General features: G+C 32.6%; 10 protein-coding genes across 10 annotated transcripts; 6 read left to right on the top strand and 4 right to left on the bottom strand.

The window, feature by feature from the left end:
* The first annotated feature begins 16,360 nt into the window (after positions 1-16,360).
* On the top strand, positions 16,361-18,330 carry LOC139097058 (uncharacterized). The gene is made up of 2 exons (XM_070648822.1): positions 16,361-16,982; positions 17,190-18,330. Exons 1-2 carry the CDS (start codon positions 16,441-16,443, stop codon positions 18,274-18,276), a joined length of 1,629 nt encoding a protein of 542 aa, XP_070504923.1. The 5' UTR covers positions 16,361-16,440; the 3' UTR covers positions 18,277-18,330.
* A 400-nt stretch (positions 18,331-18,730) lies between these two features.
* On the top strand, positions 18,731-20,467 carry LOC139097025 (acyl-CoA synthetase 7-like). The gene is made up of 3 exons (XM_070648785.1): positions 18,731-19,059; positions 19,115-19,258; positions 19,325-20,467. Exons 1-3 carry the CDS (start codon positions 18,731-18,733, stop codon positions 20,409-20,411), a joined length of 1,560 nt encoding a protein of 519 aa, XP_070504886.1. The 3' UTR covers positions 20,412-20,467.
* A 197-nt stretch (positions 20,468-20,664) lies between these two features.
* On the top strand, positions 20,665-22,852 carry LOC139097017 (probable 4-coumarate--CoA ligase 3). The gene is made up of 2 exons (XM_070648779.1): positions 20,665-21,569; positions 21,752-22,852. The coding sequence occupies exons 1-2, from the start codon at positions 21,028-21,030 to the stop codon at positions 22,836-22,838; spliced, it is 1,629 nt and encodes a 542-aa protein (XP_070504880.1). The 5' UTR covers positions 20,665-21,027; the 3' UTR covers positions 22,839-22,852.
* A 3,971-nt stretch (positions 22,853-26,823) lies between these two features.
* LOC139097067 (probable 4-coumarate--CoA ligase 3) lies at positions 26,824-29,093 on the bottom strand. The gene is made up of 2 exons (XM_070648830.1): positions 28,399-29,093; positions 26,824-28,339 (listed from the first exon to the last, which is right to left on the bottom strand). Exons 1-2 carry the CDS (start codon positions 28,938-28,940, stop codon positions 27,259-27,261), a joined length of 1,623 nt encoding a protein of 540 aa, XP_070504931.1. The 5' UTR covers positions 28,941-29,093; the 3' UTR covers positions 26,824-27,258.
* Positions 29,094-40,804: 11,711 nt separating this feature from the next.
* On the bottom strand, positions 40,805-43,819 carry LOC139097013 (glycerol kinase 5-like). The gene is made up of 3 exons (XM_070648776.1): positions 43,177-43,819; positions 42,270-42,729; positions 40,805-42,138 (listed from the first exon to the last, which is right to left on the bottom strand). Exons 1-3 carry the CDS (start codon positions 43,419-43,421, stop codon positions 41,293-41,295), a joined length of 1,551 nt encoding a protein of 516 aa, XP_070504877.1. The 5' UTR covers positions 43,422-43,819; the 3' UTR covers positions 40,805-41,292.
* Positions 43,820-44,484: 665 nt separating this feature from the next.
* On the bottom strand, positions 44,485-48,462 carry LOC139097063 (cystathionine gamma-lyase-like). Its single transcript, XM_070648825.1, has 4 exons — positions 48,245-48,462; positions 45,767-45,865; positions 45,639-45,703; positions 44,485-45,582 (listed from the first exon to the last, which is right to left on the bottom strand). The coding sequence occupies exons 1-4, from the start codon at positions 48,271-48,273 to the stop codon at positions 44,555-44,557; spliced, it is 1,221 nt and encodes a 406-aa protein (XP_070504926.1). The 5' UTR covers positions 48,274-48,462; the 3' UTR covers positions 44,485-44,554.
* Positions 48,463-50,888: 2,426 nt separating this feature from the next.
* LOC139097012 (short-chain specific acyl-CoA dehydrogenase, mitochondrial-like) lies at positions 50,889-52,711 on the top strand. Its single transcript, XM_070648775.1, has 3 exons — positions 50,889-51,075; positions 51,335-52,362; positions 52,505-52,711. The coding sequence occupies exons 1-3, from the start codon at positions 51,042-51,044 to the stop codon at positions 52,652-52,654; spliced, it is 1,212 nt and encodes a 403-aa protein (XP_070504876.1). The 5' UTR covers positions 50,889-51,041; the 3' UTR covers positions 52,655-52,711.
* Positions 52,712-53,289: 578 nt separating this feature from the next.
* Positions 53,290-55,337, top strand: LOC139097024 (alpha-N-acetylgalactosaminidase-like). Its single transcript, XM_070648784.1, has 6 exons — positions 53,290-53,385; positions 53,567-53,685; positions 53,746-53,872; positions 54,097-54,320; positions 54,421-55,124; positions 55,214-55,337. Coding segments are annotated over exons 1-6 (1,272 nt in total). The 3' UTR covers positions 55,216-55,337.
* Positions 55,338-55,636: 299 nt separating this feature from the next.
* Positions 55,637-60,352, top strand: LOC139097051 (chaoptin-like). Its single transcript, XM_070648812.1, has 3 exons — positions 55,637-55,829; positions 56,141-56,956; positions 57,012-60,352. The coding sequence occupies exons 1-3, from the start codon at positions 55,655-55,657 to the stop codon at positions 60,260-60,262; spliced, it is 4,242 nt and encodes a 1,413-aa protein (XP_070504913.1). The 5' UTR covers positions 55,637-55,654; the 3' UTR covers positions 60,263-60,352.
* LOC139097023 (serine protease nudel-like) lies at positions 60,339-68,783 on the bottom strand (the record flags this gene model as incomplete). Its single annotated transcript, XM_070648783.1, has 17 exons — positions 60,339-60,720; positions 60,897-61,437; positions 61,505-61,539; positions 61,946-62,762; positions 62,878-62,887; positions 62,954-63,057; positions 63,116-63,285; positions 63,381-63,807; positions 63,865-63,993; positions 64,062-64,382; positions 64,461-65,420; positions 65,473-65,733; positions 65,796-66,407; positions 66,471-66,815; positions 67,184-68,023; positions 68,077-68,379; positions 68,649-68,783. Coding segments are annotated over 17 exons (6,392 nt in total), but the record flags the coding sequence as incomplete, so codon positions are not given.
* Positions 68,784-70,233: the final 1,450 nt, after the last annotated feature.

Here is a 70,233-nt window from a genome sequence, read left to right as displayed (position 1 = left end):
CAGCTGTACGACACTGTAGCTGAGGGCTACTGAACTTGATACTGTTTTGTGTCATTATGAATCGTAAGTAACTGAACCTTTGCTATTCTCTTTCAAATATGGGTTACTGTAGTAGAGGGTCATTATGCCTGTGCATCACTGCAACTTAGTGTCACTATATCTTTGACTAATTTCAGATGATTTTTGCTCTGATTTTTTTCTTATACATAATTTCTCTTTGGCGTCTTTAAAGCAGACCCTTGCTACAGCTGAATATCATTATGGCTATGCGTCATTATGACTGAACGTCAACTAAGCTATGCGTTATTACAGCTGAACTTCACTTCATATGTGTGTCTCTGCATATGAGCATTGCTATGGCTATGCGTCATTGTAATTTTATATCACTATGAGCTGTAAGTTGATGAAACTGAGCAAATCACTTTGACTGTGCATTCAATCACCTGAGCATAGCTGTAAATGCACTATCATTGACCCAAAAAATTCAGCTCATAAAAATTCATCATTCTCAAAACCACCAAACTCCGCCAACCCAAACCACATCCTTTTCACCATCATCCAATCTCCAGAATTCACTCGACCATAAAACTCAACTCAAAATAATATAAAATGAAAACAAACACCAACAAAAAAAAAATCGAAATAAAAAAATTTGTCACATTAAAATCGCATTTTACATTTTCAGCCATCAAAAAACCAACACCAGAACACAATAACTGGTCAGAAAAACATGAAAAGCTCCGAGCATGAAGCAAAATAAAAAAAAAAAACTTTTTACTGCAAAATTTCCAAATGTCCGACATCATCAATCCGTGAAAATGACATAAAAAAGGCATTGGAAGTTAATTTTACATTACACAGATCTACATTTGTGTCAGTCAGTTGGAACAGTTCTCGGGTGGATCATTAAAATGTAAATTACATGTGAGTAAATTGAATGTGGAAGTTTATCATGTGATATTTTTTTGAGGTATTGTTTTTTTGAGCAATTTTTGTTGACGATTTGTTATTTCGATTGGGTAAATGAGTTGAAAATTAGAGGTTTTGAGGTTAGGATTAATTTTTTAAGGGAAATAAACCAAGATTGAACCTAAGTTTGAGGTTAGAATCATTATTGGACTTATATTTTGAGGTTAGAATCATTATTGGACTTATATTTAAGGTTAGAATCATTATTGGACTTATATTTAAGGTTAGAATCATTATTGGACTTATATTTTGAGGTTAGAATCATTATTGGACTTATATTTTGAGGTTAGAATCATTATTGGACTTATATTTAAGGTTAGAATCATTATTGGACTTATATTTTGAGGTTAGAATCATTATTGGACTTCTATTTTGAGGTTATAATCATTATTGGACTTATATTTTGAGGTTAGAATCATTATTGGACTTATATTTTGAGGTTAGAATCATTATTGGACTTATATTTAAGGTTAGAATCATTATTGGACTTATATTTTGAGGTTAGAATCATTATTGGACTTATATTTTGAGGTTAGAATCATTATTGGCCTTAATTTTGAGGTTAGAATCATTATTGGACCAAAATTTAAGGTTAGAATCATTATTGAACCTAAATTTGAGGACAGAATCATCTCAAAACCAAGTTTCCACAACTAAATATTAATCAGATACAATACCCCTACCAAAAAACATTTTCTAACTTATTCCCAACTCAAAAACTATAAAATGAGCACCAAAAAATAATTTTAATTCCTCATTTTCATATTTAATTGATGCATGAAAAATTCTTTCATTCACTCAATAACTAAAGATGATAAATTTATGCAAATCATGCTTGATGGGAAAAGTTTTGATGAATTTTTGTGTGTGTGTGTCTTAGGCATGGAGGAGTGGAGCTGCAAAGAGAATTCTGATTATGTGAATTTGATAGTTTATCACTTAAGAAAATCAAAAATTCATCAAAATTGCAACTGGAACTGAAAAACTTTTTTTCCTTTTTTGTGACTAGGGGTTTCAATCCCGGGACAAAATCTCAATCCCGGGATTACGGGATTTGAAAAACTGATCCCGGGATCCCGGGATTAATCCCGGGATTGGATGATGAAAAAAAGTATTATATTTATATTGGTAATTAAAGAAAAATAACACGTTTTTGGTCAAATTTCATTACAAATGTAATACTAACTGTTTTGTTAGAAATTTAAGACCTCAATGAATTATTTCAAGTAGACAAAAATGTGGTAAAAGTCTCAGTAAAAGACAAGTTAATGTCGAAAAATTTCTCAAAATCCCGATCTCGATGTATTTTCGGGATTGGGATTAAAATTTTCGGGATCTCGGGATTCTCCGGGAAATTCCGATAGCAAGAAAGCGTAATCAACACTGTGATCGCAATCACTATCAAAATTTCAAATTAAAATAGTCGTTAAAATGAATTTGCCTAAATTTTTGAGATCTTTAGTTTGGCTTTCACAAAATTTTAAGAAATTTAATGCAAATATATTTAATTTCTGGTCTTTCAAAATATTAACAATTTAATATGAATTTTTGAAGAAAGTTTCAATCTTCAACTTCTAAAATTGTGGCTAAAATTATTAAATCAGTTATGTAGTGACATACTACATGATTTTTAAACGTGTTATTTTTAAATTTAAGACTTCAAGTTTGAAGTTTTTGTATCAATATGAAATGAATTCTCAATCCCGTAATCCCGGGATTGAAGCTTTTCCAATCCCGGGATTGCGGGACCGGAAAAACGTCCGGGATCCCGGGATCCCGGGATGCGGGATCCCGGGATTGAAACCCCTATTTGTGACGATAAATTTATTTTCCTTTAAGAATTTCAAAGTGGAATAAAAAAAGAACTTGAAAAAGAGGAAAAAGAAGCTGAAGGAAAAATCCTTTCGAATGAACAGCACGAAAATTCCGTTGTGACAGCGAAACAAATTTAAAATTTAAATTCACATCATAGCAAAAAAAATGGAAGAGAAAATACCTAAACTTAGCTGTACAGGCAGCTGTATTCGCATTTTGAGTGAAGGATTGATGCATGGATGGTGGAATTTGTTGTGGTTTTAAGCGCAGTTTAATGAGGTTTTCTCAGTGTCTCAGTGTCTCAGTGTCTCAGTGTCTCAGTGTCTCAGTGTCTCAGTGTCTCAGTGTCTCAGTGTCTTAGTGTCTCAGTGTCTCAGTGTCTCAGTGTCTCAGTGTCTCAGTGTCTCAGTGTCTCAGTGTCTCAGTGTCTCAATGTCTCAGTGTCTCAATGTCTCAGTGTCTCAGTGTCTCAGTGTCTCAGTGTCAGTCTCAGTTTCAGTCTCAGTCTCAGAGTCTCAGTCTCAGAGTCTCAGTCTCAGAGTCTCAGTCTCAGAGTCTCAGTCTCAGAGTCTCAGTCTCAGAGTCTCAGTCTCAGAGTCTCAGTCTCAGAGTCTCAGTCTCAGAGTCTCAGTCTCAGAGTCTCAGTCTCAGAGTCTCAGTCTCAGAGTCTCAGTCTCAGAGTCTCAGTCTCAGAGTCTCAGTCTCAGAGTCTCAGTCTCAGAGTCTCAGTCTCAGAGTCTCAGTCTCAGAGTCTCAGTCTCAGAGTCTCAGTCTCAGAGTCTCAGTCTCAGAGTCTCAGTCTCAGAGTTTTACCTTAGTTACTGTACTTTCATAAGGTCTCAGTCTCAGAGTCTCAGTCTCAGAGTCTCAGTCTCAGAGTCTCAGTCTCAGAGTCTCAGTCTCAGAGTCTCAGTCTCAGAGTCTCAGTCTCAGAGTCTCAGTCTCAGAGTCTCAGTCTCAGAGTCTCAGTCTCAGAGTCTCAGTCTCAGAGTCTCAGTCTCAGAGTCTCAGTCTCAGAGTCTCAGTCTCAGAGTCTCAGTCTCAGAGTCTCAGTCTCAGAGTCTCAGATTCTCAGAGTCTCAGAATCTCAGAGTCTCAGTCTCAGTCTCAGTCCCAGACTCAGTCTATATATCGCTATGTCCCTGCTTCAACCATCATAATAATAAACAAACTCCAGTAAACTGAAGGAATTGAAGTATTTACTAGGGTTTCTGATGCCGTTAACGAAAACGGAAAACGGGCCGTTTTTTTGAGAAATTGAAAACGGAAAACGGCCGTTTTTTACTTGCCGTTTTTCCGTTTTTAAAATAACTTTGTCCTTTAATTTTTTTGAATTTCTCAAAAATTTTAACTGATTTTGGATCAAAGAGCACTTTTAATCATTCAATTAAACTAATAAAATTAGTAATCGTCAATTTTTTTGATCTGCGGTACGCTGTTATAAGTTAATTTTTTAGGCGCACCAAAAATTTTTTTTGAACTTTTTGACTAAAATATACTTTTTAAGAAATTAATTAAATTTTTGGTTTTATAATCTTTTAAATATCGTTATTGTTCATTAAAGGGTACCGTACATATTTTGACAAATTAAATAGAATGTGAATTTAGATGCAATATATCATTTTGCACCTTTTTAAAAAACGGACCCGTTAACGGCCGTTTTTCAGAAAAAAACGGAAACGGCCGTTTTTTAAAATGCCGTGTTTCAGAAACCCTAGTATTTACCATCACTTCTCAGAAAAACTCAATCTACATCGCTGATGCACGTCATCAATTACCCTAGAAACACATTAAAATAAACGACAAAGCGTTAGCTGATCAGATTACTCAAGGCAACCTTGGCAAAGGTTAAGACCTTGCAAAAAAAAAATCATCGAAGAATCCTTAATGCTAGTTTTCTAAAAAAAAATACATAACTGAGCAGTCAGGAAGCGAAAGGAAAAGAAGAAGAAGTAGGAAAAAATTGAATTGAATTTTTAATCCCGTCGAGAAATTTGTCATTGAAATGCAAAAGGAAAAAAAAATGCTTTTAAGAATGAATAAATTTTCCAGCTTTTCTTTGTTGACCAGGAAAAAAAGAAGAAGAAGGAACAGAAAGGAAATCTGCAGCATAAAATTAAAAGTTTTCATCATCATGACGAGACACAAAAATTTCTTTCGAGAGACGAACTTTAAATGAGAAATTCTTTTTGTGTTGTTTAAATTCAAGCAGCAGCAGCAACTGTGGTAGAAAAATTGTTTGTTTTTGTCGGCACTGAGGAGCACAAAAAAAGAAGTTTTATTCTTACGAATGTGTTTGTGAATTTTTTTCTAGTATTTACGTATTTAATTTATGTTTTACAATGGAATTGAGAGACTCTTTTGTGATGTCATGTGGTAATTTTATGGTTGTGTGGATGACTGATCCTATCATTTGTCATTTAGACTCAATTCTACATCTTTTGTTATTTAACTCATGCTACATTCCCATATGTTACTTATTTAACAGTCTTTAATCATCTATTCAGTGTTTTGATCTAATTTTAATGGTAAAAATCAGGTAATTGATCCTAAAATCGGTCACAGTATGTAGTTACTCTGACTTGGAGTCGGATTAGTTTCAGATCTGGTAAAGAGAGGTTGCATGGCTTCAGCATTCCAGCATGATGTCGAATTTAAACTTAATAAAACACCAAGTCAAAGTAATTCTAGTCTGATGCCGAATTTTGAATCGATTAACTGACTTGCTCTATTCTGGTAACACATCCGGCTCTGTTGTATATCATTTGACTACAAACAATTCCTTTTGGTTAGATCTGCTCAGGCTATGATCTAGTAGATCAAACAGTAACTTAAACTATTATTAAAATGTCTAAATTAAATATCGATATGGTCGACTAGTCACAATATGTTCCAATCGAGTCCAACTTCACTCATTCGTTCCCATTCCGTATCAGAGGTGGCAGTCCACATTGTGAAAACATCCAAGGGCATTGACACTGAATTTCATCCGGATGAAAGATTCTATTGTTTCGGATAAAAGTTTGTTTTTGTATCGGATGAAATCATTTTGAATTTAGACATCTCTACTAGACTCCACTATTATTTGGAGTTTGAACAACAGAGGAAGCTCTTTTTTGGATTTTTGGAATGCGGACCAAAGCCCTACTAACTCTGCTCCACATCACTTAAATAAATCCCTTAAACAGCCCCTTACCCTCCCCAACCAATACAATAAACCCCCCAAAAAAAAATCATGGTTTTTCTATTGTCTTTTATAAAATTGCACACAACTCATGCATGAACATGAAAATCCTAAATGCATATTTACAAAAAAAATACTCTAAATGTATGTTTAAAAAAGAGCTTTTTGTGTGTGTATTTGTGTGAAAAAATTTTTCCTCTCTGATTTCTCAAATTTATTTTGTACTCGACTTTAGTAATGAATTGAAAAAACATAGAGAACAAAAAATATCAACAATGACTAGTGAGTTTTTTTGGGGGCTTTGAGGTAGAAATGAATGAATAAGTTTATTTGGTATCTGTCTGTGGGGTTGAATGGAGTTTGAAGAGATGTGTTTTTGGGGGATTTTGAGAAATTTGTTTGGGTTTGAGGATTTTTTGACAATTTTGGTAGTTTAATTGCTAAATATGCTGAACAATCCCAATTTTTACTTTAGAAAGGTCTAAAATTAGTCAGAAATATTAAGAATTTCCCAAAAAATCCAATTTTACTCAGAAAAGTCAAAAAATCTATACGAATTTACCTTAAAAACCAGAATATGGTCAGAATTTAATCAGATGTTTGTTCAAGTTCGACCAGAAACATTCAAAATTTTGATAGAAAATTCCAATTTGAATCAAAAGCTTTCAAAATTGATCAGAATAGTTCCAATTTAGATCACAAAAATCCTAATTTTACAAGAATTCAGTAATAAAATCCTAAATTTGTTCAAAAAATTCTTAAAATTTTCAGAAAAAATCAAAAATTGTCTAAAAAAACTCCAAAATCACTTTAAGAAATTCCAAATTCATCCCAAACCTCCTCTAAGCCTCTCCAAAAAAATAACATCACAAGCATCAAATCAACCTTCATCTCCCTAATCTCTATGTACACATCCATTCAATTCTCTCATGTGTCTATGTGTGTAAAATTTCCGTTAATTCCTTTCTGTCCTCAGATGAGAAAAAAATACAAAAATTTCCTTTTCATTTTTCAGGGTGTGTAAAGCAGTCGCACATTGAAAAAAATAACTTTTTTTTTCTTGCTGTTGTTGTGCAAATTTTCATCCACATTTTTGATGTTTTTCTTTCTTAAACTGTGAATGTTGAAAAATGTTCATGCACACATGTGCTGCTGTGGGTGTATTTGTGTAGGAAAATAACATAAACTCATCAATAATGTGTGTTTATGAGAACAAAAAGTATGTATTCGGTGAAAAGAGGGAAAAACTTTCTCTGTTGGAATGTGAAAAATGAAACGAAAAGTGAAATAAGAGAAAGTGTGTATGTGTGTGTGTGTGTGTGTGTGTGTTTGAGGATGGAAAATGTTTCAGTTTTCGTGGAAATTTTAATGTTTTGGGGTTCATATTTTGAATTGTTTCATGCTTTTGATGTTTAGATTGTAAAATTGAGAGGATTTATGGCTCTCAATTGAGAGATTCTCTTGAAGGGTTGTCACCAAAAGTGGTGAAGTTTTGATGTCATGTGGCTTAATGTGAACCATAAATGCTTCGAAATGATAACTTGCTTGCTTACCTAAATAGCACAAATCGATGAATACACCAACCATCTGACCAAAAGCCGGCATAACTCTGGCTAAGTCCTAGATTCAATCTAAATCTCAAGCTGACATGACTCTGACTTGGTGCCGGTTTCGATCTAATTCCGGTTCCAAGTTTGATTCATTTTGAATTTTGGATCGAATAGCCGACTTGTGCTTTTCTGGTTATTTGCTTTGCTGACTGTATAGATCAATTGTTATCCATTATCTCAAATTATATCGCTTAATTCTGTCGAAGGCTATCGTTTGTCAATATCCGATTCTAATTATAATTGATGTATCTCTATCGATAGCTTAATTCTACCACGAGTCTTAGGTCGCCCATGCAAGAGATCTTGCACATCTGAAAAGTCAAAATCGAGAAGCCTAATTGGTCCAGTTTATAATCTCAGAAAAAGATTTTTTATTATTTTTTAACTTAATAATTAATTAAAAGTTTTTTAAAATAATTTTATAGTATTCTGTTGTTACATATTTTCAATTTTTTAGAGAACATAGGTTTCGCTTGAGTCGTAATCAAATCTTAATCTCCTTACTCCTCCTCCCCAGAGAGTGTTACGGTCCCTAAAACCGTATCGTATCGTAATACGTATCGTAATACGGTCCCTAACCTCGATATCTTTTAAAAAATTCATCAAATTCCGAATTTTCACTGTTTTCTGTCATTTTAAAATGATCAATAAATGTCACAACCATTTTACTTCGATCATAGTATTTAAGGATATGCCAGAATACCTCATAAACTAACGGGATATGCGATTCAACTGAATAATGATAAGTATCTTTGTAATATAAATTGTTAATGAAATATTGTGCAAAAAAGAAGTCAGCCATGGTTGGTTGTAGAAATTTGTAGTCATTTTCACTTCTAAAACTTACAATTCCCATTTTTGCAATTTCCTCGATTGTAAGAATCTTTGGACTTTTGACTTCTAAAATTTTCAATCTACTAAAACTCTCAAGAATTGAATTAGTAGATTTTAGTCTTAAATTGCGTTGAAATTCTTTTTCGAAAGCAATTCTTTGATACAGTTGAATTACATCAAAATTGGATATACTTTGATTCCTCCAAGTTTTCGCAGTATTATTCACAAATTTTTCACAAATCCTATAAAAATTTGGATTTCTGTAAAGCTTGTCACATTCATAGTTCTGAGCTATAAATTTCTGCATTGTTGGACTGTCAAGTTGCAATGTTTTTGAGATGTTAAATGCATCTTGAGTGTAATTTTCAATTTTTTCATTTGAAAAATTTTGTAATTTGAAGAATCCTCGGAAAAATTCTTTTTGTTCTGACTCGTTAAATGGAGCTGGTTGATAAATTTTAGAATTTAATGATTTCCTTAGTTGATTGATAAATAATGGCAAACTTGATATGAACTGAACATTACCGGTAAGTTGAAATATCAGATTGAACACATTGATCATCATTTTTCTATTTTCAGCTGAAATTCGGTCATTATCCCAAAGAATTATGACTTTTCCTGACTTAAAAAGTATTTCAAAAATTTGCTTTTCAAACTCATTTTTTGGGTCTATTCCGATGACTTTTTCAATAAACTCAACTAAACTTTTGATCATCTGGTCACGATCTTTATTTTCTTTTGAAAATAAGGAATGCTCGTAATATTCTGAACATTGTTCGCTATTACCAAGTGACTGCTTTGACGATTTGTTCAATAATTTATCTGGTATATTGCTGAATGTTTGCAGTTCCTGATACGAATTTAAAATGTCTGTCATTCTTTCAAGTTCTATATAAGAAACCCAACGATATGGAAATTTTCTTTTTATATTTTCTGTTATTTTCTTAAAAATTACAGTTTTTCCTGAACCAATCTCTGAATCAAGAATAAAGATCTTATCAGTTAAAGTCTCTTGAATGATTTCTTCTGAACTTTTGGAACTTTGATTTCTACTTATAAGTGACTGATCATTTGCGATCACAAATCTCCGTTCAATGTAATAATCAATCTTATCCGCAATCACATTCCCAACTCGAATAACTTTCCCATCCAGTACATCCACAATATTCCCTGAAGTTAATGATTTAAAGACATCCTGACTCAAATGCGGACTTATTTCTGTCAATTTTTCAAACTTTAAACTTTCATTTTGAAATGTAAAATTTGAGGATAAAAATTTTTGTTTTAATTTTAACGCCAAATTATCCCAGTCAAGGCGAATCATTTGATTTATATACAGGAACTGAGAATCACTGAGTTTTAAGACATGATCATCGAGAATCATTGAAATGTGATCGGATGTCAGGTTATTGTAAGCTGAGGAATTGTCTGGGAACAAGTCGTTCAACCTAATCTCAATATTTTTGTAGTTTACAAGCGCATTCTTGATTTTATGGACTTGATTTATGTTTAGCTGATTGAAATTAAATTCATTTCCTGTTATGATTCTTGCAAGATGTTGTACAAATTCAGGGTTAAAAAACAAGACAGCAGCTAATAATGTCATAATTATGCCAAATATCATTGTAATAATAAATCTCCGTCTAAGCCTCGATATTTTCTTATCTTTTTTCTCATTTTCTAATTTTTCACGTTCCTCAATTTCCTTCAAACTATTTTCCATGTCCTTTATAATTCGATCAAAAAATTTAAATAAATCTGGAAATATTTCAGATATTTCAATTAACTTATCAGGTTGGTTTTGATATAAAGCAATCAAGTGCGCTGGTCGAACGATAAGCTCAGAATGATGCATTGTTACAGGATAGCATTCATATACTAAATCAATAATTGCTTCCTTTCCTTTTTCCTTTTGACAATTCTTATTGATTTCTTGAAATTCTTGCATGGTTTGGTTATCATTGCTTTTGTATGGATTCGCCAGATTGCAATATTTCAAATTGATTGCATAGTGACATAACTCATGTGCCAAAGTACCAATAGCTTGACTTTGTGTGCTCTTATCAAGCAGTTGCCGTGCGCCAATGTAGATTCTACCCATTGTATAAAAGACACCTTCAGTATTGTCACTTGTAGTTGGATCTGCGATATTTACTGCGTCACGATTAAAATCATAAATTATTCTGGTTTCTTTGGATGCTGCGACAATTTTGAGGATTGTATTAAGTCGCGGATCTTGACTCATTTGCTTGTATGCATTATATACATACTTCAGTTTGCCTTGTGCATCTGGTACATCATGACTAATAACTGAGTGAGTCATTAGGATGTTGATGTGCTTGTCCGGGAGGTCTTTTGAATGCTTATTGTGAAGTTCTCTGATGATTCTTTGTTCATCATAATCTAAGTCATCGAAAATTCCTTGCTGATATTCATGTGGTGCTAAGAAAACCTCGTGGACCAGAAAAATCTCGTAAATATTAAAAGCTTTTATATCCACGGCGACTCTTGCTGCTGATTTGTTCGATAAATCAAAATAAAATTCTAAACGTTCATGAAAATTTAAAATTGCTTCTACTTCTACTTCATTTTTGTCAATAATTGCTGTATGCAGATCATTAGTTGTCTTGTAGAAATACTTGAAGTCATTTGATAATTGTTTGATGTCAATACCATCAGGATACAACAAATTTGCTTGAGCTAAGACAAGAAGTACATCAGAATGTCGATTTTTCCATGCCAAATCTTGAGCACTAATTCCATCATCTGCTGTGGTGTTAACGCCACACTTTAACAGGATTTTGACAATTTCAGCATTTCCAAACTCAGCAGCAACAAGGAGTAAGTTGTAGTCTCGAGAATCAGCAAGCAGATGAATGTCGACTTCATATCCGTTCGAGTGTTCTAACCAGTTCTTTTGTAAACCTGAGAAAAATTAAAAAATTAGTTATTTGAAACCGTTAAGTATATTAATGCTTACCAATTTCACCTTCACTTAAAGATCGACTCAAGAAGTTGATTATAAATTCAGCAAAACGGTCGTTTTTTTTAAAATAATTGTTGTTGTTGGTCTTCAGATTCAGCAGCTTTTGAATGTTCTTTGACTTCCAATAAATTGAAAAATTGTCATTTCCTTTCAGCACTAGCACAATTGACTTATTTTCGCATATTTCATTTAGTTTCCCTAAATCATCTTGACTTATGTCATCAAAACATTCTTCTATGTGAATTCTGAGTAACAAGACATGACTACTTTGCATCTCATGTTGAAGATCAGTCGAACTGAAATGATCAATTGCTTTTTTGATGTTTTTGCATTCCAAAATCGTTAGTGAGCTTATAGTGTCATGGACACTTTTGTTTGACAGCTCCAAATTATCACCTGATATTTAGAGACAAAATTTTTTAAATTTAATAATTAAAAATTAGCAGTTTTTGAATAGCCGATCACAATGCATAACAAATGTTAGAATGTATAACATATTATTTCCCCACGTGATCACCATTCAAACGTTAGAGGAGAACAGTCATGGATTTTTTTGCAGATGTTGCAAAACCTGTTCCCTAATTTACTTTAATTCTTAGAATTTTTTGTTCAATAAAATTTGATCACTTAAAGCTAGTCAAATATTTTTCATATTTTTAAATTTCAACTAAACTTACATCCATAAATCTTCTTCATTACATTTAAGCGCTTAAAACTGTTGATGGCTTTTAATGGCTTTCCTAAATTTGGTTTATTGTTTGTTGCCATTTTTAAATAGTAAAACTTATTTTTTGGATCTTCTTAACACGACGAGAACGATGACACTAATTTGTCTAACAGATTCTCTCGTGACAAAAAGATCCTCTCTTTAAAGCGCTCTTTTTATCAATCTCAGCACGATTAGAGATTCATGATCTTTTCTTGGACTCTAAAAAATTGGTAATATAAAATTAATTTTTTTTTTAGAAATTTTATTAGGGCTTAGCCGCAAATAACGTTCCATTTTTTTTAAAAATTTCAACGGAAAAAAATAATTTTTTTCAAAAACAGATTACCTAAAAAGTCCAACTAAGGAGAAAATTGCCTTTAACTTGTAACAGTTTCTAAACGGCCATGCCCATTAATTTATTTTCTGAATCTTTAAAATTATATTTTAAATTAATATTAAATATTTTGCATAATTCACGATTTGCTATTCCTATAAATGGCACTAAAAAGCTGTTGAATTTTAAAATTATATTTTGAATTTCTGATTTATAGACATCTCGCCGTCAGGTTGTGCTACGGTCAGTAAAAAGTAGATCAGTATTTTGCTGATAATTGCAATTTTAGCAAGAAGCTAGAGGCAAGCATTGACTTGTATGAATATATCGATATTTGAAGTCGAAAAATAAAATTTACGGATTTTATTGCACGGAAAGTAAGAAGCATAATCACGAGCTATCGAGTTCTCAGTTATTCCACAGCCTGTTCAAAAGTCCCAGGTCGCATCAGTAGTACCCAATTGAAAACTCTTGGTTCTTGGGTTTGATTTTATTGTAAGCTTTCGATCTAATTATTAATTCAGTTATACCGCATCCAGATCCGTTCATAAAAACAATCTACGGTGAATTTAAAGCTCTCTTTTCTATTCTCATTCTAACTACATCACTCATGATTCGTTCCCAAAATAATAACGACCCAGGCTCAATCTCAGACAATATCTAGTCATATTCAAGAACTTTCCCTCATTTCGACAACAATTCAAACAAATTCACAACGATGAATTGCAAAAAAATCTTATAAAATTCTCAAGAATTCATCCAACAACAAGATCAATAAAGAAAACTAAAGTGATGATGAATAAAAGTAACATGAGAAGAAACTAAAACGAAAGAAAATAAGACAAAAAATGAACATTAATATTGATTGTGAAATTTCTCACGCTCTAATTTTTTCTTCTTTTTTTTTACCTCCATCAATTTAAATGTTCATCATTCGAGGCAATAGGAATATCAGCAAGATGCTCTATGTGAAAATTTCTCCTACAGTGGAACTCTGTTCAATTTACTATTATTTTTTGCAACTCAGCATTAACTTTCAAGATCTTTTTTATTCTCATGTGCACCTAGGATGTGCTTAAGGTGATTTTGTGAGACAGTTTGGCGTTAAACTTTGCTTTTGTTCTGAATTGAGCTTAGTTTTAGTTAAAACTCATTCTCAGCCCCAGTTTAGCTTTAAGCTTAGCTTCAATTCACCTATATTTTCTAATTCATCTCAGCTTCAAACTCAACTGAAATTCAGTCATATTTTCACCTCCAGTTCAGCATAAAGCTCAGCTCTAGTTCAACTTCATTCTCAACTTCAGTTTAGTCCCAAGCTCAGCATCAGTTCAGCCTCAAGCTTATCCTTAGTTCAGCTTCAGTTCAGTCATATTTTCAGCTCCAGATCAACCACAAGCTTAGCTTCAGTCCAGCCCAAACCTCAGCTCCAGCTTAACGTCAGTTTAGTCTCAAGCTCAGAATCTGTTCAGCCTCATGCTCATCCTTAGTTCAGCTTCAGTTCAGTCATATTTTCAGCTCTTGCTCAGCCTCAAGCTTAGTTTCAGTTCAATTTCAAGCTAACCTCCAGATTAGTCTCAAGCTCAACTTCAGTCAAGCCACAAGCTCAGCAGCGATTCAGCTTCAAGCTCATCTTCAGTTCAGCTTCAAGCTCTTCAGCTTCAGCTAAGCTTCAGTTCTGCATTAAGCTATACTTCAGTTCAGTCATATTTTCAGCTTCAGAACAGCTTTAAATTCAGCTTAATTTCAGCCTCAAATTCAATTTCAATTCAGCCACAACCACAGCTGCAATGATAGCTTCATCTCAATATTTAATAAGAACTTCTTATTGTCTAGAAACTTAACTTCTATTGAACTTTATGCACCGATGAAAAATATCCAAAAAAATTCCCCACAAGGAATCATCATCAACGAAATAAAAATTGACTCCATCCATTCATTTATTAACATTCATTCACTTGCCATATGTCCCATTCCATTGAGAACAGCAATTTCTACTTTGTCATACCAAAAAAAAAAAAAAAAAATATGAAAGAAAAGAACGAAGAAAAATTCCTCCTTGTTCACTATCATTATTTGACAATAAATGAAGGAAGCTGAAAAAAAAGACATCAAAGCGACACATTTTGTGCTTCTTCTTGATGTCATGTCATGAAAAACGGCAGTCGCATCAGTGGAATGAGACGATAGAAATGGCAACAAATATCAAGACGACGAGTGTTGTTGCCATAATTTGCAGAATCATTATCTAAACTTTCTCGCATAAATGAATATTCAGGGCAATTGAGGAAGCTCTTTTTTTTGCCGATACTACTGATGCTGCTGCTGCTTCTTTCTCCATCCCCCCTTTTTTAAATTCTTTTTTATCACGGCGGCATAAACGACAGATACGCGATGAGCATGAAAATGTTTGCTTAATTTTCATTCAAAAAAAAATTTTTTTTTCTTCTTCTTCTTTTTGGTGTCGTGTTTTTCACAATGTTTGGTGTTTATAGACAGCAAATAAGAAGATGATGAGGGAATATTTTTGTGTGTGGATGGGATGCTAAATGAGTCATCATTTTTGTTATTCTTTTGATGGCATTTTTTCATGTCAAATTTATTAATGATGAGATGAAATGTGAGTATCGGATGGGGGGAAGGTAGACAGTGAAAGTGAATTAAAGGAGCTAAAGCTGAACATGAACTTGTAGCTGAACTGAAGCTGAACTTGAAGATGAACCGAAGCGAAACCAAAGCTGTGCTTAGAGCTGAACTAAAACTAAGCTTGAACCGAAGCTGAATTTGAAGTTAAGCCGAAGCTTAGCTTGAAAATTAACCAAAGCTGAGCTGGAATCATCTGAGTCAAAGCTGTACTTGAAGTTGAACCAAAGCTGTGCTTGGAGCTGGACTTAAACTAAGCTTGAACCGAAACTGAACTTGAAGTTGAGTCGAAGCTGAGCTTGAAACTGAACCAAATCTGAGCTGGAATCATTTGAGTCAAAGCTGAACTTGAAGCTAAACCAAAGCTGTGCTTAGAGCTGAACTAAAACTAAGCTTGAACCGAAGCTGAATTTGAAGTTAAGCCGAAGCTTAGCTTGAAAATTAACCAAAGCTGAGCTGGAATCATCTGAGTCAAAGCTGTACTTGAAGTTGAACCAAAGCTGTGCTTCAAGCTGGCTTCAAGCAAAACCAAAGCTGAGCTTAAAGCCTAATAAAAGCTGAGTCTGGAACTAAACTAAAGTTAAGCTTGATGTTGAACCGAGAAGCTGCACCAAAGCTGAGCTTAAAGCCAAACCAAATCTGAGTTTGAAGTTGAGCCGAAGCTGAGCTTGAAACTGAACCAAAGCTGAGCTGGAATCATTTGAATCCAAACTGCACCAAAGCTAAACTTGAAGTTGAACCTAAGCTGAGCTTCAAGCTGGCTTCAAGCAAAACCAAAGCTGAGCTTAAAGCCTAATAAAAGCTGAGTCTGGAACTAAACTAAAGTTAAGCTTGATGTTGAACCGAAGCTGTACCAAAGCTGAGCTTAAAGCTAAACCAAAACTAAGTTTGAAGTTTGACCGAAGCTGAATTTGAACTTTAAAAAGAAAATTTGAAAAAATTGAAAAAATTATATTTTTTCAATATTTTATCAATTTGAGAAAGTACAGTACTGCAACAACATTGAATGATTTCAACCTTGAATATAAAAATATACTGCAGTGACTTCTTTGTCTTCATCTAAATATAAATAAAAGAGTTTGATAGCTTATCAGTACAATCACCTCATTACAAAGTGTTATTATATATTAAGAAGCACACAAAATCATGAATACTTTAGTCAGTCATTTTACGCTTGTGTACGGATGTACGAAGATAGAATTATGAGAAAACATATGGTTGTCTTTAGACACCTGAATACACTGAAAAGATGAATTTTATATAAAAGCCATCGCTTGAGGAGTTTAAAGAGTTTTTAGCATTATCGTTTAGAATTTCAATCGAGCAACATCGAAGTTTAATTTCCAATTTTAGTTCATAATGAACAGTAAGTTCTGCACGTACGATCCAGTCACAAAAATCTGGAGTGGACGAAAGCGTCAACAAATTTACAATGTTGATGCAAATGCTGGCTATTTGTTCCTTCAAAAACTCATTCAAACACCCAAAAATATCTTCCAAATTTCTGATGATACCGGAGTGGAACTGACTTGTGCTGATGTCTATGAACGATCGCTAAAATTTTCCAACTTTTTCACTCAAGTGAACCTCAAACAAGGCGATGTTGTTGGACTGATTGCATCAAATAGTGAGAATTTAGTTCCTATAATTTTTGGATGCCTTGTGATTGGAGTTGCTGTAAATCCACTATCAATTGTCATGGGTGTTGAGGATATAGAGCACATGTGGAGTAAAACAAAGCCGAAAGTGATTTTTAGTGATGGAAAAATTATTGAAACTGTGAAAAGTGCTGTGGACAAAATGGAATTAAATGCTAAAATTTTTACCATGATTGACAAAGTTGAAGGATTTGGATATGTTGAGGATATTCTCAATCGAGATTTTGATGTTGAAAGCTATGAGTAAGTAAAAGTAGTGATAAGGGTAATCCTAAGGGTTTGTCATCTCAGGTATACCTCCTGAGTCCAATAAAGACATATTAAAATTATTTCACAACAACCCACCCCAAAAAGCACATGCCGGTTAACCAGCATGACAACACACTTCAGTGCTGGATTTAAATCGATAACCTTACTTGTGCTATTCGGGCACAATTCTTTTGTTTACAGATTTCCAGACCTTCCAAACACCCCATCAACGATTGCTCTCATTAGCTGCTCATCAGGCACAACAAGTTCTCCCAAAGGCATTTGCTTGTCACATAAACAAATTATTGAACACTCATTTCTATATTTTAATCAGAACCTAAAACAGACTGACCTCATTTTTAACAGTTGCTTAACATATTGGACCATTCACATGGTACTTACAACATTCTCAGTTCTGTATAATATTCCTAATGTTATAACAGCTGAAACTCTTACACCAGAATTGTGGATGGATATTGTAGATCGTCACAAAGTCACAGTTGTGTTCTCATCAATTGCATTTGCTGCATCAATTATAAGAAGTAAGAAACTGAGGAAAATGGAAAGCATCAGAATATTTTCAACAGGCGGAAGTGTCTTCTCTGAAAAATTAATGCAGGATCTTCAAGAAATAATTCCAAATGGAAAAGTCATATTTGGTTACGGAATGACTGAAATTGGACGTGTGTCAACAGCATCTGGTGATGAAAGATCTATTGGATTGACTTCAGGTTATTTACATTATAATGTGCAGGCTAAAATTTGTGACGAGACAGGAACAGCCTTGGAACCAAATAAAATTGGAGAAATTTATTGCAAAACTCAAACTCACTTTTCTAGCTACTTTGGTGATCCTGAAAAGTACAAAGAATGTTTTGATAGTTCAGGATTCTTAAGAACTGGTGATGCTGGATATTTTGATGAATCTGGAAGAATTTATATCATTGATCGCATTAAGCACATGATCAAATCCATCAATTCTTATAAAGTAACTCCAATAGAAATTGAAAGCATCATCAATGAGATTGACGGAGTCATTCAGAGTTGTGTTGTTGGAGTTTTTGATGAAGAAGTATTTTATGACAAAATTCATGCATTTGTGATCAAGGACCAGGCACGAGAAGACTTGACAGAGGAATTTATTGTCAATTTTGTGAATGGAAAAGTGATTGAAGAGAAGAAAATTTCAGGCGGGGTTCATTTTGTGGATAAATTCCCAATGACACCATCAGGAAAGGTTTTAAATCGAGAGCTTAAGAAAATAGCTGCAATGTTGATTAAATGCTGATAAAAATAATTATAAAAAGCTCAAAATAAAATCCAAATTATTAAATGATTAAAATCTAGATCGTCTTGATTAGATATGTACTGGAATTTTGTTGTTTTCTTCTTTCACTTGTATTAATTATTTTAAAAAAATTGGGAAAATTTTGAATTAGAAATATTGATAATGTTATCGCCTAGTTCAGTGCTTCTCAAACTTACGCGATATGGTTTCGTCGTGAAAACGTTATCTTGAAATGAAGTTTTTTTGCTGGATATGGTGTTCCGCTAAAAATTTTTCTAGAGCCAGGATGTACCGTGGCACAAAAAAGGTTACCCACTACTGCATCATGCGCAATAAGCTAATGACGTCTTAAGAGATAAAAATTTTGAAAATTCCTGATCCTAAAACCAAAAAAAAAAAGTTCAGTTTAGCATCAAACCTCTTAATAAAAGGTTTAAAAAATTGAAATCTAATAATGAACAGCAAGTTCTGCACATACGATCCAGTCACAAAAATCTGGAGTGGACGAAAGCGTCAACAAATTTACAATTCTGACGCAAATGCTGGTTATTTGTTCCTACAAAAACTTATTCAGACACCCAAAAATATTTGTCAAATTTCTGATGACACCGGAGTGGAACTGACTTGTGCTGATGTCTATGAACGATCACTAAAATTTGCCAACTTTTTCACTCAAATGAACCTCAAACAAGGCGATGTTGTTGGACTGATTGCATCAAATAGTGAGAATTTTTGGATGCCTTGTGATTGGAGTTGCTGTAAATCCGTTGTCGATTGTCATGGGTGTTGAGGACATTGAGCACATGTGGAGTAAAACAAAGCCGAAAGTGATTTTTAGTGATGGAAAAATTGTTGGAACTGTGAAAATTGCTGTGGACAAAATGGAATCGGATGCTAAAATTTTTACCATGATTGACAAAGTTGAAGGATTTGGATATGTTGATGAGATTCTGGATGGAGATTTTGATGTTGATAGCTATAAGTAAGTTTATGAAGTTTAAGGCGGGGGTAGTTAACAATAATTAACATAATGTTTATTAATCAACAGATTCCAAGATCTTCCAAACATGTCAACCACAATAGCCACAATAAACTGCTCATCAGGTACAACAAGCTCTCCAAAAGGTATTTGCAAGTCACATAAACAGCTCATCTCCGATTCGTTTCTAATATCGAACAGAAAATTACACGAATGTGACATCCTTTTCAATAGTTCCCAATCATATTGGGCAAGTCATTTAATATTCTCCATTTATGGTGTATTGTACAATATTCCTATAGTTATTACATCACAGCCACTCACACCAGAGCTATGGATCGACATTGTTGATCGTTATAAAGTCACTTTAGTTATGGTAGCTCCAATGGTATGTTATGGCATTCTTAATAGTCGCAAACTTAAGAAATTGGAAAGTACAAGGATTGTTTTAGTTGGTGGCAGTGTCTTTACAACAAAATTAATTACAGATTTTGCACAAATTATTCCAAATGGAAAAGTTATTACTGTATATGGATCAACGGAAGCAGATTCTATTTCTATGGCATATAAATATGAAGACGGATTAATACGCAGTTCTGGATATCCATACTACAATACTGATATTAAAATTGTTAATGAAGACGGTACAGCGTTAGGTCCGAATGAAGTTGGTGAAATTTATTGCAAAAAATCATATCCATTTTTGGGTTATTTTGGTGATATTCAAATTACTGCGGAAAGTATTGATAGCTCGGGATTCTTTAAAACTGGTGATGCGGGATATTTTGATGAATGTGGAAGAATTTACATCGTTGACCGAATTAAGCACATGATCAAATCCATCAATTGTTATAAAGTGACTCCAATAGAAATTGAAAGCATCATCAATGAGATCGACGGAGTCATCCTGAGCTGTGTTGTTGGAGTTATTGACGAGGAAGTTTTTTATGACAAAATTTATGCATTTGTGATTAAAGATCAGGCACGTGATGACTTGACAGAGGAGTTTATTGTTAATTTTGTGAATGGAAAAGTGATCGAGGAGAAGAAAATTTCAGGCGGGGTCCATTTTGTTGACAGATTTCCAATGACACCAACTGGAAAGGTTTTGAATCGTGAGCTAAAGAAAATAGCTGCAACGTTGAGTAAATGCTGATAAAAATTGTAAAAAGCTTAAAATAAAATCCTAATTATTAAATGACTAAATTATAGAGTGCCTTCATCTTGGGTACAATACTAGATTAGATATGCTTTGGAATGTTTGTTTTCTTCTTTCACTTGTATTAATTATCTGACAAAATCAGGAAAATTTTGAATTGGCAATATTGATAATGTTATCGTCTAGTTCAGTTCTTCTCAAACTTGTGACGCAAAAACGTCATCTTGATGATACCGTACAGTATAATAAAAATAAATATAAAATATAGTTTAACTCTATTTATTTGGAGGATTGTTCTTAGCAGAAGCTAAGAACGTACTGTCTTTTCTAGCAGAAGCTCAAATTGAACAGTCTAGTCAAAATCTCTTACTTTTTAAGGAACAGATAATATAATGAACCATGAAATTGTCACCGGTTGGTAATAGACGCAAAAAAGGTTAACCACTACTGCATTATGCAATAAGCTGTCGACCCCTTAAGTGCTAAAAAGTTTGAAAAATGCTCTAAAAATAAAAATTTTGCGATTATTTTTTATCAACCACTTGAATTCCCAAAATAAAGTTTTAGTTCAGTTTAGTATTAAAACTCTTAATAAAAGGTTTAAAATCCAACAATGAACAGCAAGTTCTGCACATACGATCCAGTAAATAAAATCTGGAGTGGTCGAAAGCGTCAACAAATTTACAATACTGATGCAAATGCTGGCTATTTGTTCCTACAAAAACTCATTCAAACACCCAAAAGTATCTTCCAAATTTCTGATGACACCGGAGTGGAGCTGACTTGTGCTGATGTCTATGAACGATCGCTGAAATTTGCCAACTTTTTCACTCAAATGAACCTCAAACAAGGCGATGTTGTTGGACTGATTGCATCAAACAGTGAGAATTTAGTTCCGATAATTTTTGGATGTCTTGTGATTGGAGTTGCTGTAAATCCACTGTCAATTGCTATGGGTGTTGATGAAATTGTGCATATGTGGAGTAAAACTAAACCGAAAGTGATTTTTAGTGATGGAAAAATTGTTGAAACTGTGAAAAGTGCTGTGGACAAAATGGAATTAGATGCTAAAATAATTACAATGATTGACGAAGTTGAAGGATTTGGATTTGCTGATGAGATTCTGAATATAGATTTTGATGTGGAAAAATATGAGTGAGTAACTTTTAGGATTTCTGGAGGCACTCTTTTTAGGAAGTGTCAAATTGTTTTGGGGTCCGATTGATTTGACTTGCATTAAATCGGAATCAAATTCTTTACAAAATGCCTATTTTATATGAGTCAAGGATGTGCAATATGAGCTGTGATTTTAACTAATTTTCATCCTTTTTTTACAGATATCCAGATCTTCCAAACATTTCTTCAACAACTGCAATGATTAGTTGTTCATCAGGTACCACAAATTCACCTAAAGCCATCTGTAAATCTCATAAGCTGATCATTTCTCAATCATTCCTTCTTTGGAATCAGAACAAAAAGGAACCTGGAATGCTGTTTAATTGTTTTCCTTCATATTGGACACTTCATATGAATTTTGCTATTTATAGTGTCCTATATAGCATTCCAAGTGTCATAACAGCACAACCACTTACACCTGAATTATGGATGGATATTGTTGATCGACATAAAGTTACGGTTGTGTTTAGTTCACCAAGATTTTGTTCACTGTTGTTGGCTAACAAGAAGATAAGGAAAATGAACAGCGTCAGGTCCCACATGTTAGGTGGAAGTGTCTTTACTGAAAAATTACTTAAAGACTTGATTGAAGTTTTTCCAAATGCAAAATCATATGTTGGATATGGATTAACAGAAGCTGATGCAATTGTTATCCCTTCTGAAGATGAAGGTAATGTTGGACTTAGTTCTGGATATCCATTCATCAATGTCCAAATGAAGATTGTTGATGAGAATGGAGTAGCTTTGGGACCAAATGAGGCGGGTCAAATTTATTATAAAACAGCAGTTCCATTTTCGGGATATTTTGGAGATCCTGAACTGTTCGCAGAATGCTTTGATTCATTTGGTTTTGTAAAATCTGGTGATTTTGGATATTTTGACGATGCTGGTCGATGTTACGTTAAAGACCGTATCAAGAACATGATTAAATCAGTTGGATCCTACAAGGTCACTCCAACAGAAATTGAAAGCATCATCAATGAGATCGATGGAGTCATCCAGAGTTGTGTTGTTGGAGTTTTTGATGATGAAGTTTTTTATGACAAAATTCATGCATTTGTGATTAAGGATCAGGCGCGCGATGACTTGACTGAGGAATTTATTGTCAATTTTGTGAATGAAAAAGTCATCGATGAGAAGAAAATTTCAGGTGGGGTTCATTTTGTGGATAAATTTCCTATGACACCATCTGGAAAGGTTTTGAATCGAGAATTGAAGAAAATGGCGAGTGCAATGGACAAAATTTGAGAATCCTTTGGCTGAAAATGTTATTAACAACCGATTTACTTATCAACTGTCTGTAAATATTTTGAATTTAAATAAATGTCAATTTTGATAAACATTTTTATTTAGTTTAACTCTTCAAATCTGTTTGAGTGGTTTATTTGTAAAATCCTTAATCCTATCATGAACAGCAAGTTCTGCACATACGATCCAGTTAATAAAATCTGCAGTGGACAGAATCATCAACAAATTAACAATACTGACGCAAATGCTGGCCATTTGAGTTAGTAATAATACAATTGTGAAGAGTAGTCAGTCGTTATTTAGGCATATGTTGGCAGGAATTCGAACTCAAAAAGCCCAAATAGCCATCTCCACTGGAGTTCGAAATTGACTTTTTTGGTAAGTGGAGGTGACTTTAAAGTGGAATTTTACCATTCTGCGATATTTGGACTAGACACGATTATTCACCTGTATATACACGCTGAGCTCTTATAACGTATTTCTTGATAAGCCTTAACCTACGACAATATTTTTGTATTATTTATTACACATCATATCTGTATTGTAAACAATGTGACGCAAATGGTTAATTGAGTAGGAGATTAAAATTAGTTGTGTCAGGTTTTAGTTAATTACTTCTTATCATTTTCATTTCTGAATTAAAAATTGAATCAATTTGACAAAAATGGCATTTTTAGTTTCAAAACTTATGGATTTCGGACCATTTTTAGGCACAGTACCTTAACATCACCTTATGGACCATAATGTGTCAATCAGAATATTGCAGATTTTTAAACAAAAAAAATAAACAAAATTTCCCATCAGCTTGTATCATTTCTGAAAAGGAACTAGAACATAACATTGAATGGATGAATAAAAGAAATTTCATGCACATTCACGGTTGAGAGGAGCTCAAAATGATGAAGCCAACATAATCTTGTGCATCATAATGATGATAATGATTAGTGTTTATATGCTTGTGTTTATGCTGTTTTTTACTGGATGTGTGTATGAGAATGTGCAGTTTAAAGGAGTAAGACTCTTCTCATAAAGCTGATTTTATGCACGAGATAATGGTAAGTAGATGATGTGAGCTTAGGGGTTCTTGAATTTACTTAGATTGAGGAAAGTAAAGTCAAAGTGCTGCAAATTAATCTTGGCTATATATGACCGATCCTAGAAGTTTGCTTAATGCTGAACCTCAATGACAACCCATTCCAATCAACCCAATATCAAACTCAATATTACCAAAACATCAGAATCCCCAATCATCATAACGATCCTGCATGTCTGCATATTCATCCACATCTGCAGTTCATTCATTCATTCATTCATTCAGTCATGAGAATGTATGTTTATTATAATAATATCAGCAGATGAATATAAACATCTATGAATGCACCACACAAGGCACACGTTAAATTATGTTTAATATAATGAAAATGTTTTAAGCATTAAATGAGAGCAAATTGTTTAGGGGGAGCCTTGTGAACGGGATTTCATGTTGATTGACGGATATTCTGTTCGAATGATGGAAAATTGTGTATTGAGGATGCAAACTTTCTACTCAGAGATGCATATTTGAGTGTTTCAGACTTTTGCTTCATACCAACTTACTTCCTTGGCTGAGGCGCACGAGGGGCCCATTGCCCCGTTTAAAGAATTTCTGTTGAAAGCTAAATTTGTCCGTTGAATATTCTTATAACGTTTCGTGGCTTTATATTTTTAACGGGGGTGGGCTCGTTAGGCCTCACGCTCAAACTAACCTGCTCCGTTAGTACCGCACCGCTTGAGCGGATTGGCAGAGCCAGGAATGCAAAACGGGGAGGTGGAGGTAGGTACTTGAATAGAATAGGCTGAAGAGCGTTTTACACCTGTATTACGCGTCACTACCCTTTGCATTCCCAAATCTTTTGCTTCAAAGATACAAAATTCAGCTATGAAAATGCAAACTTTTGTTGCGTACATCCCAAAAAACCCCTAAACATGTATGCAATACTCAAGTGAGTAAGATAGAGATAGAGATTGATTAAATGTAGAATGTGAAAATTAAGCTTTAACTTGTCGTTGTTGTTTATGATGCGAATGAATTGAAGCTTAAATGAATGCAATCTTGTGGTACATTTTGTGTTAATGTTTTCATACAAAATATCTCAGATTGTATTGTACTGATAAGGAATGAGTTAAGGCCTTTTTGTGAATAAAGATGAAAATTTATTTAAATTGGAAATTTATAAAGTTTTGTGGTTCAATGAACCTTTTTAGTATAGCAATATTTGAGACAATTGAGTCTCCGCAGACTGAACAAAAAAAATTCTCAAAATCACCCTCAAGGACATATTTTGAGCAGCTCAATCCTGCCAACTTTTAATTGCATATCAACTTTTTTTTTTTAGCTCTTTAAATGCCTTGAGAACCCGCAAGCTAATAATTCAAAAGAGCAGCAATCAAAAAAATATTTCTGAGAGATCGCAGACATTCAATTCTCATGATAAGCCATCGATTCATGCTGTTTTGTACAACTTTTTTTTTATGCATTTGAGTGAAATTTGTAGTAAAAAAAGCAGAAGGAGCAGCAAGTATAAATGCACACAAAAAGAAAAGAATTCATTGCCATTTCATTTTCCTCCCCTAAATGTTCTTTTTCAGTTCTTTTCATATTTTATTGCCATATTCAAAAATGAATAAAAAAAAAAGTGAACGCAGAAGAATGAGACGGTGGAGGACAAAGAAGATGGAAAATATTTTAATGCCATAAGCATATCTGGCATTTATTCTCCTCAGACCATCTCAACTGTAAAGATATAAGGAACATAAAATGAGAATTCATAAAAAATTTTAATGTTTGGTAAAAAGATGCGAGGTTTCGCTTCTAAGATGCAGAAATTTGCTTCTAAGATGCGAATTTTCGCTACAAAGATGTGACCTTTTGCTTCAATGATGCGAATTTTTGCTTCAAAATGGCAAACATTTGCTTAAAAGATACTAACTTCAGCTTCAAAGATGCGGAATGTGGCTTCAATGATGCGAATTTTCGCTACAAAGATGTGACCTTTTGCTTCAATGATGCGAAAGATTGCATCATCATAAACAGGAAAATAAAAATGCGCCCAACAAACACGTAAAATCCCAAGCATCTCATGCTCATAAATTGCTGGCAATTTTCATAATTTTTAAATGATGCATAATAATCCATCGACTTTTCAGTCGGCTGCTGCCACAAGAGATGAAAATTATGCCACAATTGCCATTCCTAAATTGCTTTGCTGCCTCATTTTCATCAACCAAACCATCAACGGTTGAAGCTGTCTGGCGTCATTGAATTGTTTGACATGAGAAAATATTCAATGGCTTTTTTTTTCTCAGTGCATGCTCTAGTTGGAGTGGCTTAACGCATCATTGAGCCAATGCCTTGCGGTTATAATTTCAAGTGCAAATGGGAAGGAAATTTTCATTCAGCATCTTCAATTTTTGTTGTTCGGTGACTAAGGACAAAGACTGAATTCTTTTTTTGGGGACATTTTTTGGCATCACAATGAGAAAAATATTGTTGCCATCATTTTCATGTGCCTTGTTTGTGCCTGCCTCACTGCCACTTTTAAATTAATTTAATTTTAATGAATTCAATTGAGCGTGAATAGAAAAAAAGTTTCTTTTTTTTTTGGAAATGCTGAATGTGAAGGCAACATGAATGAAAAGCTTTATTGGATTTGTCTAAAATGGGAAAATGAAGTCGTTTGAATTAAGTTCTTTATTTTCAGTTTTTTAGGTCGTATATGAAGACAAGTTTTATAAAATATAATAAACTAGAGTACAATCCCATCAAAAATGAGCTATAATGGGTGCTTAAATGCTTTTATGCCCCGCAAAGTGTAGGTTATATTCTAAACCTATACGGAAGCAATTTAGAATCTATTTTGAAAAGTTTCAGTAGGAAGGTGGTGAAGGTTAGTCTGAAATGAGAGACAGAATGATTGATGCTCATGATGATAGATTTAACAATAAATTTTGAAGTTTATTTGATGCTTTTATCAATAGTTTACATTTATATAGAATTATCTACAGATTGTGTGAATTAGTGATATCTTTGATTTATGTTTTATGATTAACTGTAGATAGAATCGATGTGATGAGACATCATCAGTGATTCCACGTTGAAGGTAATTTGTTTAAATAAATGTTGAATATTCTCGTATTTGATTGAGGGATTTAAGTGTATTTTTGGAACAATGATCAGCAATTGCTTAGAAACAAGTAATCAATCGCACGGAATTAAAACTTAAAATTCCTTCTTTACGATGCCTATGCTAAGATTTCAGGTCTCACCCAATCATCTAATTTAAATGAAGCAATAAGCATTATTGTTTTTTCAAAAATACCTCAGATAGCTTGAATTAGTGAATTAACATCAAAATTCTTTCAAATACAACAATTCAACCATTTAACTTATTCCAACCGCTATTTTCTTCAATTCTCGATTCAAAACTTTTCCTGATGGTGTCATTGGAAATTTATTCACAAAATGAACCCCGCCTGAAATTTTCTTCTCATCGATGACTTTTCCATTCACATAATTGACAATATATTCCTCAGTCAAGTCATCACGTGCCTGATCCTTAATCACAAATGCATGAATTTTGTCATAAAAAACTTCTTCATCAAAAACTCCAACAACACAACTCTGGATGACTCCGTCAATCTCGTTGATGATGCTTTCGATTTCTATTGGAGTCACTTTGTAAGATCCAATGGATTTAATCATGTGCTTAATTCGGTCAATGATGTAAATTCTTCCAGATTCATCAAAATATCCCGCATCACCAGTTCTTAAGAATCCTGAACTATCATGGCTTTCAGCGGTGCTTTTAGAATCGTTAAAATAGCCCAAAAATGGATATAACTTTTTGCAACAAATTTCACCAACTTCATTCGGACCTAAGGCTGTACCGTCTTCACTAACAATTTTAACATCAGTATTGTAGTATGGATAACCAGAACTCCGGACTAATCCGTCCTCATATTTACTTGCTATGGAAATAGTATCGGCTTCCGTAGAGCCATATCCAGTTATGATTCTTCCATTTGGTATAATTTCTGCAAAATCTGCAATTAGTTTTGTAGTAAAGACACTTCCACCAACTATAACAGTTCTGACACTTTCCAGTTTCTTAAGTTTGTCACTATTAAGAATGCTAGCACAAATCCTAGGAGCTACCATAACAGCTGTGACTTTATAACGATCAACAATGTCAATCCATAGTTCTGGTGTGAATGGCTTTGATGTAATAATTATAGGAATATTGTATAAAGCACCATAAATGCAAAATACCAAATGACTTGCCCAATATGATTGGGAACTATTGAAAAGGATGTCACATTCGTGTATTTTTCTGTCCCATATTAGAAATGAATTTGCTATTATTTGCTTATGTGACTTGCATATACCTTTTGGAGAGCTTGTTGTGCCTGATGAGCAGCTAATTATTGCTATTGTGGATGAAATGTTTGGAAGATCTTGGAATCTGTTGATTAATAAATATTATGTTATCACCTCCGATCTAACGAAATTTCATCAACTTACTCATAGCTTTCAACGTCAATATTTTCATCTAGAATCTCATCAGCATATCCAAATCCTTCAACTTTATCGATCATTGTAAATATTTTAGCATCTAATTCCATTTTGTCCACAGCACTTTTCACAGTTCCAACAATTTTTCCATCACTAAAAATCACTTTTGGCTTTGTTTTACTCCACATATGCTCAATATCCTCAACACCCATGACAATCGACAGTGGATTTACAGCAACTCCAATCACAAGGCATCCAAAAATTATCGGAACTAGATTTTCACTGTTTGATGCAATCAGTCCAACAACATCGCCTTGTTTGAGGTTCATTTGAGTGAAAAAGTTGGCAAATTTCAGCGATCGTTCATAGACATCAGCACAAGTCAGTTCCACTCCTGTGTCATCAGAAATTTGGTAGATATTTTTGGGTGTTTGAATGAGTTTTTGTAGGAACAAATAGCCAGCATTTGCATCAATATTGTAAATTTGTTGACGCTTTCGTCCACTCCAGATTTTTGTGACTGGATCATATGTGCAGAACTTGCTGTTCATCTTAAATTGGAGGATTAAAGCTTTCGAACCTAGTCAGTTGAAAGCAGTTAAAAAACTGAATGGAAAATTGAACTGTTACATTAGGTCAAGTACTGATAATTTTAATTCTATTTTCAGTAAAAACTGGCGGAAATCACACGAATCTCAAGTATATAATAAGTAAATGCCTTTTTAATTGCTGTAGGTTATTAACACTTATAATTTTATCACGAAAACGTGCATCTTTTTTAACACAAAATTCTCAGAAATCTCAACATTCGTTATCAGCATACAAAGGTGTATTCAGGAGGTAGGAAAAGGTTTTAGCAGCCAATCCACAATTTTTGGAAACAATTCTTCTATTCTAAGATTTTCGAGATTAAAACCTGTCCCCCTTCCTCTCCGTATTAAACTCCTGACTACGTCCCTGACAGCATATAAGCATGTGAAGCCCCGCCATATGAAAAATTACCCAAAAAACACTTCACTTCAACTCTAAATTCAATCTTTAAAATCCACTCATTCAATCACGTTTACAAAAATAAAATTTTTTCAGCCAATCAGCTTAAATTAGTCTTAAGCTTCCCACTTAATCGACCAAAAACAAAAAGAAGAAAAATCTACAGTGGCATTTTGAAAAAAAGCTCTTGATTAAAATTTTCCCTCTAACAATTTTCATCTCCCACATTCATTAAAGTAATTTAGCTCGTTATGTTACGAGTTTGAGACTGAATATACAGACACAAAAGGGAATGGGAGAAAGAGAAAACCAACAAACACAAATGAGGATACGAGTTGAAAATGTATTTGAGTTTATTTTATGGAATTTGGATATTTTGAGTAAATTGAGCGAAGTTGTTAGAATTTGAATCAAAATTGATCAAACCCGATTTTTCAAAATCTGAGTCGGAATTAATCAAATCTGAGTCAAAATTGACCGAATCTGAGATAAAATTTGATCAAATTTAAGTCAAAAATTGATGAAATCCGATTCAAAATGTATCTAATCTGAACCATATTAAAGCCCTGATTAAAGCCCAAAATTAACCATATCTGATCAAAAATTGATCAATTCTGAGCAAAATTGAACAAATTTGAGCCAATTTTGACCGAATCTGATTCTAAATTCACCAAACCTGAGTCAAAAACTTCCAAACTGTACCCTAATTCCTACTTAAAATTGACCGAATTTGAGTCAAAATTTGATCAAATTTAAGTCAAATTGATCAAATCTGAACCAAATTAGAGTCAAAAATTAACAAAACCTGAATCAAAATTGACTAAATCTCCCAAACTGCACTTTAATTCCCACTCAAAATTGACCCAAATGTGATCAAATCTGACTCAAAATTGACCGAATCGGAGCCAAAATTTAATCAAATTTAAATCAAATTGATCAAATCCGATCCAAAATTGATCAAAAGTGAACCAAATTAGAGTCAAAAATTAACCAAACTTGAATCAAAATTGACTTAATCTGATCCAAAATTTGATCAAATTTGAGTCAAAAATTGATGAAATTTGATTCAAAATTTATCAAATCTGTACCAAATTAGAGCCAAAAATTAACCAATTCTGAGTCAAACGTGACCAAATCCATAAAAATTGACTAAATCTGAGTCAACAACCCCCAAACTGCACCCTAATTCCCACTCAAATTTCAGCTAATAAACAAAAGATCCAACATACAAAAAAAGAACTAGAGCAAGCAAGTAAGAGAGAGATAAAAAACCACTTTTTCACATGAAATGCGATGATGATAATGAAAGCATTACAATAAATACTCTCATTTTATTTTCATTCATTTTATCTTATAAGCTCCTGTGCTATTACAGAATGTATTTAAGTTCAACAACAAAGCACGAGAAAAAAATTCGCGTAAAGACAAAAGAACGACGAGAGATATGCGAAAGGCAGGATTTGAATATAAATTGACTTTCCATTGTAAAGAGATCCTTTGCCTTTATAAGTATGTGTGTGTGTGTGTGTCGTTGAGTGCTCTTTATTTGGGCAAATCCGCGAATATTTTCACTAAAGAGCTCATTAAAATTACATCAAAGTTCTCGTCTTAATAATGGTGTCTGAAGTGGATGATGAGAATAAATGACAGCTTTTTTTTGTGTGGAATTTTTTTGAGTGCTTTTAGATTATCGTGAATCTTTGTGGGGGATTATGAGACGGTATTTTGAGTTTTATGGATGATTTGAAGAGCTTTTATCAAGATTAATAAAAATAGTTTGGAGAATTTTGTACCAAAGGGGTCAATTTGTTAAAGTTTTGTTGATAAAGAATTACTCCGTAAAGCACAAGTTGGTTTATCGATCCAAAATCAGCTATCAGAGCGTATTGACAGCGACTGCTACTTGATGTTGAATTCAGGTTACACCCAATACCTTGCCAGTGTCAATTATATTGGTTTAGTATACTCATGAGCTCGTTAATTTAAGTGAGGATGCTCATTGCAGACTTTGTGGACGGCAAAAGATCAAGAGGAAGACCGAAAATGTCCTGGATTGGTTGTGTGGATAAGGACGCAAGAGTTCTCAATATCCCTAATTGGCAGAAGTTATCGAAAGATAGAGCTGTCTACAGACATTCTTTAAACGCGGCAATGGGCCCGTGCGGCCCAGCCAAGGAAGTATGTAAGTAATATGCTCATAGTGTGTTACGGTCAGCTTATAGTTGAATTTTGGATCGATTACATGATTTCTGTTATTTAGGTAATCTATTATGCATGATAATTATCATAATAATCATAATCAATCCCATTAAAATTACGAACGCCATCATCCAAGTATATTTTACCGACATTTCGTCAATCTCTGCGCTCTGCTTATTCACTATCTCTAAAATTTCAGCATTATATTTTCTAACAGATTTTAGCTCTTCTTTAATAGTCCACAGTCCTTGCATTTTCCACTCAGATAAGATTTCAATTCTTTTTTTAATTGCTAAATTCTGTGATAAACTTGAATTTTGGAAATTTGTTTCTAATTTTTCAACTTTTTCTTTAAAGTCTGGTTGATTATTGTCAGCGTCATTTTTAATTTCTGCCTCAAGTGCCTTTAAAACTTCAAACTCTTCGACAATGCATTGATATTCAGCTTTATTAATAACATCATCAACAATTGATGTAGAATTTCCAAAGCTATTAATGCAAATATTTAAATTGAGTCCCAAAAATGTCAACTTTGCTAAATTGTCAAACACACTAATGTCAATATGAACAAGCTTATTGCTGTCAAGGTCAATAATGGCTAATTCCAAATTATAGTCAAAAACTCCTTCCTCTAAAATTTGAATTTCATTTTTATCCAAAGTTAAAATGGACAATTTCGAAAATGGCTTTAAATTTTCTTGATTCAGCTCTTTAAGACCATTACAGCACATGTTAATTCCACTTAAGTTTGGGAATAATTCATCCAAACTCTTTGGAAAATATTGAATATTTTTTTTATTGGCATGGATGATTTCAACATCTTTATTTGATTTACCACCAGCATGTGCTCCTCTGGCTGAATTGATGAAACTTGAGATTCTTGAGGTTATGTTGAGTTGATTGCGCACTCTGCATGGATACATATATTTGATGTAGTTGTATTTTGAAGACTTATGAATAGATGTGCTGTAGTCACAGTCAATATCAATCATTATTATGTGAGTAAAGAGTTGATACTGAATGAGCAAAATTCTAAAACAATTAAAAAAGAAAAGTATTAAGTCATGAGCAGCATTTATCGTTAAAGCCAGAAATAGTCCAAGTCGGTTAACTGATCAAAAATCCGTACCAGAAGAGTATGACTCTGACGTGGCACAGATAAGGAGTTTTGATCTACTAAGCAACTTGTGCTAGAGCTGTCTTCAGAAATTCCCTACGCGCGGCAATGGGCCCTCGTGCGCCCCAGCCAAGGAAGTAAGTAAGTAAGTAAGCAACTTGTGCTATTTGGGTTTATTTAAGTTATCTTTTGAAGATTCTTGTTGAAGCTTCTTAAATGCAGAAAAAGACCTAATCGCACGTCTTCAATTTCTGAATTAGAGATACCCAGGATTATAGCTAGCGGTTGTACTTTATAGTTTGTCTTAAGCTAAAAACCTCCGTGTTTTGTCTATAGACCTGCAGTTTTAGACGAACCCAAAACAATGTCAGTCATATTTGATTATTTGATCAGTCCAGTACTCACGATTATTTTAATAATTCTTTATTCAAATTTACTCACAGTGCACAATAATTCATTGTTTCAATTTTTAATAATATTTGATTCCATAGAAAATAACTGAAATTATAATTATTTTATTTTTCACATTTTATTCTATAAACTAAATGATTCTGAGTTAAGTACAAACATTAAATGATTAAAAAGTACAAATTCAAACAGATTATCTTTAGAGTCGTGATTAATTTCTGGTGATGCTTTTAAATAATATAAGATTAAATAATTTTTTTTTCATATTCTGAGGGTACATTCGAAAATCACGTAATAAATCCAATTGAAAAAAAGTAAGTTAATACTAGTTGATGGCAAGTTAATGTAAAGTTGATGACTAGTTCAAACGTATTTCTGTCCACTTGGAATTCTCTTATTCTAAATAACATTAAAAATTCTCACCCTACATCGCTAACAATATGGAAATAAAAGATTTCATCTCATGTAGATTTCTCCATTTACACATGCATCTTAATAATCCAAAATAAAATCACAAAACAGTAAAAATCCACAAGCACATCCCAAAAAAAAAATAAGAAGGAAAAAACAACAATGGAAATAAAGTAACAAATAAAAAAAAGTTCGCGTATGAGGACGCGAATATGCACAAGAATAAATTTTATGTAGCTATTCCAATTTTCTTTTATCATTCTTATCTTTATTGCTACAATACTTGATTGTGTCTTGCCTTTAAGCGTAATTTTGTGTCGCTTTTTAATGTTTTGTTTCTTTGGAGGGGGACTAATTGTTTTAATGTGGGAGGAAGTAGAGTTTTAAAGCTAATTTGAAGATTAAGAACTTTTTTGAACTTACAGAAAGCTTGTTTATTAAAATACAGAAAAAGTTTTGTCAAACTTCAAAAAAAGTTTTTTAAATTTTAATGTTTTTTTTTTTTTTTTTAAATTTTTTAATTTTTTAAATTTTTGAAATTGCAAATTTAAAAACTTAAATTTTTTTTAAAAATCTCAAAATTTTTTTTTAAAAATTTCTAATTTTTTTTAAAAATTTCTAATTTTTTTTTAATATTCAATATTTTTTTTAAATTCTTAATTTTTTTTTCAAATTTTTAATAATTGAAAATTTTTTTAAAATTTTTTAAAATTTTTTTATAATTTTTTTAATACTTTTCAACATTTTTTTAACAAATTTTTATTCTGCTTAATTTTTAGCAATTTTAGTTACAATTTTAATCATGTTTAAATACTCGAAAATTTGCAGAAAAATGGTTTAAAATCACAAAATCTACCCTCAATAGATTGCAGTGGCATTTCGTCGTCAGTGAACCTTCTTGCTCATTTCTGTATTTACTTTTTCGTGGACTTCAAATGGATCATCTTACTTGACGTTAACAAGAACAGTAATAATACTTGAAGGGTCCTTAAATTTAAATATTTTACATTTACGTAAACTTTACGAGGAAGTAAAATTAAACATTAAAAAAGGAAATTTTATTTTTAAATCAGAATGACTTGGAGGCTATTCCTGCGGTTTGGTTGTAAATTAAATTTCTCGTGAATTTTTGACCTTTTTTAGGAATTTAATCTCAATTAAATTCCTGAGATGTTTACTTGGATTTTGAGTGGAGTCGAGTCGAATTTTTCAAGTCCATGTGGATTGTTCCTGCAAACCACATTTTATCTATTTCTACAATGCAATACATCTCAATAATCTCATTGATATATGATACATGATCATTGGATTCTGAGGATAATATGACAATAAACTCTTGCAAATTAAATTAAATAAAATAAATCGAGACAAGTAATGCAGAACATTTATTGAAAAAGAATTTTTTAACCTACTTATCTGCTGAAATGTCATCATTCAAGAAGCATTTCAACTTCATTATCTTCATTCACAAAATATTTCATTGAAAAATGTTTTAAAATTTTAATGTTGTGAGGCAATTGCTGTTAAAATGACTGGTGATGAGTCGTATGTTGAATTAATTTATAAAATTACATAAAAAATTTGAATTTATGAGTCAAAAAAACCTAAAAATTAAAAAATAATAAAAACTAGAAGTTTTAGGAAAGTTTTAAAAATTTAGAAAATTCAAAAAATTCAAAAAATTTAAAAAATTTAGAAAATTCAAAAAAATTAAAATATTTAAAAATTTAAAAATTTAAAAAATTTAAAAAATTTAAAAAACTTAAAAATTTAAAAAATTTAAAAAATTTAAAAAATTTAAAAAATTTAAAAAATTTAAAAAACTTAAAAAATTTGAACAATTTTTTAAACATTTAAAAAATTTTAAAAATTTGAAAATTTTAAAAGTTTAAAAAACTTGAAAATTTTAAAAATTTGAAAAATTTAAAAAATTTAAAAATTTTTAAAAATTTAAAAAATTCAAAAATTTAAAAAATTTAAAAACTTCAATTTAAAAAATTTAAAAAATTTAAAAAATTTGAGAAATAAAAGTAAAAAAATTTAAAAATTGTTAATTAGGTATTTATTAAATTTAATATAAAAATGCGCTTTAAGTTCAATTAAGTTCAATTTTCAACCAACAATAAACATTTTCATTCACCATCGACTTTTACTCTATTCAATAAACTAGAAAAAATTTCATTTCTATCAGAAAAACAATTTTCAATCAACCGCATACAATGTATCACAAAATACAACAGCAACAGCAATAAAGTGAAGAATTTTTTCCACTCTAAATAAATTCACTTGAGTTGACAATCGTACAAAGCTATTTAACCTTCTTATTCTTCTCTTTTTTTACGTTCCCATCTCAACTCCATCCCACCAAAAACGACTTGTCTCACTAAATATTTGCAATTTTCAAAAGCGACATTGAAGAAGTATCAACGACTCTTGAGAAATGTAATAAAAATCTCTTTTTAACATTCGAGAATGAGAATGGAAGAGATATTTATGTTCGTATGATGGAGAAATGAAAGCATTCCGACCTGTGGGGAAAATTACAAAATAATTGTTAAAAATTTTTTTTTTTTTTCAATTTTTTTAAAATTATATCAATTTTATAAGGCTTTTCAAATTTTTTTTTTTTCAATTATTTTAAATTTTTCAATTTTTTTAAATTTGTCAATTTTTTTTTAAATTTTCAATTTTTTTTTTTAATTTTCCAATTATTTTAAGTTTTTCAATTTTTTAATTTTTCTAAATTCATCAATTTTTAAATTTTCAAATATTTCTGAATTTTTAAAATTTTTTAAATTTTTTTAAATTTTTTTTTTTTTTTTTTTTATTTTTTTAATATTTTTAAATTTTTTTAATATTTTTAATTTTTTTAATTTTTTTAATATTTTTAATTTCTTAAAATTTTTAAATTTTTTAAAATTTTTTCCATTATTCATTATTCATTTAAATTTCAATATTTTTTGTAAAATTTTTAATTTTTTAAAATTCTTTTTACAATTTTTCAATTTTAAATTTTTCCCCACCTGGAGAAATTACCGCCAGTCAGAACTCGTTGTACGGTTGTGGTGGCTGATGTAGTGAGGAAAAAAGAAGCAAAATGTTTAAATGAAGCCAGTATGGCACTTGATTGTGATAAGAATTTTCATTTTATCGATAAATTGCCATTAAATTGGATTTTAAAGCTTACTTTTATGTTATGGATTCATAGCTTCCCTTTTTCTCACTTACATTTTCAATTTTCGCGCTTGCCTTTCGTCTCATATGAACATTCGTGAAAATTGAACAAATGTGTTGAAATTATGGCACATAATAATTTCAACTACTTTAGTGGAACTAAAAAATTGATGAAATTTAATGAAATTATATAGTGAAAATAAATTCTCTGATGACTTTTTAAATTGTGTCGGGTTGTTTGAATTTTATGGACGGTAAATGGTGAAGACATTAGTTTTGTGCTGGTTATGATGTTTAAAACTAATTGAAAAATGGTTCTGGGGGTGAAAATTACTTTAAAATTTCATATTTTCATGAACAAAAAGTTAATTAATTTCACCTAAAGTTCTCATGGGACAGCAAAACTCAAAAGTACAAGATTTTCACCAGAACTCGTAAACTTTCAACCAGAAGCGAAGCTAGAAATTGTTTGAAGGGGTTGGGGGTTAAATCGTCAAAATTCAGGGGGGTTTATGGGATTTTTTTCATAAAAGCCCATAGAAAATTGAAAATTCTGTTCCAAAAAAGACAGAATTTTGACCCTAAACCTCCTCCCCCTCCTGCATACACCCCTGCTTACTTTTAACAAATCCACCCTCAATCCATTTTATCTCGTTCATAAAAAATTCATAGCAATAAAATTTGACACAATTTTCAGCTCATCTACCGGTCCCATACTTGAAAACATTAAATTTATGGTACAACATACGACATAATAAATCGATGATGCTCAAAAAAACAAATTTTCAACCCCTCTGCAATTCTAAAAGAGATGAAAATCTTTATAAATATTTCTTATTAAATATGAAAACGAGTAAAATAAACGACGATGGAGGCAACATCAGTAAATGACAAAAATAAGTTTAGTTTTTGATCGGTTGATGGAGATTTGAGCGAAGTTTAAATATGGTACTTACTATGACCTTACTATGCGATAAACTACTAGAGTTGTCAATCTTATGTTTAGTTTGCTATGGCAAGTTCCACAACTGCCGTTATTAATTGGACAAAATTTCGAATACAAATGCCGAAACAGCCATTTTCACTCAGGCTAGACTTCGGAAAGGGTAACCAGGAATAAGATCTTATACTCTGTGGTATTTAGTATGTAGTTGCATGCTCAATTAATACTATACATTATTAGATATTGGATACTTGTACGTATAGAAGCAGTGTGCGGTTTAAAATAAACATGATTAAAGTGTACAGTAGATAATAAGCGGTACTTTGTAAATCATATGCAGTAAACAGTTCTTAGTATACGTCATGCAGTATACGGTTCTTAGTACACTGTATGTAGGATACGGTACGAAGTAAACAGCTACATTACCTTGTGTATCAATTTTGGTACACAATTTTATTAAAAAAGAATACAGATTATAGCATTATTTACATAGTATTTTTACATGTAGTCCATGCTATATAGTATACGCCGTGTAGTATACGTTACAAAGTAAACAAAATACCTACCAAACTGACCATCCAACTCAAAAATCTATGAAAAACAAGGAAACTACACAAAAAGGAGATGAAAATGGAGAAAAGGAGAACAAAAATCTCATAAAAATGAAGACAAATGTGCCGTGTGCGTTTTATTTCGCTTTTCAGCATTCGACATCATCAATTTGTGACACGATAAATGAAAGTATTCATTCATCATCATCAAATGTGAATTTTTTTCTTCTCCTTTTTCTCAGCACAGCATTAAGACTAACAAAATATCAAAGAATAAGATGAAGAAGAAAAGAATTTTTTTTTTTTGAAGGCGTCGAATGGAGCACCAGCAGTGGCAAAGTACGGTATTGCTTCACAAATAATCAAAATGAATGAATAAATGAATGAATGATGAACGAAAAAGGTGAAGTAAGTGAGTGAGTGCAGCAAATATGACGCACGGGAGGCGCTCAGATTCCAACATTTTTTCTCCATTATTTCAGTGTTGATTGTTTTTCATTTCATACATATTATTCAAGCGCCAGATGACGTCGAGTTCAATTTGATTTCTTTGTTGATGTTTGATTCATTTCTAATGAGACAAATTGGTGTGCTGAAAGGACTTTGAGGAATTATATGAGGAATTGTAAGGACAATGATTTATTTTGAAATTTTGAATTTCCCGAGCGGCATTTTTTGGCAATGACAGCTATGTGGCAGCCTTCACACTGCCTTGCCATGTATAAGGCTGCCATAAGGCACTGCCATATATGTTCGCCTTGTGGCTGACATATAATTGCCTTGTGATTGCCTTGTGATTGTCTTTTGCTTGCCTTGTGATTGCCTTGTACGATCGCCTCATGGTCACCTCGTGGCGGCCATATGACCGCCTTGTGACTGGCATGTAACCGCCTTCAATAACAATAGTGCAATAATTTTTTCATGTGTACTTCATTTGAGTTGTAATTTTTAAAGTGTTAAAATCGCAGAAGAAAAAATCGTCAAAATAATAAATCTGGAGCGTTTATTGGACCTAACAAGACACAAAATACTTTGAATTGGAACAGGAAATTGATGTAAGTAATGAAAATTTTAAATAAAATTATGTGATGACGTGGAAAATTAAAAAAAAAATGTGTGTTTTTTTAAACAGTGCAAAGTGAAATTGAAGACAATTGTTGAATTTCCAACCACCACATTAAAGAAAGGACGTATAGTGAGTTAAAATCAAATTTTCAATAATTTTTCTTTTGATTTAAGCCTCCATGTGGTTTTCAACATGTGATCGCCTTGTGATTGCCATGTGACCACCGACAACAAAATAACTTTTCCACGTGTTTTCGAATTTTGATGTAAAATTTGAAAAATAAAGAGATTGGATGGATTGGATGAATTATGAGGGTATGTTTTTAGTTTTGTTCCATTTTATGAATAAAAAATAATAAACTTAATGTTCTTTATCATTTCAGGTCTAAATCATATTAAAATTTATTCTGGTCATCTTTGTTTGTTACCGCATCACAAACTCAAGAAGTGTACAAAAAATTGGACGCCACCAGAAATTGCATGCACACAGCCCGTAGAAATCACGAGGACAAAAATAATAAAATAATGTAGAACAATGTAAAAATTATAATATTGATGAAATAAAGAGAGAATTATTAACTGTAAAACAAAATTTAAATTATGTTTGATTATAACAGTTTTATTACAGATTTCTGAAGGCAGTGAGAAGGCAGTTTTGAGGCAGTGCCTTTATATTACCTTGACGACCGCCGCATAAGCGCCTTTATGTCACCGCCACGGCGATTAAAAGGCAAGGCAATCTAACGGCAATGGCGGTTGTGTGGCAGCCGCTCAAGCGGATAAATCGACATCTGGGAGCGCCGTCAAGGCAGAAAGGCAGTCGTATGGCGAAAATCGTTCTGCCTTGATCCAAGGCAGTCGGCAGTCGGCAGCGCCGCATGACTGCCATTTGGCTACCACAGATACGGTTGATGCCGCTCGGGTTTTTGAAGTATTCTTGAATAAACTTCTAGGAAACAGTGTGCTAGTTATTAGCGGAACTCGAAGTCGACTCAGGTTTTGTATGGAACAGTAGACTCAACTTAGACTGACTCGATTCTGTAAAAGACAAGTCTACTTCAAGCTCTTGTTGTTAGTTTTGGCAAGAAATAATCTTTTCTGATATGGCATTAAGCACCGATTTTCAAAAAGTTCACATCCTGCCATAATATAACTGTGAAAATTTGACACAATTGAGCAAAGCTGAGGATAATTGTTTTTGATGGGAATTAATTGGGCATTCGACCAATTATTTTATAAATTCTCAAATTTAAAGCAATTAACAAAATCTGAGAATTGATCAGATCAAACAAGTTTGATCAGTTACGCACTGTGGACACTAATTACCTTATTAATGGGATATTTTTGATGAGAATAACAAAATTTTCGGCGCATTTCTGTTAACTTTTTAAGGTTAATAATTCAATTTGTTTATTATTTTGGTTGTGCAGGGATGAGAGTGCTGTGCGTAACATCCTTGATGTATCTGAAAGTCCAATATCACTGAAAAGCTATGCATACGATGAAATATTTCCTTATATTTAACAGAACCTTTCAAATTCATATTGAAATACCCAGAGTTGCTTTATTTTGAAATAACTTTTTCCCAAATTTTTATAAAAATCCTTATATCTATTATAACAAATTCTTTTAAATTTGGAGTCATATTTGAGCATTAATTTATTTTATATTAATGTAGTCAAATGTTAAGAATCAAAGCTTAACCCGTATAGCATAAGTCGGCTAATCGTTTGAAAGTCCGACCCTACACTGGCGAAACTTTTACTTGTGGCCAGATTCGATTAGAATCCGAGTGCAAGGGTACCGTCGGCCTAGTGCTGTATTTTAGATCGATTAACCAACTCGTGTTATTCGGGTATATTTAAAGAATTAAAAGCAATTTATAGTCTTTCTTAACCAATTTCCGAGTAGAACATGCTGTGATTATTCGCAACTTATAACTAGCCTTACAATCAAATACCCGTAACCTGTTCCACTCGGTATAATAAAGCATTACCCTCTCCATAACTATTTTATCTTACAAAAATTAAAGTAAAAAATATCACTTAATTTTGATACCAAACCTTAAATCTATCAACTGCCTTTTCCCATTGATCAAATGCATCAAGAATCTTTTCACGATTCTCAATCTTCGGTTTGAATACTTTCAATGCTGTATATTGGTTTTGCAGCTCCTCAATCGTTACTTTGTTCATATTATAAGCACATAAGTGTGCAACACCCAAACTTGTTGTTTCTGGATCACTTCTTTCGACTGTAACTTGACACACATCTGCTAATGTTTGCAAGACAAAATCATTTTTAGAAACTCCACCATCAGCACGAAGATTCTCAACTTTATAATTTGTTTCCTTAAATGAGGCATTAATCAGCTGTACAACACGAAAAACAATCGATTCTAAAATTGCACGAGTCATATGATTTTTTGTTGTTGATGATTTAATACCAATAAATCCAGATCCAGCATATGGATCATTAATTGGTGCAGAAAGTCCACCAAATGCTGGTACAAAATAGACACCGTCAGTGTCAGTAACACTTTCAGCCATTCCAGAAGTTTCCTGTGGATCATTATAAAGTCCAATTTGCATTCCCCAAAGGATGACATTTGCTGTATTATTTGAAGATCCTTCAACATCAAAGACAGTTCCTAGGTCTCGAATACTGTATGATATTTGTGGATATAGACCGTGAATACTGGCATGAATTTTATAGGCTGTATTAATACAGAAGAATGTTCCAGTTCCAAGTGTTATTTTGGCATCTCCTTTATTAAAACAACAGTGACCAAACATGGATGCTGATTGATCTGCAATAATTGTGCTGATTTTAACTGGAGCTCCAAATACTGATGGATGAGTAAATCCAAAGTCATGAGAGTTGTCGACAACCTGGAATAAATAATAGATGACACTGAATTAATCGATGCACTGAATTAATCGATGCAGGCACGATGCCAGAGCCATGCCGTCATTGTGTTGGATTTTAGATTGATTAATTAGCTTATGCTATTCATTCTTACCTTCGGCAATAACTTCCTTTCAATTTTAAACAAATTTATAGCCCATCCCGCCCAGCTCATTGTGAATGGATCATAAAGTCCTGTCGCAATGGCATTTGTCACATCCATAACTGTTTCCACTTTATCACTTGAAGTTCCTCGTCTCAGTCTATATAGTAAAAATGCATCGACAGTTCCAAAACTAGCTTCATTCTTCCTTAAGCTATCTTGAAGCTGCTTATTATTTTGCAAGCACCACAAAAGTTTTGGCACAACCTGTGGATTTGTCAACTTTATCACTGATCCAGCAAGGAATTTCTGAGACCGAGTAAAGCAGTACAGGAAATTAGAACCCAGATGAATTCCACTAAATGAGTAGGAATTATTCCATTTTTTAACAATATCATCAGCTCTAATATCTTTCCATGTGATAATGTTGTGATATGTTTTGCCGGTATTTGTATTCCATGTTGTGAATGATCTACAAAGAGAGCGTAACAAACACATACAAATGAAGATTGATAATGAAAATGTGAAAGAAATTATTAGATTAAAAACAGAGTTGGTGCAAAGGATGGTCTTCGGTGAATATTATTGGATAATGGTGGTTTTATATTCCAAAAATTGAAAAAATTGAATAATTATGTCCAAATAATGAGGAGGGGATTGGTCATCATTCCGTATCAACCCTTATTAGAGTGTATGGCACTTGATCTATCTTGAATAGCTCAAATTTGACACAAATCAATTGATCCATCAAAAATTCGTATGTGACTCAGACTTGGTACAGGATTCGATTTAAATCCGGTATCATTCTAGAGTGACAACGCTCTATTGTCGGATTTTGGACCGAGTAACCAACTTATGCAAATCAACACGCTTTACAAAATCACCAACTCTGTTTCACAAAATCCAAACAAATCCTTACGCTCTTAATGTTGAAATCCCAAGAACAATGTCAGAATATGACACTTTGGCACTCGTTACAGCACTTTTGATGACATCAATACAGGTGTTAACTAACACTTCTGGATCAATTTCATGATATCCATGTTGTGGCACTAAATTTTCAATTTCCTTAGCTGACGTTGATAAAATAGTAAATTTTTCATCATAAACGAAGCACCGAACGGAAGTCGTTCCAACATCAAGCACTGCAATATATTTTGTCATTATTTTTTATGCTTAAATTCACACTTTTATATCCAGCAGATGTGACAAACTTGAACTGCAAATTTTTACTAAGTAGTTTAAAATGTGTCGGATGATAAGCATTAAATAAAATTGTAGGGGAAATAAAATGTGAGCTGATTAGGTCAAATTTTGAATTAAATTGATCTGTATTTGTAATTTTTTTTTCAATAAATCTTTTTTATAGCACAAAAGACATTTAATTACGTCAAACAAACACAATCACACCTTTAAACAAGTTTATCTATTTTTGTTCCTGTCGCTGACGTTTCTATGTTTACGTAAACAAAAAACAGACGCAAGAATGTAAACACAAAACAGCTGATTATGGTTATGTTTGCCACAAGGATTGTAAAAACAAAAGACGGTTATGGATTATTGCTGGTTAGATTTCAAATTTTACGTTTCGAGAAAAAAAATATAATTTTGTAATAAATTTGTATTTAAACAGGTGTCTGGATTAAAACTGGATCAAAGTGGAATTTTTACTGGTTACTTGATATACAAGACCCAAAAGAGGCCTGATATTCTCTGGAGCAGCACAAATCGATTTAAAGTCCAACATAACGTCAGCGTGACATGATTGGATTTAAACTGAATACGAGACACGCCAGTCTGGGCCGGATTAATTGATTTATTCAATTCAGATCTTTAAATTGGTCAACTAGATTCTGGCCGACCTAAGACAGACTGAATGTTTCTGAATCTGGTCCCAAGCTGTCTAGCCGACTAGACTCTGCCGATCTGAGACAGACTAAATGTCTCTGGATCAGGCTCCAAGCTGTCTAGTCGAATAAATTCTGTCGCAACCGGATTTCATCGAATCTAGTTCCAGAATATAGCTTTCGTAGCTAGACAACAGAGTCTAATCGACTAGACGAACTGGAATTAGAATTGGAGATAACCAATCTCTGTCTTGATCCGCATAGACTTGAAATCAGATTTCTCGCCTTAATCACGCCATGCGTCATCCGGTTCTGTCAAAAGTAAAATAACTTTGATGATTTAATCAATTTCACTAAAAAGGATAATTTAAAATTTCACATTTTTCTTGACAGAACAAACAATTTTTATTACACAAATAAATGCAATAAACGTCTTTACAAATTTAAATTTTAAATCTGTTTAAAAGCATCATCAAAGTCTGCAATTAAATCCTTTGCATCTTCAAGACCAACACTGACACGAATTAATCCATCATTAATGCCCAATTCCTTTCGTTGATCTTCTGGTACACTGGCGTGTGTCATAATTGATGGAAGTTCAACCAAACTCTCAAATCCACCAAGACTTTCAGCAATCATGAAAATTTTCAATGATTGAAGGAATTTTGTTGATTTTTCGAGATTTGCGTCACGTAAATAGAACGAAAATACACCGGAATGTCCATAAGTTTGCTTTAATGTTGTCTCATATTGTGGATGAGATTTTAATGCTGGATGCAAGACTTTTTCAACTTTTTCATGTGCTTCTAAATATTTAGCAATAGCCATTCCAGTTTTAAAGTGTCTTTCCATTCTCAATGAAAGTGTCTTTAAACTACGATTGACTAAATAACAGTCAAATGGTGATGGCACAATTCCGGCTGCATTTTGATAAAACTTGAGTCTCTCATAAATCTTTTCATTGCTTGTTGCAATGCTGCCCATAACAACATCAGCATGTCCATTCATGTACTTTGTAAGAGAATAAGCAACAACATCAGCACCAAGTTCAAGTGGACGTTGGAAATATGCGGACAGGAATGTATTGTCAACAACGACAAAAGCTTCAGAATTTTTATGAACAAAATCTGAAATTTTTTGAATATCAATGACTTTCATCGATGGATTTGTTGGCGTTTCCAACCACACAAGCTTCACGTTGTCTTTCATTGCCTTTTCAAGATTGCTAACGTCAGTCATGTCGACAAAAATGACTTCCATTCCCATATTAACTGCGAGATTTCTAAACAATCGATTTGTACCGCCATAGACATCATCACCAGTGATAATAACATCGCCGGTTTTAAGCGTTGAGATTATTGCTGTTTGAGCACCAAGACCGGATGCAAATGTTAAAGCATATTTTCCATTGTCAAGTGATGCAAGACATGTTTCAAGAACTGAACGAGTTGGATTTCCACTGCGACTGTATTCAAATCCTAAAATTAAAATGATTCAGCAATAATTTTGAGAATAATTCCATTAAATTACTCACCAGCATGCTGTGCAGGAGCAAACTGTTTGTAAGTTGTTGCAAGACTTATAAGTGGAACTACAGCTCTAAAAACAAAACAAAATGTCAGATAATAATAGGATTGATATTTACACAGATGCTGGACATACCTGCAATTCCATAATTCTGGTTCCTGTCCTACATGAATGGCTTTAGTAGCGAAACCTTCTTCAGCCTTTCTGAATCCAATTTGTTCACCAAATGAAATTCTAAAAAAAGGAAATGACAAAAGATAAATTATTTCATTCTGTACATTATTTTCTTATCTTCGTCTAACTTTTTTTGATTGTCAAAAATAATTGAGTATTATCAGTGATAAATAAAACGTGATAAAAATTTATCAATTACTTGAAAAGCCTTGTTAAAGTACAATAATCTCCAAATTGAATGAGTTTTGTTAACTGTATGAATGATTTGATAAAAATTTGTTAGACACTTGATGTATTTTAAGAACTTAAATGAAGCAGATGACTAGACAGATTCTTAATATTGTTAATTTGAAAAGAATAAGTGTCGGTGACAGGCATTGAGTGCGATTTGAAATTCACAACTCTAATCAGGCATCGAGATTTAAACCAAATCTGGGACTAGGACAGAGTTAGTCTAGTGTCGGTTTTTGATCGTTTTGTGCTATACGGGATTAGATTTAAATATTGCAAATTATGCAGATCTAGATTACTTTTGGCTAAAAGATGCGTAATTTCAATTACCAAAAGAATCATTCCAAAATTATTCCAAAATAAAATGGAAGGTTTTAAAGGATACTTGCTTTTTAATAGGTAGACAGTCGAACTAAATTTACATCATTCAAATTGATGCTTAAACCTACATTTAGATTCAAATTCACTGTTTCACATGCTATTGATTGTGGTTTTCGCGTTTTTCAGTTTTAACCAGAAAATAATTAGTTTTAAGTATTAATTTGCTTGAAACTCAATGCCAGTTTCAATCAGTCGTAATGGTTGTTATTAAACATACATTCATGTATAGACGAAATCAATAAAATTCAAAGAGTTTGAGTAAAAAACAGAAAAATATGGATAAACCCAAACACTGATTGGGAAATTTTGCATCAATTAATGACTTAAATACAATGTCAATCTCTAGATATGTTTTGAATACAGTAAAATAACAGGTTTTAAGTTGTTTATTTACTCTAAGTTAACGATGATCATAACAGAATGTCATTAAGAGTTGTACGGTGACAATTAAGAGATCGTTCACTTTGGGGCAGTTCTATTATTAAGTGACGCAAAGAAGCGATGCTTTGACCTGCCTTTACTCTCTCCTTTAACGTAATTTCCCTCTAAAATCCGTCTAATCCAATTAATAATAAATTACTAAAAAATACTATCTTATCACTAAACAGACTTTCAATCTATACAAGACATGGTGTGAATATGTCTGGTTTTTCTTTCTAGCCAATGTGCTAGTTTTTAATTATTTGTTTAATTTATTCTTTTTTTTTTTCTTTTTTTCTCGCAACCTTGAGATTCAAATTTTCTCTCAATTTTTTTTTTCCCAAAAACTACGTCATTTGATAATCACATCTTACACAGCGATAACCGGTAAAAGATCTTTAGCGGCATGTAATGTAATAAATTTAGAAAATGCCGAGAATATTTTCAAGGAAACGTATTTCGCGATTTTTTTTCTAATGCTGACCACGTGGTTGGTATAATTATAGCAAATTTTTAGACAGACTTGTAAGACTTGGCGATGAAAAACTCTTTCTTTTTAATGATTTAATAAAATAATTAGGTCACTAAATCTTCAGGTGTCAAATGTTTTAATTATTGTCAATTTCTAGAGCACTTCTTAATTTTTGGACAATTTTTTATTTGAGTGTCCTTCCCGAAATAAATGAGAAGACGCAATAAAAAATTCAAATCAACCATAAAAAAAAAAGTTCAAAATTCTTTAGCATTTTTCTAGGTGACCTTAAATACTAATTCTAATGGATTTAATATTCTTTGTTTCAGCGTTCATTTGCACTTTTTGCATTGCGATAAGACATCTTATTGGATATAAAAATCCGATTTTTCTGATATGCCGAACACAAAGCACGTTTTGTAAATAAAAACAAACTAAAGGTCGACAACATGACTATAAAACATTGATTTTGACATAAATCTGGAGTGTAAATAAACACTAATTTGAAAAGAAGAAGTAGGTTAATCCGGAATCTGACAATAAGCAAGGGCGATTCAGATTTGGTTCTGGATTTAAATTAAATTTGGGACAAAATCATAGTCAAGCCGGACAAGATTTTAGAATTAAAAAACAATAGCCAATAGAAGCAATTCTAGTTGAGTTTTGGAAAAATGAGATTTTAAGGAATTTTGTCATAGCAAATTAAACTGGTTTTGCTTCAAAATATGGGTATTGCCTTAACCCCTAACCCTCCCCCCTGCTGATATGACCGAAAAATATTCTTCCCAGTAGCAAAATCTAATAATTTGTCAACTTTATCTCCTTTATAAATCATTCTGATTAAGAGTCTACAACAAAAATTCCCATTTTTTTCGCTCATAATTTGTCTTTGAGTACACAATTGTCACTTAAAAAATTGCCAACACGATACTCACTCAGATAATTCATTTGTTAGCTGTTCCATGTTATAAATGGCAAACTATTGTTAAGAAATTCTAATTAATTTAAACACAAAATAAGACACAAAAAGGAAAAAGTTTAAAAATTTTTGTCTGTCTTTTAAAAATGAAATAAAAAAAAATAATTAAAAAATGTACAAAGAAGTCTCCTTTTGCGACTGTTTTAATGCACAGCTCAAACGAGACTGAATTTTTTTTTCCACTCAGCTGAGAATAAAAAAATATTTATGAAATTATGAGCGAAATGAGCAGTGTGAGTAAAAATGAATAGAATATTTTGAACATAAAAAAATGAGAAAGATAAATTAAAATAAAAAAGAGTTGAGAATGGTGATAAAAAGAAGATAATAGCGAATTTGTAGCTGATTTCAATAAATTTGCATCATTTTGCAAAATCTAACTTGTAAATCAAAGGTTAATAAGTTTGTAATAATCATTTAACATTTTGAATATTTTGAACAATTTAAAAATTAACTTTTCAGAAGTAGTTTAGGGATTTTGGATACCTCTCCTGCATTTAAGGACTAACTTAGGGTAGAAGAGGGTTTAAGGTCATGGAGGGTAGAAATGTGATTTTAGCATTTTATATCAAATTGATAGGAATTTTGTTCATGTTTTATGAAATATGAAGCTTATCTTGTCAGAGCAATTAAGTGCGTTTTGTAGGTAATTTCCTTATTAAAATTCCATCTACAAATCATTTCCTTTTCAATTTTGTTTCGATTCATTAATTCAGTTTCAATCAACAACTGCTTAATTTAGTTGTTATATGTCACGACAATTTATTATCATTCAGTAAGTCATAGTCAGTTTTATTGTAGATTAATTTTGTGTCTCTCTATACCCGAGTGGACAACTGGTTGATGTTAATTTATTGTCCAACTGATGCTAGTTCTAAAATATTTTTGAACACTCGAGATCTTGAGATAAAAATTTTAAAACAAAAAAAGCTGAACAATTTGAGACTTTTTCTTAAGAAAGTTGAACTATGTATGTAAATATCTCAAGAACTACATATACATAGTAATAATGACTCATTGCATTATAATTTGCTAAAACATGATGCAATAATGGAAACATAATACAAGTTTTATGACACGAGGAATAAGAAATTTGAGAACATAAAATAATTTAACTCGTGTTTTGAGAATTATCAGCATTTTGTTTAATTTATACTCGAATTTGTTTAGGCACTAGAAGGTCATTATAGAAAGCAAGGTTCTGATTGATGCTAAATTCAAAAAAGAGTATTTCATTGATTCACTATGGGCCATTTAGTAATTACATATGGATGAGATATCTCTCCCATCAATAGAAATTCTAAGGAAATTCTCATATTGTTCATTTTTTCTTAATAATAAACAGCATAATGAATGTTATTGTTTACTTTATAAAAATAATAATTACATTTGCAGAATGATTAAAAAGATAATGCTTTTGTTAATAACTTCCATCCCAAATAATGTGATAATGGTGATTAATTCATTTCTGTTAAAATCATGATTGATGTAATTAAATTAAATCAGATTATCTCAATGGCTTATTAAAAAATCATTAAAAAATCATCAATATTTTTTTAAAAATTTACATACGTATCTGTGAAAGATGAGCTTCCCGAATTGCTTTTCGTTCTTGTTTGGTTTTGCAAGATGAAAAATAAATTTTGACTAAAATTTTTTTCAATAGAAAAAATGCAAAATTAAATAAAAGATTTCAGTACAATTCTGGGATAGCGATAAGAATCTCGTGAGATTTTCAAAAGTGCGGTTCTCAAATAGCACAAATTGGTTAATTGGTCAAAGATAATATCGCAGTGTCAAATTAGGAATCGATTAGCTGATTTTTTGCGTTTTTGTGGTTTTTTACAAGTTTTGTTCATATTTATCATTAACTAAACGAGTCATTGACTGGTCAGGAACTTGAATATTGTGTTAAATTAGCTTAGAGAATAAGAAACTAGAAGTATTGCAAGATAAGTCGGAACAAAAGCTCATAGATTAATTATTCAATTGAAATTTGATAAAAAGGACCTGATAACGTAGTTGTTAGGACTTTATGAGTACGGACTCGACGGAAACCAACTTTGTTAGGAAAATAAAACTATTAAATTATTTATTAAAGTTTTTTTTTGATACTTACCACAAACTTTTTGAATTTTTTGTTCTAGATAACATAGTTATTTGGACTTTTTGATCAACAACTCAATGTAAAATGCGAAATTAACTGGAATTATTCAATTGCAGATTCTGTCACTCAGTAATTTTTCTACTTATTCAAATTTAATTAATTTTCACATATTTTTGCAAGTTCAATATTTCCAAATTTGGTTAAAATTTGATTAAAATTTCGCAAATTTGATTATTATTTTTTGATTAGATTATATTTTGATTAGATATCTAAATCTTCAATATTAAAACTTGTCAAACATATTGCATTATTTGAATATTAGATTTAAATTTATTGAAACTATTAAAATTAGCCACAAACTTTAACAATCAAAATTTTGATAAGAAAATTTCAAAACAATATTATTAAAAATTTCTGAACGTACTCACAGTCAACCTTGAAAGCATATGATTACAAACTTTCCCCTACTTATTGTTTACATTCAATCGGCTGAATCGGTTCGATCATTTTCACATCAAAACAACAGAGTGAAAAACATAAAGTTTTAAGTTTTAATTTTTTTCATCATTCTTACTTAATTTTTGGATATAAAACATTCATTTTTCTTTAATTAAGTTTCTTACAAGTACAAAATTACATCACAGCTATGTTTGCATTAAGGAATTCTATTAATTTAAAAAGTAAGTCGATAAACCGGATTGGACTTTGAACTTTTGTTCCAAATAAATTACAATAAATGTCTTATGACTGACTTTTAATGCAGTAGACAGTACTTTGACTGTTTGAATATTATTCATAGTATGCAAAACTTCATTGTGTAGGGCACTTCTAACTGACCTAATGAAATTGAAGTTTTAGATACTTTTAGGACTTTTCAAGTTCAAATCCACCAAGTCCTGTCGATTCTGATATTTAATTAATTCAAAATTACAATTTTAGGTGCCAAGCTTTTATCCCGCGGGATTACATCACTCTCACATCTACCTGAGACTCATCAAATGCTACAAAAAACATGCCGTGATTTTGCTGACAATGAGCTAGTTCCAATTGCCAAGAAAATTGACAAAGAACACTTATTTCCAGCAAATGAAATTCGAAAAATGGGAGAACTTGGACTGATGGGTCTTACAATGCCTGAAAAGTATGGTGGAACTGGACTTGATTATCTTGCATATGCAATTGCAATGGAAGAAATTTCTCGTGGATGTGCCAGTTGCGGTGTTGTTATGTCCGTCAATAATTCACTATATCTTGGTCCAATTTACTATAATGGAACTGAAGAACAAAAGGCTGAATTTATTGCTCCATACACAGATGGAAATCATATTGGATGTTTTGCACTTTCGGAACCTGGAAATGGAAGTGATGCAGCTGCAGCTCAGACAACAGCAAAATTGGTTGGAGATCAATGGATTATTAATGGAACCAAAAATTGGATTACAAATGGACCAGATGCAAGTGCTGCAATTGTGTTTGCAACAACTGATAAGCAACTTAAGCATAAAGGAATCTCGGCATTTATTGTACCTCGTGGAACACCTGGATTCTCATATGGAGCAAAAGAAGACAAATTGGGTATTCGTGGAAGTTCCACATGCTCATTAATATTCGAAGACTGTGCAATTCCAAAAGAAAATATTCTCGGTGAGGCAGGTCAAGGATTTAAAATTGCCATGAAGACACTCGATGACGGACGAATTGGAATTGCTGGACAAGCACTCGGTATTGCACAAGCTTCTCTTGAATGTGCTGTAGATTATGCAAATAAGAGAATGGCATTCGGAAATCCAATCAGTAAAATGCAAACAATTCAAAATAAAATTGCTGATATGGCATTAAGAGTTGAGTCTGCTAGACTATTGATATGGAGAGCTGCTGTATTGAAGGATGAGAAAAAACCATTTACTAAGGAGGCTGCAATGGCTAAGTTAGCAGCTAGTGAAACTGCTACTTTCTGCTCTCATCAGGTAGGAATCGATTGTGTTTATTTTTAGGGTACGGAATATGGTATAACCTAGTTTGACAAAGTGGTTCACCTACTCCGTATCCAATCCAACATTGAATTTCATACAGTTTAATACATTGAATTTATTTCTTATTTTTACACAGGCAATCCAAATTCTTGGAGGAATGGGATACGTCTCTGACATGCCAGCTGAACGTTACTACAGAGATGCTAGAATTACCGAAATTTATGAAGGAACATCAGAGATTCAAAGACTTGTTATTGCCGGACAAATTATCAAACAAATGTCATAGAATTAGAATAAGAATAATTTTCATATTTTAAATAAAGTGTTTAAATTAAATTTTGAATTTTATGTGTTTACATTACTTCTACTTAAGACTTACTTTACTTCCCTGGTCCAACAGATCAGTTATGATTATGGCTTCTCTTAGTTTGCATCTGAAGCAAACTCTAACGCTGCCTTTCGCCTGGCAATTACTAATGACAAGAGCATTACTATCTCTATCGACAGCGTCTCTCAATGAGTTCTTGAAAGATCGCATCAGGAAGTTACTACTCCAAAATGAGGCACAACAATGAATGACACTGACCTACCCCCAAAATGACGACTCATTCCAAATAATAACAAAGTACAAAACACAAATCTCTTGAAGTATATCAGGTTGCTTCATAGTTTCAAGCACCTTCGATTATTAACCTTTCAAGTGAGATTAAGAAGCCTCAATTTAGAAATATTTATGAAGTATTTTGACCCAATTAAAAGTTTCCTAATGAGATAACAATGATAAAATTTTCTCTATATAAATCAATGCATCAAAAGTGCTGTCAATTGAGTTGTAATTAAGAGTTTAGTGCGGTAACATCAAGGAAAAATTAAAAATTTATTTTATATTAAAGTTTAAAAGTTATTGAGCAAAGCTTCACTATGACAATTATTAATAAGAATCTACTAAGTTTAGTATGTACTGTATTTCTGATGTCGACGGTACAATCTTTGGATAATGGATTAGCAAAAACACCGGTAAGTAGTTTGTATATCAAACAGGCAATGAGTGGGGTGACTCTAGCATGCCAGAATCAATCTAGTCTATGTCTGGAGTTTCGACATTAATTCATACCATTCATACCATTCAAGGGTTTCCCCATCACCTTAAAATATTTATCTCAATACTTAATAAGTTTCATTACATTACAATTTCTAGCCAATGGGTTGGATGAGCTGGGAACGATTTCGATGCATAACTGATTGTGATAAATATCCAGATGAATGTATCAGTGAGCGTCTTTTTATGGAAATGGCAGATATAATAGTGAACGAAGGGTACGTTGACATGATTGACTATCACCATTACGTACTAATTTCTCTTAAAAATCTAAATAGCTATCTAGCGGCTGGATATGAGTATGTAAATATTGATGATTGTTGGACAGAAATGGAAAGGGAAAATGGAAAAATTGTTCCTGATAAAAAGCGTTTTCCACATGGAGTTAAATACTTATCTGACTATGTGAGTAAATTAAGATATTATGCAGTGTCTCTCAAACTATGGTCCACGACCAAAACTTTTCGGTTTGTCGAGAAAATATGTCGACATACCAAATTTGCATTAGATATTCATTTAAAATGGTGTGAATAATGTTGCACTATTGTGTCGTGTAGCACAGTTTGGGAAGCACTGACAATAAACCATAAATATATGAAATAACTATAACTATTTTAAAATCCATCAAGATTCATTCAAAAGGATTGAAATTCGGTACGTATCTTGATTATGGAACCAAAACATGTGCAGGCTATCCCGGTACATTGGGATTTGAAGCGACTGATGCACAATCGTTAGCTGATTGGGAAGTTGACTTCATTAAATTAGACGGATGTAATATTGACACATCAGTAATGGTTGATGGTTATATTGAATTTGGAAAGATGATGAATAAAACAGGAAGACCAATTATGTGAGTAGACATGAAAGTGTAATTTGTAGACCTGCAGATTTTATTCAAATCTTACTAATCTGCGTTATAATTCAATATAATTTTTGAATTTTCCATTCAGGTACTCTTGTTCATGGCCAGCATATTTCGAATATTATCGACGACCTACGTCAATTCCTGATTACGATATTTTGGTTGAAACTTGCAACTTGTGGAGAAATTATGTCGATATTGATGATTCTTACGAATCAGTTCTCTTCATTGCTGACTATTTTGCTAACAATTCTGATCGACTGATTCCATATGCTGGTCCAGGTCATTGGAATGATCCAGACACATTACTGCTTGGAAACTTTGGATTAAGTTATGAACAAAGTAAAGCTCAATTGGCTATTTGGGCTATTCTCGCAGCTCCATTCTTGCTGTCGACTGATTTAAGAACAATTACACCTGAAATTAAGGAACTGATTTTAAATCGTGAAATTATTGCAATTGATCAAGATAAATTGGGGATTCAAGGCAAGAGATTAAGCGCTCTAAATCGAATTGAGACATGGATACGACCAGTTTCACCAATCGTTAATAATGAATATTCATATGCTGTAGCTTTTGTATCAAGAAGAACTGATGGACATGGATATGCATTTGAATTTTCATTAGAAAAACTTGGATTGACCAACTTGTTGGGATATGAAGTAAAGGACTTGTTTGATTCAAAACGTGAATCATTCAAGATAACTTTAGGACAGAGTTTGGAAGACCGAGTCAATCCAACTGGTGCCAACTTTTACAAATTAACTCCAATAACAAATAGAGCCCGTCGATGTAAGTCTTCATTTTACGTTTTATTTATTATTATTGGAATAATATTCAGTTTTTTCTATAAATTTAATTAATGTCCATAAATATTTCAGAAGTTAAGATGGACGATTTGATTGTCGATGACGATAATGTCTTATCGTTTAGTAATTCCATATTTTAATACATTTATTGTAAGTTTATATGAATATTAATTAAAATAAAATAAGCAAAAATTAATTTTCTGGGTAATAACTATAAATTATAAAGGCATAGGATATATGCCTTTCTGGAGTAATCGGCAAATTGTAAATGCATCAAATGAGCTGTTCCGGACGGAAGCATTGACAAATAAAAGCAATAATAACAGTGGAAATCCCAATAAAAAATAAACAATAAAAAATATTGATAAAATACATTTAATCACCTAATTTTGCTTAGCTTAAGTGGATTGCTCTGTTATCTAATCTTTTAGGAAGCAACATCTTATGATTATATTTTTTGTCAATATTAAATTTTAGTATTATTTGAGTGTTTGTTCAGTTCAGAAGTTAAAAATGCTTTTAAAATTCTTAATTATATTAAGTTTGAAGTTATTTGTTGTTACCGGTCAACAGCCTGTTCCGCGTTGTATTTTTTCCATCCAAAATGGAATTTATATGTGTAACTTACAGATACAAAACAGTGATATTGCAGCTGACTTTTCAGTAATTGAAGGGGATCATCTTGAAGGTATGTTGGCTTTTTGATTAACTCTTTCGAGTGAGTTTTGTATTGTTAAGGTCATATTTAAGGTGTAGTGAAATACTTTAGTTCAGAGCTGTCCAAAATTGTTGTGCCATAGCAAATCTTGGTGGTAAGCCTCGAAAGAAACCAAATACGTAATTCCTGCATGGCATGTTAAAAGCAATTTTGTGACATCCAGTTTGAACTACGCTGCTTTAATACTGACTCCATTGGATTCTGACTTTGGAGTTAGACTCCCAGAATTCTATCAAATCTACTTTAACCTACCTAATTTTTAATAAATTCATACAAAACAGGTTACAATGATTCAAGTGTTCAACTTGTTCGAGCATCACAACAGACAACAGTCAATGTACCGTCTGTAATTTGCAGACAGTTTTCAAACACAAAAGAATTGATTTTAATCCTCTCACAAGTTCAAATTGTATCACAGAGCTCATTTGCTGGATGTTTCGCCCTTGAGACACTTAAGATTTATTACAACTCAATTTATGAGCTTCCTATTTATACATTTATTAATAATCCATCATTAAATGAAGTTGACATCGCAAATAATAGACTTACTAGATTGCAATCAGGAATATTTAGAGGAACACATTTGAAGACTTTAAGTATTGATGATAATCGATTGACAACATTTGATGGTGCATGGCTTGCAGATGTGTCAGGAAGTTTAACATATTTGAACTTACGAAACAATTTAATCAGTGTACTTCCATCACAAGCTTTCGTTCAGCTGACTAATCTTGAATTTATTGATTTAGATACTAATCAGCTCAGTGACATTCCACCTGATGCATTTGATGGACTGAGACATCTTCAAGATCTTGTCCTTTACAAAAATCGACTGACAAGTCTTAGACCTGAATGGTTTATTACATTGGAAAGTCTTCAGCGTCTCAGACTTGAATATAATGAGATTGAAGAACTTCCAATTGGAATATTCTCATCAAATAATCAACTTCAGAAGTTGTGGATGTCCGATAATAAGATTAAAGTCATTGATTCCAATTCATTTGGAAATTTGCAAAATTTAGAAGGAATTTTCTTTGAATTCAATGCCATTTCCGCTATTGATGAGAGATTTTATGATCGTGCTGCTAATTTATATTGTAAGTTGATCTTTGTGAAGTAAAATGAAACAAATTTTTGAATATTTCCTTACAGATTTATATCTTTATTCCAACAACTGCACGTCAGGATTGTTTTCAGCAGTCAACAATACACGTGACCTAGTTAGAAATGCTCTCCGTCCTTGCTTTGATAGCTTTGTTCCAGAAAATAATGCTTCCATATCCTGTAAATATGAAATGAGTCCAGAAATTGGCTACACATGCACAATGACAATTGATAATCCTTCCGGAATTGAATTCCGAGAAATTCCTGGTGAGCATGTTGATAACTTAAGTGATGAAAATGTGACAATGGTTCAAAGTTACATGCAGCGTACCACGATCGTACCTTCAGTTCTTTGCAGACAGTTTGTGAATTTGCAGTTTATTTACATTGCAATGTGTAGAGTCGAGGAACTGACCAGAACAGCTTTTCAAAATTGTGCAAATTTAGAATTTTTGAGCCTTGACTTCAATGACATAAGAGCAATTCCAGACAACACATTTTCATCCTCACCTCATTTAAACACGATGAGCTTCTTTTTAAATAGAATAAATGACGTTGGACCTAATGCATTTGCTGGAACTAAATTGATGTATTTGAATCTTGGAAGTAATCATATATCAAGCATAAATCCAGTGTGGTTTGAAGATGGTCGTGGGGATGAAATGCGATATCTTCTACTAGATAGAAATGATATTAAGGAACTGCCAAGCAATGGATTTTCAACATTGACTAATTTAAGTGAACTTATTCTATCCAGCAATCCATTAGAGGAAGTCGCAGACAATACATTTGCAGGACTTGAAAATCTTGAAATTTTGAATCTTGGCGGTTGTCAGCTTAAAAGTTTACATCCGCAATGGTTCAATGACTTGGTAAACCTACAACGTATCTACATAAATCAAAATGAATTGACTGAACTTCCGGTTGGAATCTTCAACAATGTTACACATGTAAATGTCGCAAATAATCAATTGCAAGCAATCAATTCAAATTCATTCAGGAACGTCAACAACTTGGTTGTCCTTAATGCCCAAAATAATCAAATTAATGAAGTTGATCCTAATTTATATGACAATGCAGAGTCACTGTACACTTTCCAGTTCCTGAACAATGAATGTGCATCACTTAATATTATCAATCTGCCACTTAATCGTGAATATTATCGTAATAGGTTTGAGACATGTTTTGAGAATTTTATGCTTGAAAATTTTGGATTTATTGAATGTGAATACACGCATGTAGAAGTCATTGGATATCACTGCATCATGTCAATCTATAATGTTCGTGGAAATAACAATTATGAAGAAATTGAAGGCGAACATATAGATGATTTTGGCAATTCTGATGTTGTTTTTGTAGAAGCTTATCAGCAACAAACAACAATTATTCCGTCCATAATTTGCAGTCAATTTGTGAACCTTCAAATGCTTTATTTTGGATTTAATGGAGTTGATGAGATTTTTGCTGGGAATTTTGATGACTGTAGGAATTTAGAGTACTTAAACATTGAGTCTAATAACTTGAAGATCATACCTGAGATGATGCTGCAAAATTCAATAAATTTACATACTTTAACACTTGACAATAATCAAATTGCAGTGATTGATGAAAATGCATTTACTGGAACTAAATTATCGATATTGAGATTAGAATCTAATTTATTGACAGACTTCAATGTTAATTGGTTCAACGGAATCAACGAAACCTTACAGATGTTGACAATCAGGAACAATTCATTCACATCACTGCCTGAAAATTCGTTTGAGAATTTAAGAAATCTACAGGAATTAGAAATTGGATTTAATGACCTTCCTGATTTATCAGATCACATCTTTCAAGGACTATCCAATCTCTTATTCCTGTCACTTTCAAGTTGTAATATTCGTGACTTAAAATCATCTTGGTTCAATGACTTAACATCATTAGGAAGTTTGTTCTTGAATTACAATCATTTGACATCAATTCCGGATGGAATCTTTAACAATCAACATGATTTATATGAAGTAAATTTCAATGGAAATCGCTTAAGTGCATTGAATTCTGAAGCATTTGGTAATTTATCCAGCATCTTGTACATATCAGCTGTCAACAATAGAATCAGCTTAATTGACCCTAAACTTTATGATGAGTCTGACAATCTTTACAATTTATTCCTATTTAACAATCTATGTGTGGATGACAACTTTATATCCATCGTTAATAATCGTGAGGCTGTTCGTGATCAGCTACAGACATGCTTTGATAATCACGAACAGGATGGATTTATGGAATGCAATTATGTTACTGTACCTGCATATACGTGTGAATTGACTATCCAAAATATTCTTGGTAGAGCTAATCCAGACCGAATTGGCGGTAAGCATGTGGACAATCAAAATGATTCTGATGTTATGTTTGTTGAGGCTTTATTGCAGCATACATCATCATTTCCATCAATAATCTGTCGACAGTTTAATAATTTACAGTATATTTACTTATTAGAAAGTAAACTGGAAGTGCTGACAAGAGAAGCATTTGAAAGTTGCACAAATTTGGATGTCTTGTTTCTTGATCAAAATGAAATTCGAGTTATTCCGGACAATGTCCTTCCACCATCTCCTACCTTAGCCTGGGTTAGCTTCTTTTCAAATGAAGTCAATCAAATTCATCCAAATGCTTTTGCTGGAACTGCTTTAAGTTATATTAATCTTGATGGAAATCGTCTTACAATAATTAATCCAGACTGGTTTGAAGGCACAATCGGAAGAAATCTTATGTATTTCATGATATCTTCAAATAATATCAGTACATTGCATAGCAATTCCTTCCCGAACCTACCGAAAATCTTTGAAATTTCACTATCATCTAATCCATTGACAGACATCGCTAGTGATGCTTTTGCTGGACTTTCAGCTTTAGAAATTCTAGAGCTTGAGAACTGCGGAATAAGAACTCTTGATCCACAGTGGTTTAGTGACCTTTCTTCATTAGTTGCAGTCTTCCTTAATGAAAATCAATTAACAGAACTTCCAGAAAATGTTTTTGGGAATGTTAGACAGATTCATGTGGCAAACAATCAACTTCAAAGAATTGATGCAAATGCATTTCCTAATTTAAGCAGTCTGATCCTTTTTAATGGACGAAACAACCAAATTAATGAAATTGATCCTATATTTTACAATGATACACAGTCACTGTACAATTTACAGCTTAATGGAAACATTTGTGTGTCAATAGATATCATGAATTTAGCATTAAATCGAGAGTATTATAGACCAATGTTTGAGCAGTGCTTTGCTAATTTTGAAGGTGTAAATTAATAATTAAGTCTAAGCTTAATGTATGGTGAATGGATTCGATTAATTTATAGATTTTTATTCAAATAAATCCAAAAAATTAGTTACATTTAATTTCAAGTCTATAGCAATTTTCATGATCTTCTTTGTTCCATGAAACAACTTTAGCAAGAGGCTTGTCAGTCTTTAAATGTGCTGTAAATGCATCGCTCACTTTTGTTGGTGAAAACTTTGAGAATAGTACAACTTTTGTAGCATTTTTGGCATCCTGAAATTCGACATTTAAATTTTTGATTTCTTGTCTTTCAGACATTGTTGTGTTGGTGGATGTTTTAAGTCTAGCTTGTGGTTGGACATTCTTGGATTTCAGATTTAATTGATCGCAGATGTCTTCAATTTCAGATTGTGTTGGAGGAGATGTTTTTGGGAAGCATTTGGTGTGCCAAAGACCCATTGTTTGCTGATAAACTTCATAAAAGTCACTGAAATTAGGGAATATTAAGGTTTGGTCAAAGACTGCAGACTTTATGTATTGTGCTGTATTTGGAAACCAGTGGCCAATTCAGGGTAGTTTAAAAAACCCTTTGATCCTTTTTGAGCTTCAAAATCACAATTTTAAGTCTTCATACAAAAGCTAAATGACCTAAAGACAATTTACCTTCCATCAGTTCCATAGAATCCCCAACAATGCTTTTCATCTGCTCCATTCGGACAATCCTTCTTCTTATCACAAACAACCTCATATGGAACGCAATACGATGAATTTGTACATTTAAACTTTTTGTATGATCCATGATTGCACTTAGATTCACAAAAGCTGACATCTTCATCACTTCTATCCCAACAATGAACAATTCCGTCACAAATTTTTCTAGGATTTGTAATCTTTAAATATTCAAAACATGTGCATTCACTTGGCTCATCGGATCTATCTCCACAATCGTCAATATGATCACAAAACTTTGACTTGTCCATACATTTTCCATTTTTGCATTTGAAGCTACTTGAAAGTAAGCATGATGATTCCTTCTTTTGCTTAACTTTCTCACAAGCTTGTGGAGTTTCATCACTTCCGTCATGACAGTCTGGAATTTTATCACAAACTTGTGAAAGTGTGAGACATTTACCGAATGGACATCGATGAGTTTGACAGGGAAAATCAGATGCTATGATCTTGCAATCGTTGCATGTTGGGCTGTCTGAAAATGTAAGTTATATGGAATGCTAAGATCAAAATTTACATAAGTTTAAAGGCACTAAATTTACCTTTGAAATCAGCAATCTCCGAGTAAACATGACCACTTTTGAGATCAAATACTTCGACAGGATTAACAAAATCGCAAAATCCTTTGTTCATTTTATGGAATGCTTTTGGATACCAATCGCTGGTGTTCGTCCTACATACAATTGTTACGATTTTGTGAGATGCTGTGGAAAGATTGACGAATATTTAGAATTTATAGCAGAGGCTATTCAAGTAAGGAACGGAAGAGTTAGGATCAATCTTTGAATATCCAAACCTGTTCCCCGCTTCAAAAGGTATATTACTTACTTTCACTATCACTCCAATACTCCTTAATGTTCTTCTCATCATCCTTATGAACTTTATAACAATCTTTTCCATTTTCACCTTTGCAATTCCTTTCAATTTTCAAATTCAAACTTTTAAGACTTTTCTTCATTCCAGCAACCGTAACAGCCATGCACTTTTCATCATCTTCCTTTATTTCATTTTCAATAGGCAGGAACAGAGGAAGAACGTGTCGATTAAAATGAAAGTGCTTCTCAAGACGAAGTAGCATTGCATTTGAATTATTAATGTGCTGAATGCAATTGACTTTTGAAATTTGCTCGTATGGACTTTGAATTTTGAGGTATGACTTAGCATTTCCAGCAACAGCTGAGACATAATTAAATTTTAATGGATTTTCATCGTGACCTAAAATTGATTTTTCAACTAAAACCCAAGATTTATCGATTAAAATGCCAACGCCAGCAAGGTCTCCATTTGTATGAATTTCAACTGTCCACGGGAAATAAAAGTCATTCAAATGATTCCAAACGTGGACACTTTGTGGTTTTAGGAACGTTGAGTTGCTGGAAATCGGAACTAGCTTTTGATCAACATTTGAAATTGTTGTCTTTTTATCAATAAAATTGCTTTTTTTGAAAGGCGAACATTCAACTTCCAAAGCTAAGCAGCCATTTACATCATTCGGTTCAATTCTTGCCGAACTTCTTATCATTGATTTCGCACTTGGATGTCCTTCACGTCTTCTTATGTCAATATCCATATATAAATTATGCTTAGTCATAGCAATCGCTCGTGCACTTCTTACTGACTTGAATCCTATTATGTTGCATACATCAGCTCCTAAAGACATTGCATTTTTCATCATATTTCCATCGTCATCGCACATAAGCTTCCAATTTGACTTTATATTTTTAGTCACAATTCCTTTTGAGTGGAGATATGGCTTGTTGTTGATATCTAGGCTGATTGAGTGACCGTCGGTAAGTGCAACTGTTGGAAATTTAAGGAATTATATAAATTTATTAAAAGTTTAATATTATTAAAGGTTTTTCGAAGTATAGGCATCGGTCTCGGTATGAAGAATCCCTATTTAAAGTCAACTTACCGCAATACATCTGAAATCGAAAAAAATATTAATAAATTCATAATGAACTGGAAAATATTAAATTATAAATTTTTACCTCATCTTCACCAGATTCGCAATCTAAATTTCCATCGCACTGTTTGTCCCAACTTATACAAGTCTTTGACTTCGGACATGAGAATTGAGTATGATTGCAATTTACTGTATGAAATCAAAATTATTCACTATTTTCAAAATTATAATTAAATTATTAACTTACAGCAGCCAATTTCATCACTTGCATCTGCACAATCAACATGTCCATCACAAATCAATTTAGTAAATACTCCTTTCAAATGATCCTTGCATTTACAATTAAGCTCATCGGTTCCATCCTCACAGTCAAAAGTTCGATCACATCGGAGATCAATGTGGATAGTTTGTGGGATTCTGAAATGAAATTGATAAACTTAAGTATTGAATGGAATTAATTTGGATTTGGGGTAGTCATAGAGTCCAGTCAGGCCCAATAATAATAAACCTACCTTGAACATCGAAAAACTTCACCCTTCAATTCCTTTTTCGATATTTTCTTGTTCTCGTTCTTGTTGTCAGCCTCATTTGTATCATTTTTATCGTTCATACTTCCAATAAGCATCAAATCCATCCAATTCAATGGACAGTTGACTTCATCTTCACCACCAAGACAGTCCACAATACCATTACATTTTGATGTTTTTGGAATGCACTTTGGAATTCCCCAAACACAATTCATTCCCGGACAATTTTCTCGTGGAGTGTTAAATGGAAGTTGTTTGAGTGGATTTGTGTATTCTGCAATCCAATTTAGATATAATGTTGTTCTCGTGTATACACCTGGTTCATTAGCACGAGCACATCCTTCGCCATGAGACACAATTCCTAATAAGTACCATTCTGATGGATTTGAATATCCTCGACATACCAGTGGACCTAAAGTGAAATTTGTTGGAACTAACAATCTAGACAGCAATAAAAATCAAGCCTTACCTCCAGAATCACCTTGACATGCATCCTTTTGACCATCTTTTTCTCCAGCACAAACACACTCACTTTCCTCATCAGTTGGGGATTTGCATTTCGGAAGTACTGGAACTTCAACTACCTGAAGCTCGTCGGCTGTAATTAATCAAAATAAATTGATATTTTTAGGGATTAATAGCACAAATCAGAGCCGCAAAACTTACGATCAGGTCCCTTTTCTCTTAAAGCACCCCATCCTAATGTTGTACATACGCTACCGGCCTTTGGTCCATAAATCCAATCTTCAGTTCCAGTTCTATCCTTGCTTGGCAAACAAATCGGTCTCACCCATTTATTGAAATTCAATGGATCTTTTAAACGCATCAATGCAATATCATGTCTTAATGTTGATCGATCATATTGATCATGTGGTATGACATGAGTAACATATGTAATTTGAATCATTGGTGAATAGCTTGATCGACGAAGGAGACCGGCTCTGACTTCAAAGTGGTGAGTTTCAAATGCTCGAGTGCAATGAGCAGCTGTTGGAAATAAAAATTTGAGAATTATGTCTTGTGCTGCTCGGGATTTAATTTTAAAATTGATGAAAATTTCCTTACCTGTTAAGATCCATCGTTCATTGTAAATACTTCCACCGCAATGAAATCGTCCATCTTTAAAAATTGCCACAATAAATGGAAATTCTCCCGGAAGTGCTGACGTTCCACCAACGATTCTTGCAGCTTGAACTTCGTGTGATTCATCATCAGCTTTTCTTTTATTTCTTGTGAATTTTTCAGCATCAATTTTTGAAATTCCACATTTAGGCTGTCCACATTTGACATAAACTATACTATTTTCATCCATACCAATTAGTGCCTTCTCCATGCGGCATGTATCGCTAAATGCTGGCGGCTCAATGTCTCTTCCAGTTGAATGAATAAATGGTCCAGCAATTTGACCACTTTTGACGCTAAGAAGTGGCTTAAAATTGTTTCGTCCAATTTCATTCTCACAAGCTTCAATTGCCCATTTTATTGGATTCTTACAGACTGGATACCAACGACCTTTAAAATTTCGATGTAAAATTCCTTCAGAATGTGATGCAAAATATGAATTTACAGCTCCAATTTGCTGAACAATCATTGAACATTCAGTTTCATCCTTTCCGTTATAACAATTACTAAATCCATCACATTTCTCGAGTGACGAGTAGCACATCATTTTTGATGGATTGTCTTCATAATCTTTTCGATTTTCATAACATGAATATTGGAATTTGTCACATCCAAAACAACCAAGTTCATCAGTTCCCATTGGACAGTCAATAAATCCATCACAAATGCGACTCTCATGAAGTCTTGCTTTACATGAACAAGCAGTCTCGTCACTAGCATCAACACAATCGACTCTCGAGTCACACCATTTTGATTTTAAAATGCATTGATTTGTACTAAAGCATGGAAGCTTGCCTGGTTCACAATTGTGATGAGTTGATTGATTCATGTTGAATATTTGACTTGGATATGTCGCATAGATGATGTCGTATTGTGATGGAATATTGTATGGATTTAGATTGTCTAAAATAAAATGACATTAGTTCAAAAATTAAGACTAAATCACACAACTTACGGTTCCTTCCTTCCATTGCATCCTTAGCTTTACCATCATCTCCCTTGATTCTATTCCAAGTTCCACTAGGTTTACTTGTTGGTGCGACTGTTGTCGTTTGTTCATAATATGCTGGAAATTGTGCATTATCAGTTGGCATAAAAGCACAAAATGTTGGTTGTCCCATTGATTCACGAAAATTTGGATATGCTTGGGGACTTTGCATCATTGGCTGAAATGGTCGTTGTCCCATGAATTGTCCACCAGTTGGCATGTACATGCCTGAAATAAATAAAAAGTAAGAAAATTTTAGATTCATAATTTTTAATTTAAATTTTTTCAACCATTGTGTCGGACATATTCAGGTGCAATCAAGCTTCCATTATCTTTATGATCATTACCTCCAGGCTGTGTATGCATCATGGGCATTGGCATCATTTGAGGATAAAAGAATGGCTGAACTTGACGATATTGTTGTGGATAATTTACAAAGCAAACTGGATATGGCATGACACCATAACCAGGATTCATGATGATTCTTGATGTTGCTTTCATTGTTTCACCAGTTGTTGGATATACCACAGGAGCATTTGCAAAACCTGAAAATTGCATTGGTGGAAAATTTTGTTGAGCTTGTCGATTTTCTTGCTTATCTGATTCAGATCTGGTATTTGATGCAATTTCTTTGATTCCATCATCTATTATGTCATGTAACAAGTGAGCAACTCCATCCAAAATATTATTTCCTGTAATTTTTTGATCAATTTTCTTATCAAAGCTTGGCTCATGATCATAAAGTTTTGTGGATAAATATCTGTCATCTTGAAGTTCATCAACAAATTTCGGAGGTTTATTGACTGAACTGTCAAATGATGATGCTGGACATGCTGTTATGTGCTCAGGATCTGATGGGAGTTTGCTGATTGTTGGATTTCTTAATTTTGTTGAAATTCCATCTGGAAATTTAAGGGGAATGAAGATTAATTTAACTTAGACTAGTGGCATATCCTCGTACTTACCTTCAAAACTTTCGTTCTCTATTCCAACTTCTTCTCCATCAGCTGATTTATACATAATTTTTGTATGTCCCTTCTTCTTACCATCCTTTTTATGATAAACTTGCTTGTGATGGTCTTTGTGATTTTTATCATATTTGGTATGATGATGCTTGTCGATTCCTTTAGTTTTATGCACTTTTTTGTCATGATCTTTAACAATTACTTTTGTCTTCTTCTTCTTTTTATAAAGTTGCAAATTTTCATCAAGTTCTGATGATAATTGTTCACCTAGCAGTTGTAATTCGTCATCATGTTGACTGTCTTCGTCAAGTAGATTTTCTGGTTGGACAATCAAATGTTCATCACCTATAATGAAATATTGAGAATTTTCATTATCATGGATACGCTACGGAAGAAAATGTCATTGCTGAGACAGAATCACAAGTTTGTAATACAGCCCTTGGATGGAATCCACAAGGGAAAAGGCGACCAGGAGCTCCAAAAGCTACTTGGCGCAAAACAGTAATGAAAGAATGGACAGTGAATTTGTACGAACTAGGTGACAGAGCCAGCAACAGAGTCAGATGGAAAGCCTTTTATTGTAACCTAAGCTCCACATAGGAACATGGTTGCAGTAAGTAAGTAAGTATGGGCAGTGTAGTAAACTATCCGTACTAGTGAACTATATATACCATGTGAATTTGGTCCCAAGATAAATAAATAAAATTACATACCTAAATCTTGATCAGAAATATTTTCTTCAATTTCTTCCTCATTTGGATCTCCAATTACGTCTTCTTCAGCATCTTCATCTCTTGTAATCTTCGCAGTTGTAGTCTCTTCATTTTCAGTGTTTTCTTTAATATCCTCTGTTGTTGTCTTTACATCATCTGCATTGCTATTTGATCCATGCTCTTCTGAAGATTCTTCAGATGACTTTTTCGGCTTCTTTTTCTTCTTTTTGTCTTTTTTCTCATCTGAGGACTTTCTTTCATTGTCGTCAGTTCTTTCATTGTCGTCAGTCCTTTCATTATCGTCAGTTCTTTCATTATCATCAGCTTTGTCACTATTGTCAGCTCTGACAATATCGTCAATTCTGTCATTTTGTTCATTAATTTCAACCTTCTCAGCAAGCTTCTTATCAATATCAACAACATCCAAATCCTTCATTATATCCTCAATTTCCTTAAACTTTTTAGTTATTTCCTTAAATCTCTTCATAACCCTCGAATAAATTACATCACAATCATTACTATTTGACTTTTTACATCGAATGAACTCATCACGAACTTCTTCAAGTTTCTGCTGAATCAGACGCTTTTCGCGTTTTTTCTCTTCAAGAATCGGCGCACGATCAAAATTAATTGTGTCAATTTCATGAAGATTGCCAACATTGCGTTTGTGACGAATGCGTTTATGAATGGAATTATCGATGAGGTTTGAAGTTTCGAGGAGACTTATGATGTCGTCGTCAATTGCCTTCATTTCAGCACTCAAATCGTGAATATTATTTTGAATTAAATTTAAATTTTCGTCATCAATTTCACTAATTTCGAGATTTTTAATGAAATTTTCTGAATTTTTTAGAGTATTTTCAAATTTTTCAATTAATTTTCCAAATTTTCACGGCGTTTCCGGACAAAATTTTCATTTTGATTAATTTCCCGATATTTGTCTTCCAAAAGTTTTCCAATTTCATCTTCTTCGTCAATTTTTGCATCTCTTTTGATTAAATTTGATGATTCTGATTTGAAAAAGTCATGCTCGCGGTCACGAAACTCATCTTCATTGCTGTCTATTGTTAGCTGTCTTTGAATTTCATTATTGACGCTTCTTTTGGAACGACATGAAAATTTTGCTGATAAATGATTTGGACTGTAAGATTCGACAGCATTTATTGTTATTTTTGGGTGTTTCTGCGAGTTGTAGGCTGAAAAATTTGTAAATATATTAATTAATGACTGAAATTTTGAATTATTAGAACTCTAAGTCATAGTTAAGTCAACCAAGAGACACTATTTCGACTTTTTCGCGTCATGTGTTTTCAATTGACCCGATTAGCACAAGTCGGGTAATTGTTCCAAAATTCAGTGCCAGATTAAAATGACTCTGGTGATGTCGGATTCAAACTAAATTCGGCACCCAATTTGAGCTCAGAATTTTGTGAGTCAAACTAATTAAAACAGAAAAAATGCTTACCTTGATTTATCAAAATTAATCCAAATAATGCCAAAAGTATTGAAATCAAGACGAAAATGATGATCAAAACTATCATGAGTGTTTGATGCTTCAAATGTGAAATACAAAATAGCTTCAAACAATTTTTATTGCCATCTAAAAATTAAATAAAATTTTTAAGCTTTTGTAAGATTAAAACAAGTCAACTTAATCATTTCATATTGAATAAAATTGAAAAATAACGAAAAACTAGACTTCCATTCAATGAACTTAAATATTTATATAATATATTTTTTTCGATTTCGCTGACAATAATTGCGTAAAATTTATTAAACAGCACAAATGAATTTTTTTTTAATGTCGCATACACATAATTTGAAAATTATTCTTATAATTAATTGCTCAGGAAAAATAAAATTAAAAATGTTTCTAAATTTGCATTGAAAAATTTTTAGAATTTCATCGAAATTTTTCTCATGTCCTTTTCGAATCATATATCGTGGAAACGCGGCTCACAGCCTCCCATTGAAGGCTACAGGCGGTAATATCATAAAAGGAGTGGTTCTGATCCCACTATAAACGGTAGGTCTATTGAGTGCAGTTGTCTAGCGCACCTTCACTCGTTATACAATCAGTACCTCGTCGCCCTGGCGCATAGCTCTGGATCTTATAGATCTGAATAGCTAAAAGTTTTTTTTTAGGTTTATTAAACCGTGCGCACTTAAAAAAAAACTTTTTTTAAACTTTGTCAACAAATTCACAACTTTAATGAAATTTTAAAAAATAAATTTTAATTTCAAAAAAATTTTATGATTGTAGAAAATGCTAACAGCATATTAATAGTTCCATTTGTCAAAATTATTCAATTTTCAAACATTTCAATTCATAAATTTGAAAAGGTTTTTTTAACAAAAGTTATCTCACGCACCACTGACAATTAATTGTTTTTCACTCTCTTTCATTTTTTTTATTTCTGACTTGCACTTTAAGTTTACTTACTTCTGATAAAAACAACATTTCAACAGCTTGACGAATTTTCAATCAAATTAATTTCAAAAAACAATTATTTAATTGTTTTCATTTTAAATTATTAAATTCAGCAAATTCTTTTTTTTGAAAAGTTGGAAAGGGTTTGTTACTCGTTTTGTGGATTAATATAAATGCTTGATGAAAAGAAATAAAACAGATAAAGAATTCAAATCCGACTCGCTTGGTATGATTTCTACCTGTTCTTAATCACTGCATCAAAAAAACACAAAATCCACTATGACCAAAAAACAAATTTTTAATTTTTTTTTTTCAATAATTTTTAATTTATTTTCAGAGACAATAACAATTATTTGATAAAATATGTAATTTTAATAAACAAATATTTATGACAAAATTTTCAGGACAACAGCATCCACAATCAGGTACCGGGCATATATCATGATTCTCAAGCCATTCCATCAAATGAGCCTGTTCAAAGACAATATTAGTTTAATTTCTATTAAAGTAAAGAAATGTTTAATTACCGTGTGAAACGAGTGACTGCATGTTAAACAACTGTTTGCAGATCCTGGAAAATTGAAAAAAAAATCAATAATTTTAGTGAACCTTAGTAATG

The sequence above is a fragment of the Chironomus tepperi genome, unplaced genomic scaffold (genome assembly GCF_022539635.2).
Source record: "Chironomus tepperi strain 1889 unplaced genomic scaffold, CSIRO-AGI_Ctep_v1 contig_412, whole genome shotgun sequence".
In the NCBI taxonomy this organism is placed as follows: domain Eukaryota; kingdom Metazoa; phylum Arthropoda; class Insecta; order Diptera; family Chironomidae; genus Chironomus; species Chironomus tepperi.
Note: the sequence above shows the minus strand (reverse complement) of the source record. Positions and strands in the feature narration are given on the sequence as shown.

Excerpts from the sequence above, each read along its gene's own strand:
- LOC139097051 (XM_070648812.1), top strand. The coding sequence starts at position 55,655 with ATGCTTTTAAAATTCTTAATTATATTAAGTTTGAAGTTATTTGTTGTT. Across the intron at positions 55,830-56,140 it reads TGAAGGGGATCATCTTGAAG|GTTACAATGATTCAAGTGTT; the intron begins GTATGTTGGCTT and ends CATACAAAACAG. Across the intron at positions 56,957-57,011 it reads TCGTGCTGCTAATTTATATT|ATTTATATCTTTATTCCAAC; the intron begins GTAAGTTGATCT and ends ATTTCCTTACAG.
- LOC139097017 (XM_070648779.1), top strand. The coding sequence starts at position 21,028 with ATGAACAGCAAGTTCTGCACATACGATCCAGTAAATAAAATCTGGAGT. Across the intron at positions 21,570-21,751 it reads TTTGATGTGGAAAAATATGA|ATATCCAGATCTTCCAAACA; the intron begins GTGAGTAACTTT and ends CTTTTTTTACAG.
- LOC139097063 (XM_070648825.1), bottom strand. The coding sequence starts at position 48,273 with ATGGAACAGCTAACAAATGAATTATCTGA. Across the intron at positions 45,704-45,766 it reads CCAGAATTATGGAATTGCAG|AGCTGTAGTTCCACTTATAA; the intron begins GTATGTCCAGCA and ends TTTTGTTTTTAG. Across the intron at positions 45,583-45,638 it reads TGCTCCTGCACAGCATGCTG|GATTTGAATACAGTCGCAGT; the intron begins GTGAGTAATTTA and ends TTTTAATTTTAG.
- LOC139097012 (XM_070648775.1), top strand. The coding sequence starts at position 51,042 with ATGTTTGCATTAAGGAATTCTATTAATTTAAAAA. Across the intron at positions 51,076-51,334 it reads GAATTCTATTAATTTAAAAA|GTGCCAAGCTTTTATCCCGC; the intron begins GTAAGTCGATAA and ends TTACAATTTTAG. Across the intron at positions 52,363-52,504 it reads CTACTTTCTGCTCTCATCAG|GCAATCCAAATTCTTGGAGG; the intron begins GTAGGAATCGAT and ends ATTTTTACACAG.
- LOC139097058 (XM_070648822.1), top strand. The coding sequence starts at position 16,441 with ATGAACAGTAAGTTCTGCACGTACGATCCAGTCACAAAAATCTGGAGT. Across the intron at positions 16,983-17,189 it reads TTTGATGTTGAAAGCTATGA|ATTTCCAGACCTTCCAAACA; the intron begins GTAAGTAAAAGT and ends TTTTGTTTACAG.
- LOC139097025 (XM_070648785.1), top strand. The coding sequence starts at position 18,731 with ATGAACAGCAAGTTCTGCACATACGATCCAGTCACAAAAATCTGGAGT. Across the intron at positions 19,060-19,114 it reads TCCGTTGTCGATTGTCATGG|TGATGGAAAAATTGTTGGAA; the intron begins GTGTTGAGGACA and ends AGTGATTTTTAG. Across the intron at positions 19,259-19,324 it reads TTTGATGTTGATAGCTATAA|ATTCCAAGATCTTCCAAACA; the intron begins GTAAGTTTATGA and ends ATTAATCAACAG.
- LOC139097013 (XM_070648776.1), bottom strand. The coding sequence starts at position 43,421 with ATGACAAAATATATTGCAGTGCTTGATGTTGGAACGACTTCCGTTCGG. Across the intron at positions 42,730-43,176 it reads GGGATTTCAACATTAAGAGC|ATCATTCACAACATGGAATA; the intron begins GTAAGGATTTGT and ends CTCTCTTTGTAG. Across the intron at positions 42,139-42,269 it reads AAAGGAAGTTATTGCCGAAG|GTTGTCGACAACTCTCATGA; the intron begins GTAAGAATGAAT and ends TATTTATTCCAG.
- LOC139097024 (XM_070648784.1), top strand. The coding sequence starts at position 53,290 with ATGACAATTATTAATAAGAATCTACTAAGTTTAGTATGTACTGTATTT. Across the intron at positions 53,386-53,566 it reads ATGGATTAGCAAAAACACCG|CCAATGGGTTGGATGAGCTG; the intron begins GTAAGTAGTTTG and ends TACAATTTCTAG. Across the intron at positions 54,321-54,420 it reads AAAACAGGAAGACCAATTAT|GTACTCTTGTTCATGGCCAG; the intron begins GTGAGTAGACAT and ends TTTTCCATTCAG.
- LOC139097067 (XM_070648830.1), bottom strand. The coding sequence starts at position 28,940 with ATGAACAGCAAGTTCTGCACATATGATCCAGTCACAAAAATCTGGAGT. Across the intron at positions 28,340-28,398 it reads ATTGACGTTGAAAGCTATGA|ATTCCAAGATCTTCCAAACA; the intron begins GTAAGTTGATGA and ends ATTAATCAACAG.